General features: G+C 44.3%; 3 protein-coding genes across 4 annotated transcripts in view; 2 read left to right on the top strand and 1 right to left on the bottom strand.

Moving 5' to 3' along the window:
- The first annotated feature begins 518 nt into the window (after positions 1 to 518).
- igf2bp3 (insulin-like growth factor 2 mRNA binding protein 3) lies at positions 519 to 41,064 on the top strand. Of its 2 annotated transcripts, XM_038965949.1 has the most exons (17): positions 519 to 1,248; positions 2,205 to 2,265; positions 8,515 to 8,563; positions 13,884 to 13,935; positions 14,152 to 14,215; positions 14,702 to 14,983; positions 15,797 to 15,931; positions 30,219 to 30,341; positions 32,941 to 33,076; positions 33,404 to 33,538; positions 33,783 to 33,851; positions 35,389 to 35,514; positions 35,623 to 35,661; positions 35,889 to 35,963; positions 36,264 to 36,395; positions 36,620 to 36,733; positions 37,478 to 41,064. In XM_038965949.1, exons 1-17 carry the CDS (start codon positions 1,074 to 1,076, stop codon positions 37,586 to 37,588), a joined length of 1,878 nt encoding a protein of 625 aa, XP_038821877.1. In that variant the 5' UTR covers positions 519 to 1,073; the 3' UTR covers positions 37,589 to 41,064. The 2 variants fall into 2 exon arrangements, with proteins under 2 accessions (XP_038821877.1, XP_038821878.1); XM_038965950.1 differs by lacking the exon at positions 33,783 to 33,851.
- Positions 41,065 to 46,169: 5,105 nt separating this feature from the next.
- On the bottom strand, positions 46,170 to 63,358 carry gpnmb (glycoprotein (transmembrane) nmb). The gene is made up of 12 exons (XM_038965757.1): positions 63,249 to 63,358; positions 62,347 to 62,484; positions 62,103 to 62,246; positions 61,801 to 61,974; positions 60,831 to 60,992; positions 56,369 to 56,680; positions 56,078 to 56,143; positions 55,705 to 55,947; positions 54,385 to 54,484; positions 54,032 to 54,255; positions 46,494 to 46,575; positions 46,170 to 46,370 (listed from the first exon to the last, which is right to left on the bottom strand). Exons 1-12 carry the CDS (start codon positions 63,316 to 63,318, stop codon positions 46,217 to 46,219), a joined length of 1,869 nt encoding a protein of 622 aa, XP_038821685.1. The 5' UTR covers positions 63,319 to 63,358; the 3' UTR covers positions 46,170 to 46,216.
- Positions 63,359 to 69,377: 6,019 nt separating this feature from the next.
- LOC120022658 (polypeptide N-acetylgalactosaminyltransferase 15-like) overlaps positions 69,378 to 71,903 on the top strand; it is a 13,111-nt gene continuing 10,585 nt past the window's right edge. The window contains exons 1-2 of the mRNA XM_038966642.1: positions 69,378 to 70,234; positions 70,474 to 70,640. Coding sequence (XP_038822570.1) covers positions 69,705 to 70,234; positions 70,474 to 70,640 — 697 coding nt within the window. The 5' untranslated portion in view covers positions 69,378 to 69,704. The remainder of the gene's footprint in view (positions 70,235 to 70,473; positions 70,641 to 71,903) is intronic.

Raw genomic sequence — 71,903 nt, forward strand, 5'->3', positions numbered from 1 at the left:
AAGTGTTTTCGAAAACAAGCAATCTTGCCCCAGACACCTTATTCCCCTCTCTGCCATTTCGTGTGGACATGGACAGATCAGGCATGTCACTGTATTGTAGAGCAGTGAACCACTTCAATCTTCGTAGAGAAGATGGATGCCGTCATGTGGATGGTAGGAAACGTGTCATTCCCATGTTGACCGGGCCATGGGCCTAGTAGGGGTGGACGCATTCTAGACTTTCATTGATTCAATCCAATCTAATGTGTTTCACATGCATACATTGTAACAACATCGTACGATTTAAATTATGAATGGCACCTCACCCAAGATACTTGTTCCATACAGTAGGCCTACACCCACCGCAGGTTCGCATGCGTGCGCGCAAGCCCCCGCAACACTGCTGTCCCCCTGCTACGGGCGTGCGTGAGCCCACTGCCGTTTTACTATTTCGACCAGCGACCAATGGGAAGCGAGGGTTTGCAGAGAAAGGCACACAAATGTGATTCTAGTAAAAGATACACTGGGTTCTCACGGAATCCCTAAACGCACGTAGCTCTCCAGGTTTTCCCCCAACACCAATCCACTCTTACCCTCTCCATGGTCCCCGTGACATTTTTCCAATACAACACTTAATTGGGCAACTGAGATTCTTCACGTGCGTGGTTGATTTGTAGTTTGAACACGTGGCTCATTCAAATTAGCCGGAATATCCGTTTTTTTTTTGCTTACCTCTTCTCTTTCTTGGTTTCTATTCAGAGGCGGGTGCGAACCTTAACGTGTGACATTCTCTAGGCCAAGGGGGTTTGATGAAGACAAAAAAGTAGTTATTTCCTTTTCACCCAGCCCGCCATCGTTTTTGAGAGAAGGAATAAATAATATTTTTTTTGTGCGCAATAGAGGGGCGAGGAAGCGCAAACACCGACGAGGTAGCCCGTCAAATATATCTGTGGCTCGAACGACCGGGGGAAGCACGCCGCCACCACCACTCGGTTTAGTAGTAAGGCGATTTTGGCGACTCCAAACACTGCACACCCGAGATATTAAATAACGGTTAACCTTCTGAGTAAAGGTTGTCCATTTCAGCGCAGAACATGAATAAGCTGTACATTGGAAACGTGAGTGAAGAGGCGAGTGCGGAGGACTTGGAAACTATATTTGAGCAGTGGAAGATTCCGCACAGTGGTCCGTTTCTCGTCAAAACTGGTTATGCGTTCGTGGATTGCCCCGATGAAAAGATAGCAATGAAGGCCATCGACATTCTTTCAGGTGAGACATTTTAAAAAAGGCGTTCGAGTGGTGCGTAAAGGGTGCTTTAATTGTGGAAATTGCTACGGGTTTACTTTAACCTCTTTAGATGGATGCATGGAGCCCAATTGGACCGGGGTGTATCCAGGCTGGTCTTGCCTCACTTGGTACCTGACACCGTATAAGGAAAGTCCATGTCTTTGATTAATTCAGTGTTACCACTAATTTAATCTACTACAAAAACCGTGAAGAAACTTGTTTCAGAACGAACGAAGGAAGAGAACGCCTATCCATTGTAGCGCCATTCAGAGCAATGGGGCGCACAGGCAGTGGCCGCTCAATGTAGGCTTGTGTGTAACATGGATCACTCAGATTAAATTAACTAAATATAACTGTTGTATTGCTACTTTTGTTTGCCGCCTTTGAACTTGCACGGTCTCCGATGACCAACCAAGTAACAAAGTTGCAATGGAAGTATGGCCTAACTTGTTAAATTGTAGCACACAACAGTGCATTTGCTTATACTGACACACCAGGTGGCTTCATTGTGTATTGGTAAAATGTAGGCCAACGAAATGTAAGACCATTGCCAAATTACGTTATATGTAACATTTAGAAACTACAACTGAACGAAATGTGAGAGGAAAAAGTGGTGTTCTGCAGGCCACAATCTAGAAATATATCTAACATTTTACGAAATGTTATCGTATTTAGCTCAGGTGTCGTGGACTTGTCACAGTTACCATATGTAACCTTTTCAAATTGGCATTCTCATTGGCTGATATTAACTTCGTGAACATTTGTAATTTTTATGGTCATACAATTGTGCCACCGATTTCATTTTAAAGACATTTCGTGCAAGGACTTTTTGGACATAAACTAGGCTAGTTGAGGCCTACGTTTGGCTGCCTGTGAGAACAGTTGAAGAGCAATAAAATAATTGTGAACTAAAATTGCTTTTATTCTCCTCACTATAGGTAAAGTTGACCTACATGGAAAACTCCTAGAGGTGGAGCACTCTGTCCCTAAACGTCAAAGGTAAATTCTGATTATAATCTCCTAATGTCCAAATTGTTAATTTATTCTGCTGTTGTCCTCCAAATTGTACATATTTCCATGACCCTTTTATGGAAACATGTTAACGTTATTTGATATAAGTCGTCTGATTTGTGTCTTGTGATTGTGTAGTCAGTGGGTTTGGAGCGTCAGCAGGAAGTGAAGGGGCGGAATGTCTGTTATTTTGTGGAAAAAGCAGAAATTATTGGGCTGCGTGTGTAGGGGTTGAGTTTTAAGGGCATGAGGGATGTCACCTCGTCACGCCTATGGCAACCTAAAATGAGGCCACTTAAAAAATAATATTTTACACACCATACCCATCTGTGGAAGAGGTTAGGCTGTTTAGTGCACATCTCCAGTGTTGTAGGGCTATTTATGCAGCAATGGCCTACTGGGCCTCCTTAGGTGTGGATGTGTGTGTGCTGAAGGGTAGGCACTCTGAAGTCGTCCATTTGAGAAGGATCTGCCCGTCATTCTCTCTGCCTGCCCCACGCTTCCGCCCTCCTTCGCTCGTATATTGAGGTTGTGCACGAGATGGACTCCCAAACGCGATAGGAATGGGCGGTTTGGGTCCTAGTCACGGGGGAAAAAACGGTCTGATAAAAAAACATGTAGCTCCATGTACACAGTCAAACGGATTATACTGTGCTGATTTACGTGGAAGCGGGACAAGAAATGCAACAATTCGGGTGGCGTGTAGGATTTCCGCCACTTTACACATTTTGGCCATTTATTCAACTTCTTGCATTTTAATTGCAATCATTTGAAATTAGTAATTAAATTAGTGTAATTTGGAGGAAGAGGATTTGGCGCCAAATTGCACTTTAATGAGTTATAAATGAATATGCTTTTTAATTAGTTAGTGGGCTATATGCAGTGCATAATGGCTACTGCTAGGTTGGTATGGAATTAGAATAAAGCATGTGATAACCACGTTTCAAAATGAACAATGGAAGTGACGTTTGAGTGAATTGATTTTTATAATTGCCAATATGACCATTTAGGCCTGCTAAATCAAATAATCTGTTTTATTGACGTTCTGCACAAAATGGCTGAACATATTTGACATTCTATAATTTATTATAGTGGACATATTTATTAGCATGGTTTGAAATTACCATGCATTGAATTGTCGAGGTTAGGCCTATTGATGTTTGACAAGGGCCTTCACCTGAATGGATTGAATGCTTAAAAATTTCAAATCACTCTGGTCAATTTGCTGACCTTTCTCCTTCCAAAGTGGTGCTACTTATTTTTTGCTAAAAAATTAGTCTGTGTAGGTTTACACACGCTGGCAATTTTTAGTAGTATGTCTTACATTTCACTAAGCCTCCATCTACAAAAAACGGTGAGTGGGGGGGGGGGGGCATAAAGGTGATGTCCCCCTTTTGCCACAGGAAAGGTTATAGGCGCAACTGGGAACAGTATCCTGCCCATTACACACACTGGGGTGTCCACTGGGGCCCGTCTTTGCATTCCAGCCTGCTGATTATCAGCTGGAGGCTCAGCCATCACCACGACTTAACCTTTGAACTGGCGGGGGAAGTGTGAGCAGGGAGGCAGAGTCTCCCAGAGTCCTCCACAGGGTTCCAGGGTGGGAGGAGAGAGTGGGGGTGGGGTGCAGATGGTGGGAGAGGGCTTGGCTTTGGTGCAAGTGTGCCATTCGCGTTATAGTCCTACTTCTGCATTCATCTTTGGCCTACATATTGTAAAAACTGTAGCTTGGTCATGAGAAGTTGAAAAGGGAGTAATTATTGTCGGGCCTGCGACGTATAGGTATATTTTGGCTATTTATAATTGTCTCACTAATTGCTTATATTTACTGAATCTTAATGTTTAACTCTTAGCTGCACTAGTGAGTGTTTGTAGGACACCCATCGACTTCTGATTTTTAAAGCTATAGTTGTATTGAGTAAATTGGAAATTAACTCCCCCATCTGTATAAAATATGGTTTGAGAGCTGGTCCAAGTGTGCCAATCGGTGTAATTTTGTATGTAAGCACTCTAAAGGGGTGTGTGTATAGCGGTCAGTTTGTGCCTGAACTCTGGTGTGTAGGGGATGGGGCGGCAGGCAGGTCGAGGGCCGAGGAGTAAGCTGCTTGATGCATCAGGGTTATTACATTTGAACTCAATCTGGCTTTTGAAGATGGTTCAACTTGAACCTAGTTTACTATTAGTCTTGGGACCTTTTTTATATATTTTTTTACACCAGACCAGAAAATCTGAAGTTATTTGACACCATTTTTTTTACGCATTCTAAAATTGCAATATTCTCCTCACCAAACGGGGAAGGGTGTAGGTCAAGAAATCCTAAACATTGCCATTTAAACTAAAAATACACCCATTGCTCTCTTCCTTTAACAGCCCAAAAAAACTCGTAGTTGTTAAAGCAAAGCTTGCTTCCGTGGCCATTCTAACCCATAACTGTGGCTTTGTGAAGAGAAGTACCTCCCAGCTCTTATTAAAGAATTTGGGGTCAGGGGTCATTGTGGGGCCTAACCTGTAAAGAAGGGATTTTGGATGGAAGCACGGGGTTGCCTGAAATTCTCAATGTGGCCCCTTGTCCCACCTAGCTTGCGGTAATAGATGTCTCAACTCACTCATTCTTATCACGGAGTGAGTAACACTGATAGTGTGGACTTATTTTGCTAGATAACCATTGGATGGCATGCTGTAGGGAGATTAAGCTGTTAGCTTTTTTACCTGTAAGTCTTCACAGATTTAAATGTCTTGCGTGAACCAATTTTGTGTATTTTTAGCTATCAAACTATACATTTGAGCAATTTTTGCTGCAAAATGGACTCTGCTATGTGAGGCTCTATATAAGAGTGCAGCGCATAGTGAGGAGTTTTGAGTTCAGTCATTCAGAACCCCTGCATACTGAATAGTCAATGTGTGTGGATGGATGGGTGTTGAACACAGCCCTGGGAGTGTGTGTGCTGACATAAATGGGGTTTTAGTCTGGATGTCAGTGTTTCTGATGAGTATTGTATGATAAGATGGGTTCTGGGGGGGTGGGTAGTGACGTGAATGAGCATGGATGTGGTGGTCTCATGTTGCTCGACATGGGATTCCTCCTATGGGCTTTACACACACTCTACGGTGGTGCAGAGGCCCATAGATCTCAGCTGGGATGTGATCATTCGGAGGGGGACGGAGCCGTTGAATGTGTAGAATGTTAGTTGAATTTAAAAGTAAATAAGGAACCTTGGCCGCCTCTGTCACATGACAAGCCAACCCAGCCCTCATGGTCCCCCTCCCTTATCCCCTCCCCCTACATATTTCTGTCAGTGGACTTCGTGTCCATGGCAACGGGAGCCCCACCCCCACAGGGCAGAGAGAGCCCTTGTTACCCTTCCCTGTAACAGGGCTACTTCCCCTACAACCCACCCCCCTTTCCAAAATCTAAGGCGGGGACTGGGGAATGCACCCCACCCCCTCTCCTCCCTCTTCTCTTCCCCATACCCTGGCTGACTTCCTCCATGTTTCGAGCTATAGGTTAATCCGTTTGGAAGTGCTTGGTGCATTTGCACATTTTGCACGGTGTTCCCGCTGCATTGCAGAGCGAAACACACAGGGAGAAAGGGGGCCGGATCAGCCAGGAATGGCACAGTAGACCGGAAAGGGCTGGAATTCCTCTCGGAAGCTCTTTGGGATTGTTTTTATTTTATTCACCATTTTAGAATGTATTAATATCTTTATGGTCCAAATAAATTAATACAATTCATTTGAGGCCGGGATGTCGTGACCATGTTGAAAGGTGCTCCAGATTGAGTGTAGGTGTTAAAGAATGTGTAAATGTCATTGAACTTTCCCCTACTATGTGTTTTCACTGCAGCCTAGTGCTGCATGCATGGAAGCTCTCACACCTAACCTGCAGATGTGTGTTTGTTGAGGTATCAGACATAAAAATAAATGCTCCAATGTTAAGTGTGCTTTCTCTCTGGGTCATGTGTACAGAATGAGCGACGTGTGCATTGCTGGCCTTGGTGTGAGCTGGACCGTGTGGGTGGTGGGCTGAGAGAGAAATATTTACGGATGCTCTTTGGGACCTGAGACCAACCAGCCTGTTCAAAACGCAGACACTTGTCTCACTGATTAGCCTTTCCTAATTTGGGAAAAAGTATTTCGTCCTCCATGACACAGAAACAGACAAGTGGTCAAGGAGAGTGTCAATTCGTTATTAGGCAAACAAAAGACGGTCCTCCCCTCCATAGCCTCCTTTTGGCTAGAAAGCAGAAGTGTATCTTACCCGAGTCCTTCATGGAAGAGTTTTATCTGCTACACCCTCTTTTTAATCAGATGCTTACTCGGAGAAAAGCAATGAAACTTTAAAAACAATATGCTAATATGCTACTATTCTTTTATCTCTAAAATGTCTTGCACAACTAGCAAATTATTTTTTATCACTTTCTACATTTATTTTGGGATTCCACCCTGTAAAAGTCCTTTGCCTGGTGAGGTGTGATTTGGCGGAGTAATTTCGCACAAGTGCATTTTTGTCCACTTTCCCTCTCCCCAACAGGCCAGAGGACGCAGAAGTTGAGCAAATCTAATGGAGAGAAAAAACCATTGACTTGCACAGCTTAAATGGCTGCCAGTTAATTTTCAGCTCTTGAAGTTGAAGAGCGTGTGTTCAATTTGAATGTAAAATCATTGTATTTCAAATGTATAGTCTATTTAACAGGAAGTTTGATGGGCCGCAATGCTTTAGTCCTGACCCCAAAAACGCAATGTTTACACTTCAACAGAAGTCTTCGTCAAGTCAAAAGGTTTCTAACATCTCCTTTTAAATCATCCCACATCTTCATTTCCTGGTCAACATTGTGCTTTTACCCATTGACTGGTCCTAGTGGAAGGGATTAGTTGTGTTTTGTGGTGTAGATTATCTCTCGTGTAGATGTTTGTGGGAGAAGGTTCCGGAAAGGGTTAGGTTTATGTTCGGAATGCGTTCGGTATACGCTGTGTGTGTGTGTGTAGGGGTCATAGTTTGCACTGGAACTCCCAGCTGCATGTACATTGTGTGTGTGTGTGTGTGTGTAAATAGGCAGTGGCCTTTGGAGCAGCCTGGCCACTTCTCCCACATTGATATAATCTCCCAGTTCTAAACCAACACCTTAATGGAACATGTCACAAGTACACCAAATTAGTCTTGAAGTGTGTATGTCCACAGACTAGTTACAGTGTGTGTTACAATTCACAAGTCCAACCAAGCATCTGAATGAGCTCTTAAAATATTTGGGTCCTTGGTATTCACAATGTTTCATTGTGGAACTGAAAGTCTTCAAAATGTGAAAACAATTGGCTGTATGGAGTTTGAAATACAGGGCATTCTGGATGCCAAGGCTTTGGCCAGACTGATCCCTGGAGAAGGGACACCAAATTAGAACGGATTAATTTTGGTCCGTGCGTTTGCTCCTCTTTTCCATCGGCCCGTCAAAAGTTAAACTCGTTTGATATTTTTGTGCGTGGATGGAAATTGTATGGACATGGAGCGTCGGCGTACGACTCACATTGAGAAGGCATAGGAAATACAGATACATTCAACAAGCAACTTTGGCTGTGCCCTTAACCAGAGTTTTACAGTGCAGTAATTGGTAGCAGAGTCTGTGCTGCTGTTGCCTGCGATGTCAGCGCTCCTTCCACTCTGAATCCCCGTCATCTGTTCTCTCTGCTAAGATACCGCTAGTGGAGGTTCCCTCTTCCATGGGCATGGCATCCCTCCCTTTTCTGCACTCCCTCGCTCACTCTCTTCCTTTATGCTCTCCTCTGCCTTTCACCTTTTCTCTCTTCTTGCTCTCGGTCCTTCTATCTCCTTTCTGTTCCTTGCTCTTCCCCCCCTCCCTTTTCTCAACTTCTATTACCTTCCTCCTCTTCCTCTCTACCTCTCCTTGCCATGCGCTCCCTCTGTCCCAATCCGTCTCATATATTTTAATTTTTAAACAAGATCATACCATTTTCTCCACATCGAGCCACCCGTCCAACAATGCAACTGCTTCCCTCCCTTGAATTCTCCTTACATCCCTCCCTCTGGTGCACACCCGCTGGCTTTGGGAGTGGTATTAAACATTAGTCATGCCCACAGCTTGTACACCTCTCCGAGCACAGGGTGATGGAAGGAGGCACCTACTAGCCTGCTGGATTTTTTTCAATGGGACACCTTGTCCTTTAGCCCAACCAACTGATGCTAACTGTCTCGCTTTATCTCCCTCTTTCTCTCCCTTCATGTAGGAGCTGTAAGCTGCAGATCAGGAACATCCCGCCTCATATGCAGTGGGAGGTAAGTGTTAATTGGTCCGCTGGTAAAGCTTTGGCTCTCTCACTATACTGGGTCCTGTTCAATAGGAACACACGTTAAATGCTTTGAACACGAAGTGCAAGTAAGCCTTTTTACTGGGTGCAAACAAGTCCACTGAACAGGTTCTTTGCCATCTTTGGGTCCTTTTTTAGTTTTGTATCCGCTAGTTAGTTCTTAAGAACAGAGGCTGATATTGCAGGTCTCAGTTTTCTCCTGGCTGTCTCATTATGGTACTTTACAGTTGGAGTGCGCCCCAAATGGCCCTTTATAGTGCACTACTTTTGAACAGGTTCCATAGGGTGCCATTTAGGACACATATTATACTGAACAAAAATATAATCGTAACATGTAAAGTGTTGGTTTCATGAGTTGAAATAAAAGATCGTAGAAATGTTCCATATGCTCAAAGCTTTTTTCTCTCAAATTTTGTGAGGAATCCCTGTTAGGGAGCATTTCTCCTTTGCCAAGATAATCCAGCCACCTGACAGGTGTGGCATATCAAGAAGCTATTTTAACAGCATGATCATTACACCTTGTGCTGGGGACAATAGAAGGCCACTCTTAAAATGTGCAGTTTTGTCACAACACAATGCCACAGATGGCTGAAGTTTTGAGGGAGCGTGCAATTGACATGCTGACTGCAGGAATGTCAAACAGAGCTGTTAACGGAATTGAATGTTCATCGCTCTACCATAAGCTTCCGCCAACATCGTTTTAGAGAATTTGGCAGTACGTCCAGCTGGCCTCACAAGCGCAGACCACGTGTAACCACGCCAGCCCAGGACCTCCACATCCGGCTTCTTCACCTGCAGGATCGTCTGCTTGGCTGGGCCTGGCTCCCCAGTGGCTGGGCCTGGCTCCCCAGTGGCTGGGCCTGGCTCCCCAGTGGCCGGGCCTGGCTCCCCAGTGGCCGGGCCTGGCTCCCCAGTGGCCGGGCCTGGCTCCCCAGTGGCCGGGCCTGGCTCCCCAGTGGCCGGGCCTGGCTCCCCAGTGGCCGGGCCTGGCTCCCCAGTGGCCGGGCCTGGCTCCCCAGTGGCCGGGCCTGGCTCCCCAGTGGCCGGGCCTGTGCCCAGTCATGTGAAATACATAGATTAGGGCCTAATGAATTTATTTCAATTGACTGATTTCCTTACATGAACTAACTCAGTAAAATCTTTGAAGTAGTTGCATCTTGCGTTTTTATATTTTTGTTCAGTGTAGTCTACCGTTAGTCATTTAGCAGTCGATTTTTAAGGGGACTATTTCGGTCAGAACAACTCATTAAGGGAGTGAGCGAGTACCTTCATAAAGCAAGCATAGGACAGGCTTTTAAGCTCAAATCTGTTTCATTGCTAGAGACTTATTGGTTGTCATGCCATGTATGCATGTAATCAATGGAGCTGTGATAGTCGGTGTTACCCCAGAGGATTGCCTTGTAGGCCAGTGACCTACTAGTGAACTGCAGCCCATGACATACCTGATTATGACAGGAGAAACGTCCATACGGATGCTGTGCTGCCCTTTATGCCGTCTTCTTCTGAAAGGGACATGAATAGCCATGCTAGACATGTACAGTAACTAGCAAGCATGTACAGTATTCACAAATCAACCGATAAAATGTTCCTAAATGACTGAATATCCCAAAAGTATTGGAGGGAGACTATTATAAAAGCATTGTCAGTGAACATAAACTCATTGTTTTAACATATAGGATTGATTTTGATTTTCATGGACAATTTTACAGTACCTCTTTCACATGGGTACACTAGACAGGGTAGAGGTATGGGGGGCAGGGGATGTTTGAGGGGAATGCAAAGTAGATGGAAGTCTGCGACATTAAAGGGCACTTACAACAACAAAAGGAATGTACTCTGCCGGACATGGGAACTATACAGATTTGGCGTAATTGTATTACATGGACACCACTTACACACCATTCATTTTCAATGTGTCAATTGGATAATATAAGATGACCTACAATAGTTCCTTCAGAATGGGATTTATACTAGCCTTCAATTGTCTTGTTTGGAGAGCACAAAAAAAAAATCTGACAAGCCGGCACATTCATTGTGAGTCATATCAGTTATTGACCTCTTAATCCTTGATTATTTCTGCTTGCATTCTAAATAAGAGAAAGTGCAAGGGCATACCTAGTCAGTTGTACAACTGAATGCATTCAACTGAAATGTCTTCTGCATTTAACCCAACCCCTCTATGGAGTGGGTCTGTCACAGGCAAAATCTACTTTAGCAAAGGGCTGTTTCATGTCTCAATTTGACCAATTGGAATACAGTTGATGGACAAAGGCTATTCTAACTTTCAAAACTCTGTGTATAGGCTAAAGTATGACTGATTTCAAGCCTCTACCCTTTTGAGTGTTCTGTTCTAAATTGACTGAACCTTTTGTGGTTGGTAGCATGTATATAGCATGTTGGCTAGCTGATGGCTTTTGGACCAGAGGTGGTTATGGTGCAAGTTAGCTTTTTCCGTCATGAATCTTGTTCTGGAGGCAGCTCTGTATATAGTGGTCACTAGCTGAGACAGCCACAAAGTCAATCAGATTTTAACCTTAACCTCACTGCTAACCTAACCTTTAAATTAAGACCAAAAAGCTAATTGTAGGTCACACATTTTTACAATCTAGCCAATTTTGACTCTGCAGCTGGCCTTTCTAAGGGGAAATTTCTCTGTTCTGCCTCCAGGACAAGAATCATGACAATGAACGTCAACCTGCGGTTGTGGTAGGGTTGGAATGGAGGGGGGACACTGAACAAAGTCTTTGATGTAAAGGAGACCTTGTATCTTATTAGGGAGATAACGTGTGCCTCAGCACAAAGCCATGCAGGCAGAGAACAATGGTAGCATGTTCGCTAGGCTAGCTCTAGCTTGCTTTGGGTGGGTGGGCCTGCTCTGTTTCGCCTACATGTGCCACGGACAGACGCTCACAGAATGTGTAGCATTACTCCTGTTCCGCCCCTCCCCCCCCAATCCAACCACTGCTTCCTGCAGGAATGCACTCCACCCTTTCCTGAATGGCCTGGATTCTCATTGGCTGGACCCTGGAGACGGACAGACGTGGCTGCCAGTGAGCATGGAGCTGCTACTCCCCACTGGGAATGTTGTATCAGTGCTGGGAACAGCCAATGGAAAGACTTTGAGATGGCTCAGGGGCGGGTGGGAAGGGGATATGTGGGTTGGGAGAAAAAGAGGACCAGGAGGGAAGCTGATTGGTCAGAAAGGGGGGTTGAGCTCTTGTGGGTGTGGCTTCCAGTAAGCCTGGGCATGATTGGATGTCCTCAGCCTGTATGCTGCGTTTGGATGCCTCGCCCTCTCGTTCCCTCCCTCATGACTGCACTTGGAAGAGGAGAACATTTTATCTCGTTGTATAATTCAAATCCTGTGCTTGCCTGATTTGGGCAGGTTGCCAGATTGGTTTGGCTCTGACATTGATTTTGTCCCTCTAATAAAAAGCAAATCAATTCCCCCCCAACTTTCTCTATGGACTCACAAGTGAATAAAGATCAGTTCAGCTTGATAATGTGGGGAAATCAAACTTCATGAACACAATTTAGGACGTTCTTTCTCCTGTTTGAGAATGTAATTGAATGGTGTGATTCATCCAAAAGTAGGAAGACCTTGCATCTGAGGAAGTAGTGCTGATCTAGGATCATGTACCTCCTGTCCATGTAATACTATTCATTGTGATCTAAAGGTTACACTGATCCTAAATCAGCACTCCTATTGAGATGCTTGATGCATACAGCCCCAGGTCTCTGAGTGGTATTGATGGGCCAGTTAGTTGAATCACAGGATGACACCAGGCGTTGAACAGTTTAGTTGCAACGTTTGGTAACAGAGTGACACCATTCTGTTAACCAACTTTGCATCTGCATTCTTTTCTTTAAAAAAAAAAGAATTTTACCCCCCTTTCTCCCCAATTTCGTGGTATCCAATTGTTAGTAATTACTATCTTGTCTCATCGCCACAACTCCCGTACGGGCTCGGGAGAGACGAAGGTCGAAAGCCATGCGTCCTCCGAAACACAACCAAGCCGCACTGCTTAACACAGCGCGCCTCCAACCCGGAAGCCAGCCGCACCAATGTGTCGGAGGAAACACCGTCCACCTGGCCACCTTGGTTAGCGTGCACTGCGCCCGGCCCACCACAGGAGTCGCTGGTGCGCGATGAGACAAGGATATCCCTACCGGCCAAACCCTCCCTAACCCAGACGACGCTAGGCCAATTGTGCCAACTTTGCCAGCCGCACCAATGTGTCGGAGGGAACACGGTGCACCTGGCCACCTTGGTTAGCGCGCACTGCGCCCCACGGACCTCCCGGGCGCGGCCGTCTGCGACAGAGCCTGGTCGCAAACCCAGAGTCTCTGGTGGCACAGCTAGCGCTGCGATGCAGTGCCCTAGACCACTGCGTCACCCGGGAGGCCTTGCATCTGCATTCTAAGTAAATGTTTTTGTAAAATGTTCTGTGGAATTTGTTAAAGGTAGTCCTTGGTTGTATGGTTTGTTTACCTTTGCAATCGTTTTTGTTTGACACTTTATTCTCTGCATCAATCTGTTGCTGTGAAATTGCCCTTAACTGTAAGTTGCTTAGGTAAAACCCTCTGGTAAATGATCATGACAGACCTATGTGCTGTTCATTGGGATGTGGTGTGTTGGAGTGAAATTGTCCCTAGACACGGATATTGGGTCACTTTGTTATTTCCCCCCACTAATGGTTAAGATTAGGATTGGGGAAGGGGAATCTGATCCTAGATCTGTACCTATGGAAAAGTTCACCCCAGGGTGTGTGTTGGTCAACACCCAGCAGGTGATCACTCAACATGTAGAAGTTAACGGAAATTGACGGCCGACGTTCTGGTCATAGATGATAGGACGGCCGTCCATTGCTTTGCTGTTTCCTGGCCACTTGTACATCAAGTTGCCTCACGCTACAGAAACAGGAGAGCGGCTCCTGCCCTATTGGCCGTTCTGGCTCGGACAAGAGCGACAGGTAGCCTGGCGTTTACAGCGTTGTGTCAGTAAGTGAAAGGTCGCTGGATCAAATACCCCCAGCCAACAAGGTGAAAAATCTGTGCCCTTGAGCAAGGCACTTACCCTCATTTGCTTCTTGGGCGCCGTACTACTTTGGCTGACACTGTAAAACAACACATTTCACTGCACCTATCTGGGGGATGTGACCATCTTTTATTTACTTACTGAACTGTACTCACCAGAAAGCCAGTTTGGGCCTCCATGATGGTGTGATAAAGACACTAACAAAACTCTGCTCTGGTTCTAATCACTCTTTCCTGTGGTTCTGGGTTAGGTTCTGGATGGCATGTTGGCCCAATATGGCACAGTGGAGAACTGCGAGCAAGGTACGCGCACATGTAAACGCACACACAACACATACGTGCTTACGCACACACATACACACACTCCTTAGCATGTCTGTTTGTCTTGTCTCTGCAGTGTGTGTGTGTGTGTGTGTGAGCATGTGACTAGTAGGTATTTGTTCAAGTCGGATTGTTTTGTGTATAAAGTTGTATCGCCTTGTGTGTTTTTGGGTGTTGAGTCTATGCTCTCTCTTACAGTAAATACAGACACAGACACTGCAGTGGTCAACGTCAGATACGGTGCTAAGGACCAGGCTAGACAGTAAGCACACACACCTACTTACCTACCCTCCTTTTCTTTGTCATTCTGCAAGAGCAGTCTAACTAAATTTGTGTTTAGTGTTTTACACTATTATATATCACCCTCTAAAGCAGTCACGTCTAATTAGTTGCTGCTATAGGAGTAACGTGCTGGCTGAGAGATGCTAGCTCACTGCTGCCCTCTGGTGCGTGTGGAACGCCGGCTTTTCCTGATAAAGTGGGCGTGGCCGGTGTATGAAAATGAATTCGGAGCAGTTCACAGAAATCTCAGTCCTGGCCTTGTAGAGCAAGTTTTGTTCCAGCCATGCAATAATATACCTGATTCTTGTAATTCCTTAATCAAGATCTTGTTTCAGTAGTGGTATAGAGAGAAAATAAAATCTTAAACTTGCGTCAGTATCAAGCAAGTTTCTCCTTCTCTGTGACGGAAAGCTTTCTATTATCAATGCTGTGACAGTGACTGACTGTTTCTTTGTGTGATTGCCAGGGCGATGGAGAAGCTGAATGGCTTCCTGATGGAGAACTTTGCCCTGAAGGTGTCGTACATCCCCGACGAGATGGCCACCGCTGACGTCCCATCCGTGGGAGGGGGTAGGAGGGGCTTTGTCCCCCGTGGCCCTCCCCGCTCAGGTTCTCCGGGCCTGGGGGCGCGCCCCAAACTGCAGTCGGAAGTCCCCTTGCGGATACTCGTCCCAACGCAGTTCGTAGGAGCCATCATCGGCAAGGAGGGAGCCACCATTCGCAACATCACCAAACAGACACACTCAAAGTAGGACTACGTCCCTGATCATGTACACAGTATACACCCAACAGTTTGCTGGGGTGCGTTCTGCAGGACACAATGTTGTGCAATGTTCAGATAGAAATACAGCATGTAGGTCAAACACCCCTCTTTTACATGTAGAATTAGTAATTACTTTGGCACTATTCAATACGTTTCTATCTGCAACTTTCCACAATATTTGGCCACTGAACTTGGACCTGATTTATGACCATATGTAAATACATTTTATGATTCCCTTCTTGGCTTGGCAATATAAAGCTCACTCCCACAGAAATAATCATACTCTATTGATTTAGGCTCAGCCTACCAATTGATGTGACCCTCTTAAGGCATCTCAAGTTGAAAAAGATGGACTTTAACAGTTTCACCCATCTTCAGTGATTCTGTGGGATTAAGCCAGTAGGAAGGGTGGACACTGGGATTGAACCTCAATCTCCGGTAGGGAATAGTATGAGACCAGCCGGTATCGTAACCGGCAGACGGGCTGTGCACACTCTAGCTGTTTAGAAGGTGACAAAAACAATGCGTTTCTTCCCTTCTAAACTTGGGCTCCCGAGTGACGCAGCAATCTAAGGCACTGCATGTCAGTGCAACAGGCGTCACTACAGTCCCTGTTTCGAATCCAGGCTGTATCACATCCGGCCGTGATTGGGAGTCCCATAGGGCGGCGCACATTTGGCCCTGCGTCATCTGGGTTTGGCCGAGGTAGGCCATCATTGTAATTAAGAATCTGTTCTTAACTGACTTGCCTAGTTATTTTTTTAAATTTAACCTCATCTTTCTCTTGCACCTCACCAGGATCGACATCCACAGGAAGGAGAATGCGGGAGCGGCAGAGAAGCCCATCACGGTCCACTCCACCCCAGAGGGCTGCTCCAATGCCTGCAGAACCATCATGGAGATCATGCAAAAGGAGGCCCTCGACACCAAGTTGTGAGTTGACACATGCATAGACACGTGACAGCCTTTTAATTACTTTGGAGATATGAAACAATCATTATTCAGACCCCTTTACTTTATCCACATTTTGTTTCTTTACAGCCTTATTCTAAAACAGATTTTTTTTATATATATATAATACAAAAAATGACTTATTATTCTACACACACTACCCCATATTGACAAAGCGAAAACGGGTTTTCAGACCCTTTTCTATGTGACTTGACATTTTTGGTATTTTATTAGGATCCCCATTAGCTGTTGCAAAGGCAGCAGCTACTCCTGGGGTTACCCGAAACATGACATTATACAGAACATTAATAGACAAGAACAGCTTGAGGACAGAACTGCATACGTTTTTTTAAAGGCACATGTAGCCTACATATCAATACGTACACACAAACTATTTAGGTCAAATAGGGGAGAGACGTTGGGACGTGAGGTGGTGCTTTATCAGGGGTTTATGTTTATTTGAGCTATGAAATGGAACAGAGTTCCATGCAATAATGGCTCTATATAATACTGTACGCTTTTTTTAAAAATTGTTCTGGATTTGGGGACTGAAAAGACCCCTGGTGGCATATCTGGTGGGGTAAGTGTGTGTGTCAGAGCTGTGTGCAAGAGGACAATGCAAACAATTTGGGATTTCTAAAAAGAAGTGATGCAGTCAGGCTCTCCCCAACTCTTAGCCAAGAGAGACTGACATGCATGGTTTTTATCAGCCTTATTACAATGAAGAGCAAGACGTGTCGCTCTGTTCTGGGCCAGCTGCAGTGTAACTAGGTCTTTCCTTGCAGCACTCTACCACACGACTAGACAATTATCAAGATAATACAAAACCAGAGCCTTCTGAGCTTTTTGAAGTGTGGTGTCAAAAAAGCACAGCATGTCTTTATTATGGACAGACCTCTCCCCATCTTTACAATTGAATCTACGTGTTTTGACAGTGACCGTTTACAATCTAAGGTAACGCCAAGCAATTTAGTCTCAACTTGTTCAACAGCCACACCATTCATTACCAGATTCAGCTGACGTCTAGAACTTAAAGAATGATTTGTACCAAATCCAATGCTCTTAGTTTTAGAGATGTTCAGGACCAGTTTATTACTGGCCACCCATTCCAAAACTGACCAACTCTTGTGGTTGCTGATGCGTATATGGTTGAAGCACACATGGACACACATGCTTTGTTTAATGCCAGTGGCAGGTTAATGGTAAAAATAGAAAAGGGTAGAGGTCCTAGAGAGCTGCCCGGCGGTACTGTTGCGGAATATTCAAATAAATATTATCAAAGGCTGCACTAAAATCTAACAGTACAGCTCCCAAAATCTTCATATTATCAATTTCTTTCAACCAATCAGTCATTTGTCAGTGCAGTACATGTTGAGTTCCCTTCTTTATTAGCATGCTGAAAGTCTGTTCATTTGTTTAGAGAAATAGCATTGCGAACTCAGCAAAAAAAGAAACGTCCTCTCACTGTCAACTGCTTTTATTTTCAGCGAACTTAACATGTAAATATTTGTATGAACATAAGATTCAACAACTGAGACATGAACTGAACAAGTTCCATAGACGTATGACTAACAGAAATAATGTGTCCCTGAACAAAGGGAGGGTCAAAATCAAAAGTCAGTCAGTATCTGGTGTGGCCACCAGCTGCATTAAGTCCTGCAGTGCATCTCCTCCTCATGGACTGCACCAGATTTGCCTGTTCTTGCTGTGAGATGTTACCCCACTCTTCCACCAAGGAACCTGCAAGTTCCCGGACATTTCTGGGGGGAATGGCCCTAGCTCTCACCCTCCGATCCAACAGGTCCCAGATGTGCTCAATGGGATTGAGATCCGGGCTCTTCGCTGGCCATGGCAGAACACAGACATTCCTGTCTTGCAGGCAATCACGCACAGAATGAGCAGTATGGCTGGTGGCATTGTCATGCTGGAGGGTCATGTCAGGACGAGCCTGCAGGAAGGGTACCACATGAGGGAGGAGGATGTCGTCCCTGTAACGCACAGCGTTGAGATTGCCTGCAATGACAACAAGCTCAGTCCGATGATGCTGTGACACACCGCCCCAGACCATGATGACCCTCCACCGCCAAATCGATCCCGTTCCAGAGTACAGGCCTCGGTGTAACTCTCATTCCTTCGACGATAAATGCAAATCTGACCATCACCTCTGGTGAGACAAAACTCTGACTCGTCAGTGAAGAGCACTTTTTGCCAGTCCTGTCTGGTCCAGCGATGGTCGTTGTTGCCTTTGATGTCTGGTGAGGACCTGCCTTACAACAGGCCTACAAGCCCTCAGTCCAGCCTCTCTCAGCCTATTGAGGACAGTCTGAGCACTGATGGAGGGATTGTGCGTTCCTGGTGTAACTCGGGCAGTTGTTGTTGCCATCCTGTACCTGTCCCGCAGGTGTGATGTTCGGATGTACCGATCCTGTGCAGGTGTTGTTACATGTGGTCTGCCACTGCGAGGACGATCAGCTGTCCGTCCTGTCTCCCTGTAGCGCTGTCTTTGGCGTCTCACAGCACGGACATTGCAATTTATTGCCTGGCCACATCGCAGTCCTCATGCCTCCTTGCAGCATGCATAAGGCACATTCACGCAGATGAGCAGGGACCCTGGGCATCTTTCTTTTGGCATTTTTCAGAGTCAGTAGAAAGGCCGCTTTGGTGTCCTAAGTTCATAACTGTGACCATAATTGCCTACCGTCTGTAAGCTGTTAGTGTGTTAACGACTGTTCCATAGGTGCATGTTCATTAATTGTTTATGGTTCATTGAAGAAGCATGGGAAACAGTGTTTAAACCCTTTACAATGAAGATCTGTGAAGTTATTTGGATTTTTACAAATTATCTTTGAAAGACAGGGTCCTTGAAAAGGGACGTTAATTTTTTTGCAGAGTTTATTTGGTCCAAAACCATTCTTTTCTAACAGCTTGCGAAGAGCTGGCAGGAAGCTTTATCGGTCTGCTGTTAGAACAAGTAAAGGCCGCTTTACCACTCTAGGATAACTGGATTTACTTTGGTTTCCCTCCAGGCCTGAGGACAAAGACTCTTCTCTAGGCTCAGATTAAAGATATGACCGGAGTGGCTATAGTCAGCTACCATCCTCAGTAGCTTTCTATCTCAGTTGTCAATGCCAGGAGGTTTGTTATTATTGATCATTTTTCCAACTCTCCCACACTTACTTTACAAAATTCAAACTTGCAATAATTTTCTTTCATTCTTTTTTTTAATGCATGAATACGATGGCTCATTGTTCGTTGTTGGCATTTCCTGCCTACATTTGCCCACTTTGCCAATGAAGTAATCATTAAAATAATTGGCAACATCAAATGGTTTTGTAATGAATAAGCCATCTGATTCGATGAAAGATGGAGTTGAATTTGTCTTTATGCACATAACTTGCCTACTTTAAATGACATTTTCCCCCCCATTCTTTATATCATTGATCTTGGCTTCGTAAGATTTTATCATTTGTTTTGTTAGTTACATATATCAATTTGCATCAAGTCAGATGTGCAGCCAGACTTATTAGCCACTCCTTTTGCCCCTTCTCTTTCAACCATAGTTTTTCAATTCCTAGTCAATCCATGGAGCCTTATTGAGCTCTGGTGCGTCCTGTTTCCATTGATCATCCCTGATGTTTCTACAACTTGGAGTCCACCTGTGGTAAATTCAATTGATTGTACATGATTTGGATAGACACACACCTGTCTATAAAAGGTCCCATAGTTGCCCGTGCACATCAGAGCAAAAACCAAGCCATGATATCGAAGGAATTGTCCGTAGAGCTCCTATACATGATTGGGTCGAAGCACAGATCTGGGAAAGGGTATCAAAAAAATGTCTGCAGCATTGAAGGTCCATAAGAGCGTATTGGCCTTCATCATTCTTAAATAGATCACTCCACCAATCAGGCCTTTATGGTAGTGTGGCCAGACGGAAGCCACTCTTCAGTAAAAGGCACATGACAGCCTGGTAGGAGTTTGCCAAAAGGAACCTTAAGACTCTCGCTGGTCTGATGAAACCAAGATTGAAGTCTTTGGCCTGAATGCCAAGCGTCACATCTGGAGGAAACCTGGCACCATCCCTACGGTGAAGCATGATGGTGGCAGCATCATGTTGTGGGGATGTTTTTCCGGCGGCAGGGACTGTGAGGCTAGTCAAAGCCGAGGGAAAGATGAACGGTGCAAAATATAGAGAGTCTTGATAAATCTGCTCCAGAGCTCTCAGGACCTCAGACTGGGGGATAAGTTCACCTTCCAACAGGACAGAGCTCCTGAGCACCCTAAGCACACAGCCAAGACAACGCAGGAGTGGCTTCGGGACAAGTCTCAATGTCCTTGAGTGGCCCAGCCAGAGCCCGGACTTGAACCCAATTGAACATATCTGGAGAGACCTGAATATAGCTGTGCAGTAACGCTCACATCCAACCTTACAGAGCATGAGAGGCTCTGCAGAGAAGAATGGGAGAAACTCCCCAAATACAGGTGTGCCAAGAAGATTGTAATCGCTGCCAAAGGTGCTTCAATAAAGTACTGAGTAAAGAGTCTGAATACTTATGTAAATGCTATCAGAGGGAAAAGAACTCCCTTGGCCTCCATTTGGCAAATCTGACCATGATTCTATCCTCCTAATTCCTGCTTACAAGCAAAAATTAAAGCAGGAAGCACCAGTTACTAGATAAATAAAGTGATCAGATGAAGCAGATTCTAAACTACAGGACTGCTTTGCTAGCACAGACTGGAATATGTTCCGGGGTTCCTCCAATGGCATTGAGGAGTACACCACATCAGTCATTGGCTTCATCAATAAGTGCATCGATGACGTCATCCCCACAGTGACCGTACGTACATACCCCAACCAGAAACCATGGATTACAGGCACCATCCGTGCTGAGCTAAAGGCTAGAGCTGCTGCTTTCAAGGTGTGGGACTCTAACCCGGAAGCTTATTAAAAGTCCTGCTATGCCCTCCGAACCATCGAACAGGCAAAGCATCAATACAGGACTAAGATTGAGTCGTACTACACCGGCTCTGACGCTCGTCGGATGTGGCAGGGCCTGCAGACCATTAGACAACAAAGGGAAGCACAGCTGAGCTGCTCAGTGACACGAGCCTACCGGATGAGCTAAACTACTTCTATAATCGCTTCGAGGCAAATAACACAAACATGCATGCAAGTGCAAGACTGGGATCACGCTCTCCGCAGCCGATGTAAGACCTTTAAACAAGTCAACATTCACAGGGCCGCATGGCCAGAGGTATTACCAGGGCGTGTACTGCGAGCATGCGCTGACCAACTAGCAAGTGTTTACTGACATTTTCAACCTCTCCCTGTCCGAGTCTGTAACACCAACATATTTTAAGCAGACCACCGTAGTGCCCAAGAACACCAAGGTAACCTGCCTGAATTACTACCGACCCGTAGCACTCACATCTGTAGCCATGAAGTGCTTTGAAACGCTGGTCATGGCTCACATCAACACCATCATCCCAAAAGCCCTAGACCCACTTCAATTTGCATACCGCCCCAACAGATCCACAGATGATGCGGTCTCTAATGCGCTCCACACTGCCCTTTCCCACCTGGACAGAAGGAACACCTATGTGAGAATGATATTCATTGACTACAGCTCAGCATTCAACACCATAGTACCCTCAAAGCTCATCAATAAGCTAAGGACCCTGGGACTACACACCTCCCTTTGCAACTGGATCCTGGACTTCCTGACGGGCCGCCCCCAGGTGGTAAGGGTAGGTAACACACCCGCCACGCTGATTCTCAACATGGGCCCCCTCAGGGATGCATGCTCAGCCCCCTCCTGTACTCCCTGTTCACTCATGACTGCACGGCCAGGCACGACTCCAACACCATTACATTTGCAGATGAGACAGCAGTGGTAGGCCTGCTCACCGACAACAACCTCTCCCTCAACGTGATCAAGACTAAGGAAATGATTGGGGACTACAGGAAAAAGAGGGCCGAGCATTCCACCATTCTCATCGACGGGGCTGCAGTGGAGCAGGTTGAGAGCTTCAAGTTCCTTGGTGTCCACATCATCAACAAACTAACATGGTCCAAGCACACCAAGACAGTCGTGAAGCGGGCATGACAAAGCCTATTCCTCCTCAGGAGACTGAAAAGATTTGGCATGGGTCCTGAGATCCTCAAACGGTTCTACAGCTGCAACATCAAGAGCATCCTGACTGGTTGCATCACTGCCTGGTACGGCAATTGCTCGGCCTCTGACCGCAAGGCACTACAGAGGGTAGTGCGAACGGCCCAGTACATCACTGGGGCCAAGCTTCCTGCCATCCAGGACCTCTATACCAGGCGGTGTCAGAGGACGGCCCTGAAAATTCTCCAGCCACCCTAGTTATAGACTGTTTTCTCTGCTACCATATGGCAAACGGTACCGACACGCCAAGTCTAGGTCCCAAGAGGCTTCTACCCCCAAGCCATAAGACTCTAGAACATCTAGTCAAATGGCTACCCAAACTATTTACACTGCCCCCCCCCCTCTCCACAACACTGCCACTCTGTCATCTGTGCATAGTCACTTTAATTAACTCTACGTACATGTACATACTACCTCGACTAACCGGTATCCCCGCACATTGACTCTGTACCGGCAACCCCCTGTATGTTATTTTTTACTGCTTCTCCTTAATTACTTTATACTTATCTTATTCTTATCTGTATTTTTTGAAACCGCACTGTCGGTTAGGGGCTCGTAAGTAAGCATTTCACTGTTGTATTCGGTGCATGTGACTAATAAAATAAAATTTGATTTGAATGTGATATTTCTGTATTTTTTTTTTTATAAACACCTGTTTTTAGCTTTTTCATTGTAGGGTATTGTGTGTAGATTGAGGGGATTAAAAAAAAATTTTTTTAGATTAAAGCTATAATCTAACAAAATGTGGAGTAAGTCAAAGGTTATTTTATACTTTCTGTACTATATGTCAAAAATACCAAATTCCAGTTGATGCTTCAAAACCTATTTCATAAGAGTTAAAAAGAATAATCAGGCATTTTTGGTAGAATAGATGGATGCAGTTCAATGCATGATTTAATATACAATACCAGTGAAACGTTTGGACACCTTCTCATTCAAGGCTTTTTCTTTATTTTTACTGATTTCTACATTGTAGAATAATAGTGAGGTTATCAAAACAAGAAATAACACATTGATTCACGTAGTACCCAAAAGTGTTAAATGAAAATATATTTCAGATTCTTCAAAGTAGCCATCCTTTGCCCCAATGACAGCTGTGCAAACTCTTGACATTCCCTTAACCAGCTTCACCTGGAATGCTTTTCCAACAGTCTTGAAGGAGTTCCCACATATGCTGAGCACTTGTTGGCTGAATTTCCTTCACTGCGGTCCATCTCATCCCAAACCATCTCAATTGGGTTGAGGTCGGGTGAACTGATGCAGCACTCAATCTCTCTCCTCCTTGGTCAAATAGCCCTTACACAACCTGGAGGTCTGCTGGGTCATTGTCCTGTTTGTTTTTAAATGATAGTCCCACTAAGCGCAAACCAAATGGGATGGCATATCGCTGCAGAATGCTGTTGTAGCAATGCTGGTTAAGTGTGCCTGGAATATTTTTTTAGATCAGACTGTCACAAGCAAAGCACCATCACACTACCACCTCCATGCTTCACTGTGGCAACCACACATGCAGAGATTATCCGTTCACCTACTCTGCGTCTCACAAAGAGACAGCGGTTGGAAAATCTCATTTGGACTCGGACCAAAGGACAGATTTCCACCGGTCTAATGTCCATTGCGTGTTACTTGGCCCAAGCAAGTCTCTTCTTATTGGTGTCCTTTAGTAGTGGTTTCATTGCAGCAATTTGACCATGAAGACCTGATTCATGCAGTTGATGTTGTCTGTTACTTGAACTCTGAAGCATTTATTTGGGCTTGTAACTCTAATGAACTTATCCTCTGCAGCAGAGTTAACTCGGTCTTCCTTTCCTGTGGCAGTCCTCCGGAGAACCAGTTTCATCATAGTGCTTGATGGTTTTTGCAACTGCACTTGAATAAACTTTAAAAGTTCTTGAAGTTTTCCGCATTGACTGACCGTCAAAGTCAAATCAAAGTTTGTCACGTGCGCCGAATACAACAGTGAAATGCTTACTTACAGGCTCTAACCAATAGTGCAAAAAAGTTATTTGGTGAACAATGGGTAAGTAAAGAATTTTAAACAGTGAAAAACAGTAGCGAGGCTACATAGGCACCGGTTAGTCAGGCTGGCTGAGGTAGTATGTAGATATGGTTAAAGTGACTATGCATATATTATGAACAGAGGGGATGGTGGGTGGCGGAACACAATGCGGTTTGCCAATGTGCGGGAACACTGGTTGGTCGGGCCAATTCAGGTGCAAATAGTCCGGGTAGCCATTTGATTACCTGTTCAGGAGTCTTATGGCTTGGGGGTAAAAACTGTTGAGAAGCCTTTTTGTCCTAGACTTGGTACTCCGGTACAGCTTGCCATGCGGTAGTAGTGAGAACCGTCTATGACTGGGGCGGCTGGGGTCTTTGACAATTTTTAGGGCCTTCCTCTGACACCGCCTAGTGTAGAGGTCCTGGATGGCAGGCAGCTTAGCCCCAGTGATGTACTGGGCCGTATGCACTACCCTCTGTAGTGCCTTGCGGTCAGAGGCTGAGCAGTTGCCGTACCAGGCAGTGATGCAACCAGTCGGGATGCTCTCTGTTGCAGCTGTAGAACCTTTTGAGAATCTCTGGACCCATGCCAAATCTTTTTCTTTTCCTTAGGGGGAATAGTCTTTGTCGTGCCCTCTTCACGACTGTCTTGGTGTGTTTGGACCATTCTAGTTCGTTGATGTGGACACCAAGGAACTTGAAGCTCTCTCAACCTGCTCCACTACAGCCCCGTCGATGAGAATGGGGGCGTGGTCGGTCCTCCTTTTCCTGTAGTCCACAATCATCTCCTTAGTCTTGGTTATGTTGAGGGATAGGTTGTTATTCTGGCACAACCCGGTCAGGGTTCTGACCGCCTCCCTATAGGATGTCTCGTCGTTGTCGGGTGATCAGGCCTACCACTGTTGTGTCTGCACACTTAATGATGGTGTTGGAGTCGTGCCTGGCCATGCAGTCGTGGGTGAACGGGGAGTACAGGAGGGGACTGAGCATGCACCCCTGCGGGGCTCCAGTGTTGAGGATCAGCGTGGCAGATGTGTTGCTACCTACCCTCACCACCTGGGGGCGGCCCATCAGGAAGTCCAGGATCCAGTTGCAGAGGGAGGTGTTTAATCCCAGGATCCTTAGCTGAGTGATTAGCTTTGAGGGTACTATGGTGTTGAATGCTGAGCTGTAGTCAATGAATAGCATTCTCACATAGGTGTTCCTTTTGTCCAGGTGGGAAAGGGCAGTGTGGAGTGCAATAGCTATTGCATGATCTGTTTGGGTGCTATGCAAATTGGAGTGGGTCTAGGGTTTCTGTGATAATGGTGTTGATGTTGACCATTACCAGCCTTTCAAAACACTTTATGGCTATTGAGGTGAGTGCTACGGGTCTGTAGTCATTTAGGCAGGTTGCCTTTGTCTTCTTGGGCACAGGGACTATGGTGGTCTGCTTGAAACATGTTGGTTTTAGACTCAATCAGGGACATGTTGAAAATGTCAGTGAAGACACCTGCCAGTTTGTCAGCACATGCCTGGAGCACACGTCCTGGTAATCCGTCTGGCCCCGCAGCCTTGTGTGTGTTGAAATGTTTAAAGGTCTTACGTCGGCTACGGATAGCGTGATCACACAGTCGTTCGGAACAGCTGATGCTCTCATGCATGCCTCAGTGTTACTTACCTCAAAGCGAGCATAGAAGTGATTTAGCTCGTCCGGTAGGCTCGTGTCACTGGTCAGCTCGCGGCTGTGCTTCCCTTTGTAGTCTAATAGTTTGCAAGCCCTGCCACATAAGACGAGCGTCGGAGCTGGTGTAGTATGATTCAATCTTAGTCCTGTTTTGACGCTTTGCCTGTTTGATGGTTCGTCGCAGGGCATAGCAGGATTTCTTGTAAGCTTCCGGGTTAAAGTCCCGCACCTTGAAAGCAGCAGCTGTACCCTTTAGCTCAGTGCGAATGTTGCCTGTAATTCATGGCTTCTGGTTGGGGTATGTACGTACGGTCACTGTGGGGATGACGTCCTCGATGCACTTATTGATAAAGCCAGTGACTGATGTGGTGTACTCCTCAATGCCATCGGAAGAATCCCGTAAAATGTTTGTCTGTGATAGCAAAACAGTCCTGTAGTTTAGCATCTGCTTCATCTGACCACTTTTTTTTTATAGACCAAGTCACTCGGTGGAATGTTGTTTCTCTTTGCTTATTTGAGCTGTTCTTGCCATAATATGGATTCAGCCCTATTTGGTAAAAGACCACTTTCGGTATACCACCCCTACCTTGTCACAACACAGCTGATTGGCTCAAACACATTAAAATGGAAAGAAATTCCATAAATTAACATTTAACAAGGCACACCTGTTAATTGAAATGCAATCCAGGTGACTACGTCATGAAGCTGGCTGAGAGAATGCCAAGAGTGATGAAACTTGTCATCAAGGCAAAGAGTGGCTACTTTGAAATATATTTTGGTTTACACGTTTTAGTAACTACATGATTCCATATGTTATTTCATAGTTTTGATGTCTTCACTATTATAATACAATGAAAAAATCAACTGTGGAATAAGTGTCAACTTTTGACTTGTACTGTCATTCACCAATAAAGGTTTTGTAGTACAAAATGTTTAGCTATCAGGTTGTAAATCAAAGCTTGCCTGGTACATTGTTTGCTTCCTCCATTCGGGATGCACTGTTTCAATGACTCAATATTTTGTACAAAATCTGACGTCTGTAACTAACACCGAACCGGCTGCGCGCGTGCGCTATCGTGCATAAATGTATTTTGTCCCCCCACACCAAACGCGATCACGACACGCAGGTTAAAATATCAAAAAACTCTGAACCAATGACATTAATTTGGGGACAGGTCGAAAAGCATTAAATATGTATGGCAATTTAGCTAGTTAGCCTGCACTTCCTAGCTAGTTTGTCGTATTTATTTAGCTTGCTGTTGCTAGCTAATTTGTCCTGGGATATAAACATTGAGTTATTTTACCTGAAATGCACAAGGTCCTCTACGCCGACAATTAATCCACACACAAAACGGCCAACCGAATCATTTCTAGTCATCTCTCCTCCTTCCAAGCTTTTTCATCTTTGAACTTATATGGTGATCGGCATCTACATTTTCATAGTATTACCACAACCGGCAAAACAGTGTCTTTCAATCACCAACGTGGGTATAAACAATGAGGAGATGGCACGTGGGTACTTGCTTCTATAAACCAATGGGGAGAGGCAGGACTTGCAGTGCGATCTGCGTCAGAAATAGAAAGGAGTTCTATTTTAGCCCTTGGCGTCGCAGATGCTCGTTGGAGCGCGCTCAATAATTGATTAACATGGATTTCTAAATTCATTTTGCGACGTGTCCGGTCAGTTCAGCATGTAAGGCTGGGAATGTCAATACAATCAAACTAGCAAGGGCAACAATCACAAGTCAGTCATTACATGGGTAATAGGCTAGCGCACGTCAACCAAGGCGTGACACATTTCTATCCAGCCTGGTGTTGTCCAGAAAATCTCCCCCGTGACAGATTTGTCCCCCCTCTTTCACGTGAATTGGCACGCACTCAATTCTTCATTGCTGCGACTTGCTTGCTGGTTGAGATTTCAGATCACGTTAGGCTGCGTTTAATTAGATATTCTTATGTCGGTTTGGTGTAAGGTCTGCAGTTTTCGGTTTGGCTATTTGTTTCAAGTGTCAGTCTAGAAATAAATCTCTTTGCCAAAATTCATCTCATGTTTTATTCGACTTGTTCTGAAATGTTTGATTGCCTACATTTTACTCCCTATGTTTAATGGTACACACACATTAATTTCGGTTGACTGTCCTGACGTGAAGTTTGTTATATAGAAAGTATTTCACTCTTTGTGCTACAAAGTATTTGACTCTAGCCAGGAAATTAGAGAGGTATTTCGACAAGGCCATTTTATTGCCTGACGAAATCCCCCCCTTCTATGTTGGGACTGCAGGGCCTGGCACACTTCAGAATAATTTTGGTAGCTCATGTTGACCAGTACTGTGTGTTCCACAGAAAGTATTTGACTCTAGCCACAAAATGAAGGATATTAGAAGGGGGTGGAGGATTTCGGCAGGGGGGAGGGGGGGGGGTCTTCGGCACAACACCGGCAATGATTTTGGTTAATTCATTTTGGCCCGCTACCATACCGCCAGCGTTGCGCTGCACTACAAGTCACAGCAAGCACTGCCAACCTGCTGCACACCAATGGGCATTGTGTTGCCACACACACACACACACACACACACACACCCCTCTTCCCAGACACACATGAGCCAGCCAGAGCACTAACCGATTCTTCTATCAGACCAAATGTTTAAACGTGTTGTAGGCTAAATGTCCATGACGAGGTGCCAGAACAATTTCATATTGGTTGTCGAAACTTGGAAAGATAAAGGATTCACATGGGAGTTTAAATTACTACTAAAGGACAATAGGACACAAGCGAGTATAAATTAAACAGTTGAGTCATATACTTTATGAAATTACAGCCTGATTCGCTCGCATCGGTGAATTCAACTTCAATTGCCCTGCTTTCGTGTGTCCCTGTTTATAGCACGTAGCGGAGGTAAGGTGTATAGACACATGCCACAGTCCTAGCTAGGCTATTAAAATGTTGCCGTCTGGCTTCAGTTTTTTTATAGCTTGAAGATGAATAAGCAAAGATCTAAACCTGCAACAAAACACCATGTTACATATTACAGCCACATTTGTGCAGTAGCCTCGGCTGGCTACTCAACTACAAGATATTGAGTGCACCATACAGCAATTTTGCATTCATTTATTTAGCAAGCTAAAAATACGTAGTGGGTGTGTGACCAACTTTTCCCCCCTCGTATTGTTTTTCGGTGACTACAGGAAGGGATGCAGGTGTCAATTGGGTTACTAGTAAGACATATGAATCACTTTGCTAGCTACAGTAGCTATGCTGACCCTGAACGACTTATCCAGTTAGCAGTGATCAATCAAATGTATTAGCGTCGATCAAATGGGAGAGCTGGCAAGTTCCCATTCAGTTGTCAAACCGTGGGACAATTTGCATGCATTGCCAGGGAAGCTGCAGAAGGACGGGGAAGGTTAATGCCAGGACTATGTTTTTGGATACAAGGTCCAAGCTGCTTGATGAGGACTCCATGAGAGTGCTAGCTACTGCGTTCATTCTATGCCATTTTGACTACGCTAGTACTTCCTGGTTTGGGGGTTTATCTTAGCTGAAGCTCCAGATACAGGAGCTGCTTTCAGGAAATCAACTGGCTGCTTGTTGAGGCTTGTGTGTCCCAGATTAGACTGGGTTTGGTTTACAGAATTATTTATGGTTCTGCGCCCAGATATCTGATTACTTCCCCATGTTAGGGATGCACACAATCACAGCACCAGATCAGGTGTTGCTAATGTGCGCTTATTCAGGTTCAGGAGTAATGCTGGGAAAGGTACTGTCTTGTATACTGGAGCCTCAGAGTGCAGTGAGTTGCCTCTGCCCATAAATGTCCTCTCTGGGCAGCTTTAAAAATAAAGTAAAAAAATTGTTCTGAGGGAGAGAGCCTACCTTTTCATTGTTTGACCAATAGGACTGTGAAGTTCCCAAATGTAAGAGGACTCGTGATATTTGAAGAAATCCATTCAGTGGCTTTTGGCGAATGTGTTCTAATCTAAAGTCATGCTGTTGCTACTGCCTGTAAACACACAGTCCAGTTTAAAGTGAATGATGGCAGGACCGTGTGGCAAAAGCTTATTTGCATATAGGCCTACTGTGGCTCGGATTGGCTATGGCCTACTAGTCTGCATAGACTCCGGTCCTGGACAAGACGGATGTTTTTATTTACTGCAGTGTCTATTAATTGTCCAACCGCAGGGCTGCTTTCCCTCTATATTGCTATGGAATTTTCACAAATGCCTTGCTCTGTCATTCCCAAACATTCTATGAATTTATGAAAATGTGAAAATGACGACTTGCTCACGTGTCAGAATGTTAACCAAGTATATGATCAGATTTGAATAAGATTTCATGTTGCTAAAACGTCAGTTCCACTTTAAATTATTCTTCAACTTGAACAATTGACTCCTGTTGTCTTTCTCTCGCTCTGCCTCTCCTCTCTATCAACAGTACCGAGGAGATTCCACTGAAGATTCTGGCTCACAACAACTTTGTGGGCCGACTGATCGGGAAGGAAGGACGGAACCTAAAAAAGATTGAAGTGGACACAGAGACCAAGATCACCATCTCCCCGTAAGATGACCACACACGTCCCAGAATTTCTAGTTTCTGACTACTGAAATAATGGCCAATTTTAGCATGTAAATCTTGGTGCGGCAAACTCGACCAACTTTGGTTGTTGATGCATGCAAGGGAATCCACAACACTAAACAATCCATTCATTGCACTATAACATGACAAACGGTGCCCACAGACTGTTAGGGCCTACATAAAGCTGTCCCAACAGCAGAGCTTTCCTTTCAGCATTATGGAGTGAATCCTTAACATCACTACACTTGGGTATCAGTGGAGCCTTGTCTGGCAGCAAAGCAGTTCATTCAGCCTCATTTACTGCCTTTTTTAAATAACCATAGTTGATATGGCAGACTTGCTTAAATAATTATGGTTTCTGCTGACTCCTTGTGGAGTTATGTAACTCCATAAAACTGTGCTCCTTTAATAACGAATGCTGACATGAGTTGACTTTTGAACCATACACAATCATTACATTTGTGTTCAGTAAATTCATGATGAATATTCTTATCATTAACACTAAGTAGGCTATAAGCAAGTGCAAGCAAGCTGCGAAGAGGGAGATCTTCCTTCAGCACTTTCAAAATGGACACAGAAATTCAAGTGTTCGTTCAGATAAGGCCTCCGTCTTGCTGAATTGAACTTTAATTCACTAGAGGTGGTTAGCTTACTGTTTTAAGTATTTTATTAGGCCTATGTGGTCAAAAGGACAATACAATCACAAGGATCCACTTTTATAGACAGCGGATTGTACAAACCAAATAACCCTCGCAATATCAACTGGAATTACATGGGTCTATTACTGAACTCACTGGCAAACATGGTTACAGGCCCAACAACATTATAGTATTCCCCCCTCATTTAGTAAAGCACATGAGCTTTTTATAATACACAAAGAAATGTATAATTCCAACATTGACAAAAATAAATGAGATACTAATGAGACCTATTTAACAATTGTGATGGACAAAGTATGGCATTAGAGAACGATGAGTGGATAAGAGGAAAGTTGTAATTTTGATGACACTATGAGCAAGCTAAGGACAACAATAGGCCTATGCCTATTTGTTCAGCACCTTTTGAAATGGACAGCGACATAATTGAGAACATGGGGTGTTCTTACAATATTCTCCCTGTACACAGTCAGAAAATAATAAATAATGGGGGTATGTTAGTAGACAAAGCTTTTACAATTGTAAACTAAGGCATTTCTGTAAAACTGGCCAAGGCTATATGTGCACCACCAAGTCAAAACCGTGTAGGCAAGTTCTGAGGGAGAGGGACCAAATTCTTAGGGTGAGACACGGGCAACTAACAGCTTACTACAGACCATTCTTAGTATTACTTTCTTAGCTACAGTATACGTATCTCCCTGGCATTGTCATTTATGCGACAACTTTTTGGACTCACCGTTGTGCTGTGCGCAGCAGTCCGTGTGTGTGTGTGGGGGGGGGGGGGGGGGGGGGGGGTTGAATCATGATTTCAGTGTTTTTCAGGTTGGAAAGTCGGACCTCTAGAAAGAGACCCGAGTTCAGACTTGGAATTCTGTGTTCGATGACCGTTCAAAATGTATCCCCCCCACCACAAGAGTTCCCAGTTGTCTTGAACACACCGAAGTCTGAGATTTCTGAGTTCCCAGTTTTGAACACGGCAGAAGTCAATCTGGATTGACAGCATGGCTAATATATTCAACCTTTTCTGGCCCATGGTGTTGCATGTGAATGTTTTGAACATTTCTTTAAATCCTTAGACATAGCAGGCAAGGGAAGCAAAATAGTGATTGGTTTGTGACGCTGGCAGTTAGCCACTGATTCCTTCCAAACCATTCATTGTTGAATTTGTGATTTCTGACTTGCTGTGTAATGTTTATGGCCAATGAGCACCGATTTTATAACTTCTCTTCATATGACAAGGATTCATGATGATGACTGCTTGGCTAGCTAAGATTTGAAAGTATGATATGATCAGTCCAATCAAAGCCATGGTAGATATAACATGATTTGATGTTATTTTATCTGTGACCACTGGCCTTGAGCCTTCTTGGATAGCCACTTCTAATATAGTCTAGGGCTGCACCCAAGGGGGCTTGAATTGCCTAGATTCTGCGGCGACGTAGTATCCCCATGAGTCACACAACACTGAGCCAATCACAGAGCAACGAGAGAACATTACCAACTCCTACGCACTGTATTTTCGGCGGCTGCCGCTCCACCACAGAAAGCATTGAGCTAGGCATTTTGGAGCTGCCTTAAGAGACCATGTTTGTATGCAGATTTATTAACTCAAGGATCATTTTTTTATTTTATTTTTTACATTGTTTGCAAACTATGACACTGTGACCCACCTGCCCTGAATGACAGGTCGCCATTGTACACCCTTAACTGATGCACACAAGCCATTGTCATCACGTTATCACAATGATTGGATGCCACACACGTACATTTTAGTCTTGTCAAATTCACCTCTAAAATAATCCCACTAACACACCAATTACAAAATCCTCATGTCTCTAAGGTATAACGAACACAAGGTCAGTCTCCCATCACAATACACACACCCACTAGAGATCAAGGTGGTAATGGATGTCCTTCTCCTTCAGTCTCCAGGACCTGACCCTGTACAACCCTGAGAGGACCATCACAGTGAAGGGTTCTATCGAGGCGTGCTCCCGCGCTGAGGAGGAAGTCATGAAGAAGGTCAGGGAGTCGTATGAGAACGACGTGGCCGCTATGAATGTAGGTCCTTGTTCTCACACGCTGGGCACGGCACGCTGTGTTGGTGGAACCAAAGAATTCAGAGTAGTATCCCTACAGTGTTCTACTTTTGTGCACTATATAGGGTGCCATTTGGAATGCAACCTGGGAGATTTTTTTCTTATCACTGAAATGACAGTGAAGGTATAGAAACGTGATGTTTAACTACCTGCGTGTGCCGTCCCTCAGCCTTTAATTGTATTCGAGTGGTTTCCCTGAGATCGGTTTTTGTTCTAGTTCCTTTTGTCTGGTAGTAAATCTCTCTTCCTCTGTCCATCTCTCTCTCTCTCTCTCTTTGTCTGTCCCCAGCTCCAGTCTAACCTGATTCCAGGACTCAACCTGAATGCTTTGGGTTTGTTCCCTGGTGGTGCTCCAGGTATGTGCCCCTCCATGGGACACAACGTCCCACCTCCCGGTGCCCAGGGTGGCTACTCCTCATTCGGGGTGAGTGTCTGGACCTTTCCCCACCCCGCCTACCTCCCTGGGTCTACTCCACAGGGCCTCTTGGTGACGCTTAAAGATGGCCCCCTCCTTACTGAAAATTTCTGCAAGAAGAAACCTAAAACACACCAACCTCTGACTGAAGCCATTTTGGATCTTTCAGTGAACCTGTCTGTGTTCCTCTCTCCTTAGTGCAGCCATTTGGGGGCACGACAGTGACTTGGTTTTGTGTTATTCTCTCCTATAGAGCAGTTTCTTCGGGGGTGAAGGGCCATTTTGGGCGTCTGTGCTGTCGGCGAGCAGCCAGCCCGTCTCTGTAAGTCTCCCTTCCCACAGTGCTTTGCACGGCTTCTGGCTGCTCGCTGCCGGATAGGGTAACGAGGTAGGGCTCGCAGTAAAATTTGACCTCTAGGGAGGGCACAACACGTTCATTACTCTGAAACCTGCTGGGAAGGGGCCCCTAGTCCGAGGGCCCCAGTGTCTGCTGGGTTTAGTTGGGCCCTCTGACAAAAGAGCAGCTATTGAACACCTTTGCGTGTTTAGAAGGTTACAAATGGGCGCAAATGTTTTCAAGCGGACAGCGGTCTATTGAACAGTTTAATCTGGAACCGCCTCCTTGAAAACGTTTGTTCCCATCTGGAGGCTTCTGAATGTGTCCCAGGATTTGGATGACTGAAGTGTAAGGATTTGATGACATCCTCTTAAAAGAAGGATGACATTCTCTTGTGATTCTAGATTAAAACCAGCCGTTCCAGCAGCTCTGTCCCACATGTCACCTTATTCCCTATATAGTGCACTACTTTCAACCAGAGCCACTAAATGTATAATATTAATACCTCCTGCCCCCTCATCTAAAAGATCTCACCCACTTTTCTCTAACACCAGCCATGTGCAGTGAGCGGACACAGTTTGTTACATGTTTTCTTCAATACAATCTGTTCTACAGTGTCTGTGGAAGCGCTGAGGAGTGACAGAGCAGAGCCAACCATTCTCTGACTTCCATCTGAAAAGGATTATCAGAGTGGTGCATCCATATACTGTGTGGATTAGTTAATGTGCTCAGTTGCTGCAGAGAAACGGAGAACCGTCTGGGAATGCTGTGTTCACCTGAACTAGGCACTGGATGCTACAGATTTGCGCATCTTTCTAGAGGCGGGGTGGTTCTCTTATGCCCTGGGTGCGTCCCAATAATCTGTCATTCCTCCTGAACTCGATCAGTACTTCCCACACATTTAAAAGCATTGGATTGGTATTGTCATGGGCAGGAGGGAATTTCCATATCAGTCTTATTTCTAATCCATAACAGGAAGTGAACAAGTTCTCATTTGGTGAGAAAGGAGAGATAATTGGGACACACTCAACATTGGAAGTTGTGATTTGTTTAGTTGTGTTCAACCTCTTCATTACTGTATGTTCAGTTCTTTCATGGTTATGCAGTGCTATTGTGATTATATATGCTACTGAGGGGATTTGAATTGGCCTAGATTTGACTGGTAAATATGAGGTACAACTTTGTTAATAAAGCACTTAGGAAACTTCCCATCAGCTCTGCTTCCAGTCTCCCTGGTTGTGTCTCAAATGGCACCCTATTCCCTGTATAGTGCACTACTTTTGACCAGGACTTATAGGGCTATAGTAAAAGTAGTGCACTAAATAAGGAATAGGGTTCCATTTGGGATGCGAACCACTGTGGATCCTTCTTCCTGTGTCGCTGCATCTGTTGCTTGGTCACTATCATTTGGGCTGCTATCGCGGTTTGCCAGGCCTGATTGTGGTCTCCTTGCGGTCAGAATTGCTCTGTTGTGGTCTCACTGGGATCTCATTACTGTCTTGTGTCCTCTACTGTTCCACAGAGCCAGGGGCAGCCGGAGTCGGAGACAGTCCATCTGTTCATCCCGGCGCTGGCGGTCGGAGCAATCATCGGAAAACAGGGTCAACACATCAAGCAGCTGTCGCGCTATGCCGGAGCCTCCATCAAGGTGAGGGACTTAACTCACAGGAGGGTTTGAGCTGCGACTCAATAATTTAAAGTAGCTTCTCGTCTTATTTGTTCTCCTTCACCCATCCCCCCCACCTCTCCATTTCAGATCAGTGCAGATGAAGTCAGTGTCGTAGATGCAAACCAGGTATTTTATTTTTGCTTCAAACATTCAGATGAATTTGGTTGTCTTGTTGCTTATACCCATCAATCATCTCAGAAGTGCAAGTTGGGTTAGGGTTCAGATTGGGATTGGGTGGCGCCTCCTTCAGGCTGTTGTGATGCGTCCCTGATGGGGTAAAGCAGTGGGCAGTAATTAGAGCAAGTAAAATGTGTGTGCAAATGTGTTAACACGTGTCCTTTTCCTCCCATCAGGTAGCCCCTCCAGAAGGTATGGACACCAAGCAGAGGATGGTGATCATTGCTGGACCACCAGAGGCCCAGTTCAAGGTAGGAGCCCTCAGGACCGTGCTCTCCAGCCATGCTATTTCTGTCCAATGCCCACCACCGCACCAGAGAATTTTTTTGGTCCTTTTTCCCAAAAACACGGTAGTCTATACAATTGAAAATTAGCTAGCTGGCTAATTCTGGTACAGTTACAGAAATGTTGATTGATGTCCATCGTCCCTGTCAAGTAAATGACCTCAAATAAAGCAGATATTTAGAGTTCGATAAAGATGCTTCTGCAGCTTCAATCAAGGGTTGTGTCATTTCCTCTGACTCCAGTGTGGGATGTTTGCTCTGTTCCAGGCTCAGGGTCGTATCTTTGGGAAGCTAAAGGAGGAGAACTTCTTTGGCCCGAAGGAGGAGGTAAAGCTAGAGGCTCACATCAAGGTGCCCTCTTTTGCCGCTGGACGCGTCATCGGCAAGGGAGGCAAAACGGTACGCAGAGGCCGGTCTGTGTGTGTGATCACTGCCATTTTACTGTTGCAAAATGTAGAAGTTCTGCTGCAGAATAATTGAAAACACCACTTATTACTTTGGCCATAAAAGAAAATACTTATTCATTTGTTCATTTCTCTCTCGCTCCCTGTCTCTCGCTTGCTCTCTCGTTCTCTCGCTTGCTCTGTTTCTTGCTTTCCTTCTGTCTCTCCCTCCCCCCTCAGGTGAATGAGTTGCAGAACTTGACAAGTGCTGAGGTGGTGGTCCCCAGAGACCAGACACCTGACGAGAACGACCAGGTCATTGTCAAAATCACTGGACACTTCTATGCAAGCCAGGTATGTTACACTAATCAAACTTTAAAGTGCAATTAAATTGCAACTCACTTTACAGTAAAACAATAACAAATTAAGTAGATCAAAAACAAGCATGAGGAAATAAAATAAAGGAGCGTAAAACTAATTAAGATGTATGTCTGAAATAATTTCACTACAGTACTAATACTGTTGCCCAATTCCAAATCTACCCCTCTGCACTTCATGTGGTTCTGAAGGGATCAGATGGGAGGAGCAATGATTACAGGATGTTCCTCCACCTCTGTCACTGGGCAAGGTGGTGTCTTCTATCTGGCGGGGAGAGAGAATGAGTCCATATTCATCCCAGTCAGCTCTGATTAGTGAGCTAAAAGGCTGGTTCATACTATGTGCACATTATGAATGAAGCTGAGTGTAAGGTTGTGGACTGTTGGGTGAATGGGGGTGTAAAATGTGTACAATGTCTGCTTGTTATGTAAGAATTGTCCACCATACTGCTTCACTTCTTTGTAGCATTAATCAATGGCTGCATCTGAAGGGGCACCCTATTCCTTATATAGGGCACTACTTTTGACCAGGACCCTGTGTATATAAGGAATAGGGTGCCATTCTGTAATAAAGGAAATGGGGTGCTATTTCAGTTGCAGCTGTCATTAACCTTGCTGCTTGATGAATTCTTAATTCTACTCATCACCTTAGACGCAATGGATGTGTGCATGTCATTGTCAGATGACATGTCCTGACCTCTGCCCTCTTACCCCTCCCCAGCTGGCCCAGAGGAAGATCCAGGAGATATTGTCCCAGGTGAGACGGCAACAGCAGCCCAAACCCTCACCCCGTGGGGAGGGACCCCCCCTCCCCCGCCCCTCCCGGAAGTAGAAGGTGGCCCAGGGGGGGGCCAGTGACAGAACCGCCCCCGAAGACAGACTAGAGCAGAGACCGGAGGGGAAACACAGGCAGGGACAATGCGCTCATCTCAGGGGTTAAGGGTCACGGGTACCCAACTGTACACCCCCACTCTCGACGACCTCCTCGACCTTACACACCCACCCCCACTTTCGACGACCACCTTGACCTTACACCCCCCCCTCGACGAGCTCCTTGACCGACACTACCCCCTTTCTCAACGATATCCTTGACCGACACTACCCCCACCCCCTTTCTCAACGATATCCTTGACCGACACTACCCCCACCCCCCTTCTCAACGATATCCTTGACCGACACTACCCCCACCCCCCTTCTCAACGATATCCTTGACCGACACTACCCCCACCCCCCTTCTCAACGATATCCTTGACCGACACTACCCCCACCCCCCTTCTCAACGATATCCTTGACCGACACTACCCCCACCCCCCTTCTCAACGATATCCTTGACCGACACTACCCCCACCCCCCTTCTCAACGATATCCTTGACCAACACTACCCCCACCCCCCTTCTCGATGAGCTCCTTGACCGACACTACCCCCTTTCTCAACGATATCCTTGACCGACACTACCCCCACCCCCCTTCTCGACGAGCTCCTTGACCGACACTACCCCCTTTCTCAACGATATCCTTGACCGACACTACCCCCCCCCTCCCCCAGGCCGACACCACAGCGTGGATAAGAGACCATACACCCCCCCAACCCATCGCCACACCTGTCTGCATCTCTGTGAGAATGTACTTGAGGGTTCCAACGTTGTCACACACCCTCACCCCCTGCTCACCCTCGCCTCGGTCCTGATTGGTTCCTTATTTGTTTTAATGTTTTATTTTTTTTGGTACACTAGAAAACACAAAGAAGAAATAATAATGAACTCCCTCCTGTCACCTCCCTGGTGTGGTAACACACTCAACCACCTCACATGTTGATGACGGCTGTTAATTTTGACTTTTGTTTTTACCTTTTTATTTTACCTTTTTGTTTTTGCCCTGGATGAAGTGTTTGTTTAGTTGGTTGAAACTTTCTCTCCCGAGTTTTCTTTGGAAAGAAAAAGGCATTGCTCTGAGTCCTTGTAGGATGGAGAAAGGTTAGGGGGAGGGGCTCGGGGTAATACTCTGGTGTTTGATTGGACAGGGGCCCCGGTGGTGGTCTAACAGGGCACCCCTGTCCTGCTATTGATAGTGGCATTTTATAAATTCGGATGCATTTTATAGATATATAAAATATATTTAGAGGCGAGGATAACACTGTCATTAACACTTAAGGGACGTGTTGAATGGTGTTGGCCAGGAAAACCAATTTAATATGCATTGTACTGAACTACCTCAGGATCTCTAGTACCTCAAGAAGATGAAGAGAAAAAGAAAATAATTATATATATGAAAAAAATGTTCCTTTCTTTTTTATTTTGCTTTGTGGTATTTTGTATACTTTATAAAGCTAATAGTTATTGAACATTTTTATTTTTTTAAGAAAATTTAAAATTTGGTCAGCTGCCAACTGACCTTGCCTTCAACTCTAGCGCTCTCCGGCGGCGGCAACGTGTACAATGTGTCTGTCGACGGTGGCCCTGTTCATAAAGTCTCTGTACATAGAGCCCAGGGCAGAGTTGGCACCAAACTGTTGGCTGCTGACGGGAGTATCGAGAGAAGAAATTGCCTCAGTTTTCCTGAGGTGTATCCACCATCTAATGAAAACTACAAACAACGAATATATTCGAGTAATGCTGAATAATGCCAACCGTACATACTGCAGCAATGCCGTTTAGTTTTGGGATTCTGACATTGACGGTACGTTACATTTTTCACACAATGATTTTTCCTTTTGCCTTCCTGGAAGTGCAATGGGTAGCACACAAATGGAGGGGCCTGAACACTGAGTTCTCTCTCTGTAGCCGCCATAGAAATGGACATGTTAGAGCAGCACTGTCTGTTCTCGGTTGTATTTCTGTTACCTGCTTTATTACATCATCCTAGTCTCAAATGGCACCCCATTTCCCTTATAGTGCTCCAAGTTGTACACTACATGGGAAATAGGGTGCCATTTGGAAGTCATCCCAGGTTTGTGACAGGCTGAAGTGCAGTCCACAGCCTGACTAGGGTTTTTTCATAGAGGGAGCTTGGCCATGTGCGGTGGCCCCAGTAGCCGCAGTCGGTCTACATTAGTGTCATTCACTGCATGGTGAAAGTAAGGGGAGTCACACTGATGGATGCTTATTTTGCTATAGAAACTACGTTAACTAAAGGTTGCGTTTGTTTAACCAGCAGCTGTAATCTTGATTGAAGTGAGAAGTTTCAATTGTTATTCATCACAAAAATCCAAGATGCACACAAGAAAATGTACTAAATTTACCTTGATTGGGATGGGAAAGATTAGTTAAAAAAACAAACGATAATGAAATACTATACCAAGTTTATCCCTTTTTTTTTTTTCATGCAGAATGTAAATATGTTTTGATTGTGGTAAGTGCTCGTGTGTATCCATGCTTCCACAGTAGAACGCTGTCTACCTCAGCTGAGGGGGGTTTGTGGTGGCACGCGCCCTCACCCCGCCTAGCGCCCACGCGCTCGCTGCGATACCTCAGTCCCCCCAGGAACACTTCTCTGCATGGGCTTGTGCGTGCTCACGCGGTTCAACCTCGCGCTGATGTCCACGAGGGGCACAAGTGACGATTATTATTCCCCCTCCCTTTCTCCACCCGTTTTTTTTTTATCTACCTCTTTAGATACATTTGAATTAGAGGCAAACTTCTATTTGTTAGATTTAGGGTTATTCTCCCACTGTCTCCCTTCTGATTTCCCAGATATTAATGAAAATAAATAAATCATGTACTCTTTAGAATTTGAACGAATAATGGAAAAGTTATCAGATATTTCCTTTGCCAGTGTTTATATATATATTTATATATATAATACTCTTCTAGCTTAATTGATTGTAAATCCTCAAGATTTTGCTTTTCTTTCTGCTTTTCTTTTTGATGGTGTGGCTTCCATGTAATTGAACTTTCTTGCCTGGGTTTTTCGTGAAAAAAAGGTCAAATTCACCGGTTTGAAGTTTTTGGATTCAATGACTGGACGATAAGTAACAAACAAATGTTTAAAAAAAGGACCTGCCTTTGTTTCTGGTTTGAGACTAAAAATAAATACTAAGCCAGTCTTCTTTCTTACCTTTTTATGTCTTTACGGATGCTACATTGGCCTGCTGATTTGATAACGATTTGTTCGGTTAGCATTTCCTGGATGTGTAATGTGGAAAATCATGTTTGTGTGGGAAAGAGGGACTGGGTTTGGGTGTCAGTTTTTGGAAAAGTGTTCTGGTTTAAGCATGATACCCCCCCCTTCCTGCGACCATGCTTCTGCCCCTTCACCCCCTCACAGCTCAACTTGTCAAATGCCTCTGAATAAATCAAAAAAATGAAATTGGCTCCCACGTCTTTCACTCGTCTATTTTTTCTCATGTTTTTTCAATCTACTGTAAGATGCCATAAAATATAACTTAACATTTGTTAAAGGGGAAGTTCAGGATTCTACAACTTCGTGCTATTTGGTTCCTCAGCCTGAAAGAACACTATATATACAAAAGTTAAATTAGTGGATTCGGCTATTTCGGCCACACCAAACTTGGCAGAATATCCCATACTGAAGAGCTCAGTGACTTTTAACATGGCACCGTCATAGAATGCCACCTTTCCAACAAGTCAGTTATTCACACTTCTGCCCTGCTAGAGCTGACCCGGTCAGCTGTAAGTGCCGTTATTGTAAAGTGGAAACCTCTAGGAGCAACAACGGCTCAGGTAGTCCACACAAGCTCCCAAAATTCTGTCTTCTGCTGCAACATTCACTACAGCGTTCCAAACTGCCTTTGTGAAGCAGTAGAAAAGCCTTCTCTGGAGTGATGAATCACATTTCACCATCTCAGTCTGACGGACGAATCTGGGTTTGGTGGATGCCAGGAGTAAGCAGCATGACAACGCCCCTGTGAACAAAGCGAGGTCCATACAAAAAAATTGTTTGAGTTCGGAGTGGAAGAACTTGACTAGTCTGCACAGAGCCCTGACCTCAATCCCATCGAACACCTTTGGGATGAATTGGAATGCTGACTGAGCCAGGCCTAATCGCCCAACATCAGTCATGGACCTCACTAATGCGCTTGTTGCTGGATTTGTAGCTCCTTTTTCCCCCCTGAAAGTGTACGTAGCGAAAAGGGTGCCATTTGGGAAGCAACCATAGTGTCTCTTAAACATCAGCCGGTCCTTCCTCAGAGGGACACGAGAGAATGTATAGCTTAACGGAATGCATCATGTCTGAATGTTTCTCATTAACCCTTACCAGTGGCTCTGCCCCACCTGTTTAACAAATAAATAAAAGTTAGCCTGTTTTGCATGTTATTTTCCCATTAATACATGTCACATCAGTTTGCAAACAATGTAAAAAACAATTATCGAGTTAATGAAGCGGCATACAAACATCTTTTTTGCTTTCTTAAGGCAGCTCCAAAATGTAGGTGTTTCAGCCTAGCTCAGTGCTTTCTGTGGTGGTGGGGCAGCCAGTGGAAAATACGGAGGGTAGGGGTTAATGTGCTCTAGTTGCGCCCGTGATTGGCGCAGTGTTCTGTCACTCATGGGGACAATGCATTGCTGCAAAATCTATGGGGAGAGCTTGAAAATGCAAGCCCCTTGGGGGCTGCAATAGATTTGCATTAAAAGGCCCATCCAAGAAGGCTCAAGGTCATAGGTCACAGATAAAATGATGTCAAATCACGTTATCTACCGTAGCTTTGATTGAACTGATGTCAACATCATACTTTCAAAATCTTAGGGTTAGCTAGCAGTCATCACGAATCAAGTCGACAATCTACTGGCAAATCCTTGTCATATGAAGAGAAATTATAGATAAAACGTATCGGTGGTCATTGGACATAAACATTACACAAGTGGAAAATCGCAAATTCAACCATGAGTGGGTTGGAAGGAATTGGTGTTGAAGTGCAAGCATTGCAAAGCAATCACTAGACTGCTATTCAGTGGAGTGGGTGTGTGAAGTCTGGGTTTAAGGGTCTCTTTTCCAAGATTAAAAGGATAAACATTGAATCCAGCATTACTTCTGCCACGTTCAAAACAACTGGAAACTCAGAACGGAGAAATATTTTTAAAAACGAGCTCCAACTGGGAAAATACGTTTCAAATTATCATCCAATTCGGAATTCCAATTCGGGAACTCTGACCTCTTTTTAGAGCTCCGACCTGAAGATTACTGACCTTTTCTGAGTTCCCAGTTGTCTTGAAAGCACCATAAATCCAGAGAATGCCAGACTTTGATGATGAAGTTTGATGACAAAATTTGCCCATGAAGGATGGCCGCACCACCTTCCTGTTCAAGTGAGCACAACAAGGTGAGTCCAAAAATGTATTGTATTCTGCTGCATAAATTACGTAATATAACAGGAAGATATGTTTACTGTAGCTAAGAAAGTAATACTAAGTGTATGTTTTGTAGTAAGTTGTTAGTAGCCCATGTGCCTCACCCTAATAATTTGGTACCATAACTTAGCCAATTGTTCTGACTTGGTGGTGCACATTTAGCCTATAAAGCCTGTTTTAGAGAAATGTCATTGAATACTGTAAGAGCTTTCATAGTCTGCTTATATGCCCCCTTCATTTATCCTATGGTTCTGACTTGGTGTACAGGGAGAATACTGTAAGAACGGCCCATGTTCTGAATTCTCTCACTGTACATTTCAAAAGTGCTGGAGAAATAGTTATATTGACTACGTCCGTCCGAGCTCGTTCATTAATGTCTTAATCGAAATTACGGATTGCCTCTTACCCACTTGTCGTCCCCTTATGCCATAGTTTCCACATCTCAATTGTCAGTAGAAACCATATTTGTTTAAGCTAGTCAGCCATATAAGCTATGTTTTTTTTAAAGGCAGTAAATCAGGCTGAATGAACTGTTTCCCTGCCAAACAAGGCTCCGCAGATAGCCAGGTGTAGCAGCGGTAAGGTGTTGGAACTGCAATTGGGACAGCTTTATGTAGGCCCTAACAGTTTGTGGGCACCATTTGTCACCATTATGGTGCAATAAATGTATTGTTTAGTGTAGTGGCTTTGCTGGCATGCATAAAAAAAAGTTTTGGGAGTATGCCCCACCAAGAGTTACATGCTAAAATCACCACTGACCCTTACCCCTTCACAGACAAGATCCCTGTGGCAGTGAATATTTCCCAGAAGGCAGCAGCCAACCTGTCGGAAAGTGTGTTTGTGTGTAACGGATGTGAAATGGCTAGCTAGTTAGCGGGTACGCGCTACTAGCGTTTCAATCAGTTACGTCACTTGCTCTGAAACCTATAAGTAATGTTGCCCCTTGCTCTGCAAGGGCCGTGGCCTTTGTGGAGCGATGGGTAACGATGCTTCGTGGGTGTCAGTTGTTGATGTGTGCAGAGGGTCCCTGGTTCGCGCCCGTGTTGGGGCGAGGGGACGCCGTAAAGTTATACTGTTACATTGATGCTGTTGACCCGGATCACTGGTTGCTGCGGAAAAGGAGGAGGTTGAAAGGGGGGTGAGTGTAACGGATGTGAAATGGCTAGCTAGTTAGCGGGTACGCGCTACTAGCGTTTCAATCAGTTACGTCACTTGCTCTGAAACCTATAAGTAATGTTGCCCCTTGCTCTGCAAGGGCCGTGGCCTTTGTGGAGCGATGGGTAACGATGCTTCGTGGGTGTCAGTTGTTGATGTGTGCAGAGGGTCCCTGGTTCGCGCCCGGGGCGGGGCGAGGGGACGGTTTAAAGTTATACTGTTACATGTGCATGGCGAGGACATGGTGTTCACGACCCCAGTAACTAACTGAAGACTGCCAATGCTGTCGACTACATCTGGGACTTCAAGGAAGGCAACCAGCTGGTCACCCATAGCAACGTGGCCACGCATGCCTACAGCGCGGGCGGCGAAGTTAACGTGAAGCTGACGGTGGAGGTGGCGATCAAGATCCCGTGCCCCCCGCCAACACTGATGAGTGTTACTTCGCCACAAACTACAGGTACACACTCGAGTCACACACTTCACTTCAGAGGATACTACAGGTACACAAATCTAGAAGAAGGTATGTACATAGTACACACAATAATGAGCTTCATCTGCACCGTACTACTGCCACACATGCCTGGAATAAGGTATGCAGTTGAGGGAATGGAGCATGTTTTTTGGACGCAACCTCGTGTCCATCTTTGGAGCGTTGTATCATATCTGGTGTCCACATACCTTTGGTCATGGAGCATGATGAACTGGAATCTATAGTTCGGTTCTCTAAAGCCAATACAAACTTCAGCTAACTTTAGCCCCAGTGCAACTGTGTTCGGTGGTCAGTTACTGCAACAGTGTAGTAGTGTCATAAGTCCAACTTTAAATTATATTTAAATCTGGTTACTTGTTTCATCACTTGTAACCCCCCCTTCTCCCAAGACCCATGCAGATCGGTAGGCTACATACATTACCAGTATATTCACAAACTGAGTGGTTAGTTCACAGTCTTTATTTAAATCTTTCCAGAACAAAATTACATTTTTAGATTGGTTTGAAACGATGGCTTTTATAGTAACTAAATAACTTAAATTCAGTACATTCGTGCAATAAATGTAAATGACATGCAAATTAGAGAATGGGCAGTGGGATGTACAGTTAAACACTGATAAATCTAATATTTGAAAATGTTCTAAAAGTAACACATTGTTAGGCTTGTGAAAGACTGCAAATATATTTATTACATTTTATTTACAAAATCATTAGCTCCGATTATCCGTCAAAGCAGTTTCATTTGGCCCAGTTCCATTTTAGTTCCTAGCCCCATTTCCCTTTGGAGTTCACAGATCTGAAAAGACTAGGGGAAGAAGCTATGGATTGAAATGGGAAAGGGCCTTACTATCACGCTCACTCCAGGGGTGTATTCATTACAGAAACTGTTTACAATTTAAGAACCAAATGGAAGCAAACAGAGCAAAACGAGTGTCTATTGGACAAATTCAGGTAGGTCCCGCCCCGTTTCGTTCTGTTTAAGAAACGTTTTGCAACAATCGGTGGAATGAATACACCCCAGCACTGCCTTAAACACTGCCTTAAACACTGCCTTAAACACTGCCCGCTCCAACTTCAAAACACAGCTTTATTGCAAACTTCTCTTAATTCTTGCCATTTGCCACATACTTGTGCTTTTCTACTACAAAGTGAACTAAACAGAAAAGATATTCATATTTTCATATTTTTCAGCACAGGTGAAATGTACCTCTTGCCATCTTACCTATTAACAGTGTTACTTTGACACACTAAAAGGTGAAGAAGTTCTCTTGTTTATTGGTATATATATCATTTTTGTGATGCATTTATAAATGTGCTAAATGTATAATTTGTTACTAAAGAACCTCTAAGAAAAAACGCTAGTGCCTGTTCAGGATTATATAACGTTACAGAACATTCAGATAGAAATGTATGGTAGAACAGATACTCAATATCCTAACTGACAGACGAGTGTAAGTTCTATTCATTTTATTTCGCTCTGCTTCCCTTCTGTAGTACCGACGGTGGGTCTACACGGGGCGTCTGTCCATCAGCAGGCGACTCCTCTCCTCGTTGGTGGGGAATATGATCTCCCTCAGCCGGCCCCTACGACCCCCGATCTCAACATGGACACTGGCATCCTCCACCAGGGACCTCGTCACAGGTCTGTAGACCTTATAGCGCCTAGGGGAGAAAGGGAGGGAAAGAGGAGGACAGAGAAATGGCATAGAGAGGGAGGAGAGAGATCATGAGTAAGGGAAGCTTGGTGATAGACGTGAGTGTGTGGAACACTGTGGCTTGACTTACTTGTAGGCGATGAAGGCAAAGATGGCTACCAGGATAGCACTGGAGGAGAGTACAACCTCTGCAGCATGAGGAGCTTTAGACACTACAAAAGAGAGGGTGGTAAGAAAAAAATAGGGAAATGGACAGAGTGATAGAGTTGGATCGAGGAGAGGAAGGGAAAGAAGTAGAATGGAGTGAAAAGAAGAGATGTAGGTATGAGACCAGGAGAGAAGGAAAGTACTTCAGTATCAGGTGCAAACTTAGCACAAGCACTATTAAACAAAACCTAGACAGTCTCCTTGTGCCCCAAAGGAGACTGTTTTACCTATTTTTATCATGGAGAGAGAAATCCTGACAAAGGAGGATATAGCCAACCCCATAAGGAGGAGCTCTACCACGCTCTCATACAAGATATTCATCCAAACCACTTGAGGTCAGTACAGGGAGTATGTGCACTCTGGCGTATATATATTCTCAGTAAGGAAGCAAGAGCAACGTTTTTGTTCAGAGGAATAACAGTCAGAGGAAAACATGTTGTGTTCAAAGAGAATAATCTGTTCAGTTTGAAGTCGCACATGGCTGACCAGAACTCCATTCAGGTTAACATTAAAGAACTACCTGAATCAGCAGACGATAGTGTTGTGACTGAGTTTCTGGCTAAAGCTGGATGTAAGGTGATGTGGAGAGTGATGAGGCGCATGATAAGATACAACGGTCAATTTACAAACTGCTCCACTGGAGATCGTTTTGTATATGTTGAAGCAACACTCATCATTCCTATAACACAGTCTGTAAGGATGGGCCCTCACTAAATATTTTATGATGAACAAGGTCCTGTGCGTAGACAATCCCACACTAGAGTGGGTCAGGAGATGGTAGAGTACAGTCCTACTACACTGGACAACATCAGGTGCATAGAGGAAACTTTCTCACACTATGTGCAGGACAACAATCCTGTCCCCATGAGTAGGGCAGACGTATCACATATCTCAGCTGAAATGACTGAACGTGAGACTGAGGTTGAAGAAGATAATTCTTCGGCTCCCAAGAACAAAGACGGAGTGAATGAAACATTGGAGTTGGTACCTGGTGAGCCAGAGTCTGCAACAGTGACCTCTCATTCCAAGAAAAAGAATAAGAGGAAAAATGCTCAAAATGAAGCTGGGAAAGTGGCTACTGAGACCAGTGACAATCATAACCCAATAGAAAACCTGGAGGTTAATAAGGGACCCCGAAGGCGGTGCAACTCTCTGGGGAATACAAAAGTAGGCGGCCAAACATCAATGCTGGCCTTCATTCAAACAAACCGGAATCAACATACACCAAAGCGGCCCAGGGTACCAAGCTCCCCATCAGAGTCTGGAGTTAGGTCACCTGCAGAAAAAAAGGCTGATATGGAGGATGTAATTCTGGGAGAAGTGGAGAAAAGTCCCCCTAATTAGCCGTCCAGAACAAAATCATTGATGAAGGATTGAAATTATCTATATTTGAGTAACCTATATTATCTGGTTCAGAGAAGGTTATTCTGTGTATGTGAGCATAACCTCTGTCGCTAACATGGCTTTTCAAGAGAATGAGAAATCTGCTGATAATTTAATTTTAATGCCAACTCTTGATACATGTCCCAAACAAAACCGCCTTCGAGTCAGATGCTCAGTTCCCTTAAGCAGGTATTAGAAAACATTGTACCGTGAAACTTTGTCAAAGCGTTAATCAGGCTAAAATGCTCTGGGACCCTCGTTCCAAGCCTAGAGGAATATTGGGAGGTCGTCTGAATATTCGTAGCATTATTTCTAAGAGTGAACAGGTAGAACATTTATTGAACGACTCTAATCTAGATTTTTCCTGTTTCTCTGAGACATGGCTGAAAAAATCTTCTATTTCTGCCTTTAATGTCCTTGGATATTCCATATTCAGGAGGGACAGGGGAGAGGGCATAGGGGGTGGATTGCTTATGTACATGAAAGATAACTTTAAGCCTCCCGGGTGGCGCAGTGGTCTAAGGCACTGCATCGCAGTGCTAGCTGTGCCACCAGAGATTCAGGGTTCGAGCCCAGGCTCTGTCGCAGCCGGCCGCGACCGGGAGGTCCATGGGGCGACGCACAATTGGCCCAGCGTCGTCCAGCGATGTCTCATCGCGCACTAGCGACTCCCGTGGCGGCCTGGGCGCAGTGCGCGCTGACCAGGTCGCCAGGTGTACGGTGTTTCCTCCGACACTCCCTATAATTCTCGGACCGACTCTTTTCTCTGTATATATCAATGATGTCGCTCTTGCTGCGGGTGATTCCCTGATCCACCTCTACGCCGACGACACCCTTCTGTATACATCTGGCCCTTCTTTGGACACTGTGTTAACAACCTCCAAACGAATATCAATGCCATACAAGACTCCAACGCTCATCTATCACTCCAGTGTTAATTTGCTAACTGTAATTACTTCGCTACTATGGCCTATTTATTGCCTTCTCACGCCATTTGCACTCACTGTATATAGACTTTCTTTTTTCCCCCTATTGTGTTATTGACTGTACGCTTGTTTATTCCATGTGTAACTCTGTGTTGTTGTTTGTGTCGCACTGCTTTTCTTTATCTTGGCCAGGTCGCAGTTGTAAATGAGAACTTGTTCTCAACTAGCTTACCTGTTTAAATAAAAGGTGAAATAAGAAATACATGTAAAAAATATTAATGTGCAACAGTACGATAAAAAAATCCAGAAACGTGAGCAGAGTAACTACGATGCAGCTATAAGTCAAATTGACTGGTCTGATCTGTTAAGCAATGAATGCCCAGAGTTTGGATACAGAACATTTCTGTCAGCTATTGACAAACTGGATACCTCTTTTACTAGGAAGTTTCAACGTAAGCCAAGACGGAAAACCGCTCTACCATGGCTCAACGAGGACCTCTGAAGGCAGATGAGAGAATGGGATTTTTCCTTGAAAAAAGCATTGAAGTCTGGTAAGAATGATGACACGTATATTTGCATGACTGAGAAATAAGGTGGTTAGGAATATAAAAAAAGCAAAAGCAGAGTTCTTTCTTAGAGTGATCAATGAAGCAAAAGGTAATGGCAAAGTGATTTGGGAAAATTTCAACAAACTAACAGGGAGAGGAGCTGAAAAGTCCAAAAAACATCCTGAATTAAAGGTTAATGGGATTCTAATTCAAGACTCCAATTTCATATCCACCATCTTCAACATTTTTTTTGTTAACTGTCAGGGAGCTGGCTTAAAGATTCTCAACCAAGACCACAGTCCTCACTTCCATAGAAAATAATAAACCAATATTCAGAATTCCTGAAATCTCAGCGTCAGCACTGGACAGTATTATTAGCTTCTTCATGAGCTCTAGAACAAAATATGTATTTGGTCTAGACACTGTATTCCTGAAGAGAAACAAATATTCTCTGATTGCCCCTATTGTACATCTAGTTAATCTGTCCATCGAATGTGGGTTCTTCCCCCAATGCTTGGAAGTCTGCTGCAGTGATACCTGTGTCATGACGTTGCCATGTTGGTGAGGTTTATGACCTCCATAAATACCTTTCCCCCTTTTCTCTCTCTACAGTTTGGACTCTTAGAAAGCTCTTTGTTAACATAGAGAGAGTCTGGTAACATCAAAAGGTTGGGGAACGGAACCATATTTCGGTAATCCAACCAGTTGACAATATATGTTGGTACTTAAAGAATATGATGTCAGATCAGTTGTAGTCTGAGACATTATTACTGATGATAGGATGACAAACTGTATCTTGGAAAGTCTACACATCCTAGTTATCAGATTCACCTGGAATTGTTGTGCAATTTAAATGTTTAAATATGAAACTATTTGTGAAAAGATTAAATGTAACTTTAGCTTATAAATGAGAGAATTGTTTTAAGTGAACTATGCTCACTCAGTGGCCCCGCCCAAGTGAACAGACATTGGTTGTGAACTATGAAACACGCCCTTCTCTCCACCACTACAAAAACCCATTGACGAAAGTCAACCTTGTGTTCCTGATAACGTCAGGACTGCTGTCCATACATTTAAAAGGTCTGATATCAACAACAGAACTAAGCCAACCTCAGCGTGAGCTCTGGTTGCGAATGGTTGACCAACTACAACCTAACGAAATTAACATTGTGTTCCCGGTGACGTGAGGACTGATGTCCATACGTTTAGAAAGGTGAATTTCAACGTGGAGGTGAAGATCGACACGCTGGAAGGATGAATTTCGACTATACCAGCCAGAATATAGCATGAGCTCATAGTATGGTAAGTTGGTATGAACTTTGAACTCTTATTCACTAAAGAAGTGATACATCCTAGATGTCGAGTAAACAGCAGCAGCTGTAAACGTGGGCTAGGAAAGGACGGACAATCTCTTCAGAAAGACAGGGTACTACAACGTATACGTTCTACCACACGACGATGGTACTACGACGTATCCGTTCTACCACAAGACATTCTTCAAAGGACAAGAGAGATCTCTGCTGGGCAACCCAGCCTTCCATCTACAACCAATCTATCGAAGCGCAGCTCAGAGTAAATATTTCTTGAATTTTCCTTTTCCAAATGGGCGATTATTTAGAATGCATAAGATTCTGTATTTATGATAGCATAGCTTCATAAGGTCCGATAGAGACCCAATCATTTTGTTCCTCAGTCTTCCCGCGCTTTCATTCAAACCCAACCCCCTTTCTTTGTGTAACCAGCCGTCATATCGGTTCCGTCCGCTGGGGACGTTTTCTTGTATGACATAATTAGTAATCAATGTATGATCCATCCTGTGTATATGTAATTCTGTGATTATTTAGTAAATAAATAAACCACATTTTGTATTGCTGATTCAACTTGTTAGCCAGGGTTTGTGAAGATAACCAAGAATTTTACGACGTTCAAATGAGACTGAATAAGGTGACGATTAATAATTGACTGCTATTGCTATAAAAGATTACCAGGTCTCTAAGAGTTTATTCGGAAGACAACAGCTCTATAAACATTCTTCCATGGTGCCCCGACTTCCTACATTTACATGATTAGTTTAATCAGGTAATATTAATTACAGAGAAATTATTTTATAAAATAGCATGTCATATCACTTAATCCGGCATAGCAAAGACACGACACCTGTTTTAAAATCTGGTGACCCAACACTGGATGAAAACTACCGACCTATAAGCACGCTTCCAGTGCTATCAAAAGTAGCTGAAAGATGGATGGCTGATCATCTGACTGAACACCTCATTCAGGGCAACTCCATACATCAAATGCAATTTGGATTCAGAACTAACCATTCTACCGAAACAGCCAATTGCTATTTTCTGGAGTGAATTAAATCTAAACTGGACATAGGTGGTGATGTCAGTCTTTTTGGAACTTAAAAAGGCCTTTGATACTGTGAATCATGAGGTCCTTCTATCCAAGCTATCCTCCCTTAATGTGTCCACTGAAGTCATTAGTTGGATGTATTCCTATCTGACAAACAGAAGTCAAAGGGTTCGTCTGGGGGACACTCAGTCGGACTCTCTTTACTATAACACTGGGGCCCCAGAAGGGTCAATATTATCCCTCCTTCTGTTTACCATCTATAGAAATGATCTCCCACCAGTTATCTATTTTTTGGAGTGTACAAACAGAACTGTATCGTCTGCATACATCTGGATGTTAACTAGGCAAGTTACAGAACAAACAGAACTATATCGTCTACATACATCTGGATGTTAACTAGGCAAGTTACAGAACAAACAGAACTGTATCGTCTACATACATCTGGATGTTAACTAGGCAAGTTACAGAACAAACAGAACTGTATCGTCTACATACATCTGGATGTTAACTAGGCAAGTTACAGAACAAACAGAACTGTATCGTCTACATACATCTGGATGTTAACTAGGCAAGTTACAGAACAAACAGAACTGTATCGTCTACATACATCTGGATGTTAACTAGGCAAGTTACAGAACAAACAGAACTGTATCGTCTACATACATCTGGATGTTAACTAGGCAAGTTACAGAACAAACAGAACTGTATCGTCTACATACATCTGGATGTTAACTAGGCAAGTTACAGAACAAACAGAACTGTATCGTCTACATACATCTGGATGTTAACTAGGCAAGTTACAGAACAAACAGAACTGTATCGTCTACATACATCTGGATGTTAACTAGGCAAGTTACAGAACAAACAGAACTGTATCGTCTACATACATCTGGATGTTAACTAGGCAAGTTACAGAACAAACAGAACTGTATCGTCTACATACATCTGGATGTTAACTAGGCAAGTTACAGAACAAACAGAACTGTATCGTCTACATACATCTGGATGTTAACTAGGCAAGTTACAGAACAAACAGAACTGTATCGTCTACATACATCTGGATGTTAACTAGGCAAGTTACAGAACAAACAGAACTGTATCGTCTACATACATCTGGATGTTAACTAGGCAAGTTACAGAACAAACAGAACTGTATCGTCTACATACATCTGGATGTTAACTAGGCAAGTTACAGAACAAACAGAACTGTATCGTCTACATACATCTGGATGTATGTGAAGGTGGTTAACACGGTCAAGTTGGATTATCCAACTTTAGGTTTATAAGACCTTTCCTTCCTCTGGAGAACGCCAAACTATATATGCATGCTATGATCTTCTCACATCTGAGATATTGCCTCACATGCTGGTCACAAGCAGGAGCAACTATTCTGAAACCAATTGAATCATTCTACAAACAAACACTTAAGATTTTTGATAACAAACCAAACAGTTACCACCATTGTCATTTACTTAGTCTGGATAGCTTTAAGCAGTATGTAGATGCAAGCCTTGTCTTTAAGATCCTGCATGGTCTTGACCCTCCACCCCTATGCCGGCATATCATGCTCAAGGAAAGCCCCTCCAGGATAACAAGGGCAGTAACTAGAGGGGATTCTGTTGTCCCTTTTCAACACAGTAAAATCAGTTTAATTGGTCTTCTCTGTTAGAGCTACAATATACTGGAATGCAATGCCCATGGACTTGAGAAGCTGCACTGATTATTGTACTTTTACATTTGAATTGAAAACATGGCTCAAATCTATCCAAACCTGTACACATGAGTTATCTGTGCTACCTCATATGTGAGATGACAGTTGATAATAATGTTGTTGTTGTTAGAATGATACATTATTGGATGTAATATATTTGTATTTTGTATTGTTTTAGTGAGTATTTGTATTGTGGCTGTATAATTGTCCTTAGCTGCCCTGAGACTACGGGTGCAAATGATCTTTTGGCTAACCCCAGCACATTTACATGGATGTTGCATTATTGTAATATTGATGTTGATTATTGTGCATTGTCCCATTGTAAACCTCCAACTACAACTTATCCACATGTTCACAACATTGCAGCAGACATTGCACAGTCAGGCATCAGATTGCTGTATCAGATGTGGTTAGCTAATTTAGCTAAACACCTATCCAGACATTCTGAGATCTGGCAGACGTGTGTAAAGTAGTCAGCCTGCAACGCTGCCAATAGTACCACAATAGTACCTCAGGGTTTTTCCCTGTGACCTACCGGGTGTGTCAGGGTCAGTGTTGCTGATGGTGATGGTGGTGGTGGCGAGGGCCATACTGCTGGCATCCTCCAAGGTGATGTTGACACAGTAGATCCCCGGCTCCAGGAAGGTCCTCCGCAGGCGCACCTCGCACCCCAAAGACGGGGGCACGTCGTCACACACGATGTTCCTGACCTGGCGGCAGGAGGGGTCCAACACGATGGTGCAGGCTGAGGTGGGAGTGCTACGGGGGGAGAGGAGAAGTAGAGAGGTGGTTATGGATGGGGAAACTATGGAGTGGTTTGTGTGCTAATATTCACAAATTACATTTTTCACTAGTCCCCAAAACATTTGAGGGTTGCCTTCCACTCACCTGCCCAGGCACTTGACCAGGAAGCTGATGTCAGTGTTGGTCACCTTGGCAGCAGACACGTCCACGATTCGATTGGCTGGCTGGTTGTTGATTAGGTGCTCTGTGATAGGGTAAAGCCCAAGTGATGTCATTTTCGAAGTGTGCATGAACTCATCAGCCAAATCTGTAATGTACAAGCTTTATATATTTGTATAGACTGATAAGTGATTAATTTCTCTAGGGTAGGGGGCAGCATTCGGAATTTTGGATGAAATGCATGCCCAAATTAAACTGCCTGTTTCTCGGGCCCAGAAGATATGATATGCATATAACTAGATTTGGATAGATTTGGATATAAAACACTCTAAAGTTTCCAAAACTGTTAAAATAATGTCTGTGAGTATAACAGAACTGATTTGGCAGGCAAGAATCTGAGAAAAATCCATTCAGGAAGTATTTTTTGGGGGGATTTTGTAGTTTTCTATTCAATGCCATTACAGTATCCATTGACTTAGGACTCAAATTGCAGTTTCTATGCCTTCCACTAGATGTCAACAGTCTTTAGAAAGTGTTTCAGTCTTGTATTCTGAAAAATGAGGAAGTAAGAGCAGTCTGACTGACTGGACCCTAAAGTTTTACGGAGCTTTTTCATGCGCACAACCGAGAGTGCGTTTCTTGTTTACATTTTATATTGACGACGTTATTGTCCGGTTGAAATATTATCGATTATTTAGGCTAAAAACAACCTGAGGTTTGAATATAAACATCATTTGACATGTTTCTATGAACTTTACGGATACAATTTGGATTTTTTTGTCTTCCTGTTTTGACTGCGTTTGAGCCTGTGGATTACTGAAGAAAACGTGAACAAAACAGAGGTTTTGGGGTATAAAGAGACTTTATTGAACAAAAGCAAATTTATTGAGTAAATGAATATCTGCTGAGTGCAACCATATGAAGATCATCAAAGGTAAGGGATTCATTTTATCTCTATTTCTAAATTGTGTAACTGTTCTATCTGGCTGGCTACTGTTTGTAATGATTTGTCTAGTGGGCTATGTTCTCATAATCGTAAAGTATGCTTTCGCCGTAAAGCATTTTTTAAATCTGACACCGTGGTTGGATTCACAAGAAGTTCATCTTTAAACCTATGTAAAATATGTTTTGTTTTCTGAATTTTTATGAGTATTTCTGTATTTGAATTTGGTGCCCAGCAGTTTCACTGGCTGTTGAAGAGGTGGGACGCTACCATCTCACGTGCCCAAGAGAGGTTAACTGAGGGGCTAACTGACTGACTTCACTGATTGTCATCAGTTTGACATACTATTGTCATGCACCCACCGATGATGGTGATGTTGGTCTGGAAAGTTCCGTAGAGGTAGCGGAAGCAGTCGGTGGCCGCCAGGTGTCTGTGATGGAGCTGGGCCAAAGGGGTGGGGACAGCTGGCAGCAGCGAGGTCGGGTTGAACCCCTGGGCCACATCAGCCACCGTCGGGGGGAGGGGCTCTGTCGTCGGGAAGCCCGTTGTCCCAGGAACAGGTGTGTTGGGGCCCTTGGAGGTGGGTCTGGCAGTGGTGACTGGCACTGGAAACGAGACAGTCGAATTTGGACAGTTTATGTCAACTGAATAGAACTAAACTCACAAGAGAAAACATTTCCTCAAACACTCTGGCAGACACTTCTATTCAATACACATTGTAGAGTTAACTCTTACCATAACCATGGGTTGTTTCCATTTTGCTAGTGATGGAGTGAGTGCCAGTGGGAGGTGTGGGGGCCGCTGAAGGAGAGAAAAAGAGATATGATACAACGCTCCAAAGATGGACACGAGGTTGCGTCCAAAAAACATGCTCCATTCCCTCAACTGCATACCTTATTCCAGGCATGTGTGGCAGTAGTACGGTGCAGGTGAAGCTCATTATTGTGTGTACTATGTACATACCTTCTTCTAGATTTGTGTACCTGTAGTATCCTCTGAAGTGAAGTGTGTGACTCGAGTGTGTACCTGTAGTTTGTGGCGAAGTAACACTCATCGGTGTTGGCGGGGGGCACGGGATCTTGATCGCCACCTCCACCGTCAGCTTCACGTTAACTTCGCCGACCGCGCTGTAGGCATGCGTGGCCACGTTGCTATGGGTGACCAGCTGGTTGCCGTCCTTGAAGTCCCAGATGCAGTCGACGGCATCGGCAGTCTTCAGGTAGTTACTGGGATCGTGAATAGACACACTGAACACCACGTCCTCACCACGCACAAACACGCTCGCCGACAGGTTGGCTGCTGCCTTCTGGGAAATATTCACCGCCACTGGGATCTTGTCTGTGAAGGGGTAAGGGTTAATGAGAAACGCTCAGACATGACACATCCGTTCAGCTATACATTCTCTTCTGTACTGCGTCCCTCTGAGGAAGGACCAGCTGATGTGTAAGAGACAGGCTATGGTTGCTTCCAAAAGGGCACCCTTTTCGCTACGTACACTTTTAGGGGGGAAAAAAGGAGCTACACTATATGTCTGTGGACACCTGCTCATCGAACATCTCATTCCAAAATCATGGGCCTTAATAGAGTTGGTCCCTCCTTTGCTGCTATAACAGCGTCCACTCTTCTGGGAAGGCTTTCGACTAGATGTTGGAACATTGCTGCAGGGACTTGCTTCCATCCAGCCACAAGAGCATTAGTGAGGTTGGGTACTGATGTTGTACGATTAGGCCTGGCTCGCAGTCGGCGGTCCAATTCATCCCAAAGGTGTTCGATGGGGTTGAGATCAGGGCTCTGTGCAGGCCAGTCAAGTTCTTCCACACTAATCTCAACAAACCATTTCTGTATGGACCTCGCTTTGTGCATTGTCATGCTGAAACAGGAAAGGGCTTTCCCCAAACTGTTGCCACAAATTTGGAAGAACAGAATTGCCTAGAATGTAATTGTATGCTGTAGTAGCGTTAAGATTTCCCTTCATTGGAAGTAAGGGGCCTAGCCCGAACCATGAAAAACAGCCCCAGACCATTATTCCTCCTCCACCAAACTTTACAGTTGGCACTTTGCATTGGAGCAGGTAGTGTTCTCCTGGCATCCGCCAAACCCAGATTTGTTTGTTGGACTGCCATATGGTGAAGCGTGATTCATCACTCAAGAGAACGTGTTTCCACTGCTAGGGCTGTGGTGGTCACAAAATTTTGTCACCCGGCAATTGTCAAGCCAATAACTGTCGGTATCACTGTAATTGACCGTTAATTAACATAAACACATTTAGCATCTCCACTCTTAGCTTGCAAGTCACTGATGCAGAACTTTGGAACATCTACATTAAAAAGTCTAATAAATCCATGTAATATAGCCTACAACTTTACAATAAATCCATTATTTACTTTTGACAGGTCTAAAGAAGCATGATATGAAGAAAATGTAGTCTATTTCAGAAGAACAGAATAGCATACTCTAAGTTGTCCTTATGTTAGGCCCTGATCTGGCTATGCCAAATGACTGTGGGATACACTAGTTCATTTAGCAGACAAGATTTTCTTAGAATTCTGTAGCATTATTTTATAGTATGAATACAATTGAACAAAGCTGAATAAAATAGAAAGGACATTTTCTCCAAACGATTTGAGGGAGTGTGCATATACTGCTATTCTGTGTTGAGCGGTTCATTTAGAGTTATTAATGTAACTTTAGGTTGTTCTACAAACGTTGGGCTATATGTTTAGATTTCTAATACATTCTAAGGCTGCACGATGATTTGAAAAAAGTTGCTTTAAAGGCATCAGCTCTGCTTTGTTTTTTTGTACACACTACATCAGTCACTCATTCACAACTTGACAAGGACTTGATAATGCCTCGAATTTCACGGCGTTAGCACCTTTGTGTGGCCGTGGACGGCCAGTGTTTTGCGGCCAGTGGACATTGTGCCCTTCTCCCTGAGTGCTGAGCGCTCCGAATCACCTCTCACTCATATGGCTCTACATCACATGATCGGGTCTTTCTCACAGGCTACAAGTGAAGACAGACACATCGGGATACAACTGTGCGCGTCCTTATCCAATTCCGTGGTGCAAATTGAAGATATTGGAAGAACTGTCAGCATTTACTTTTCGTCAGCCAACAAAATGAGTAGGCCTAATGAACAGCAAAAGCACTAGCCTATGTCAATCTACTATTCCCCCATAGTACAAAAGTCAACCTATTCTATTCTGTGTGAGAAATAAATATTCCAAACATAGTCTGGGACAGTTGCGGGATGCGATAGATCCCAAATTAATACAACTACTAGCTTCAAAACCTTTTTTATGCAGTGTGGCTGATGCAACAGATCAGAACGTTTAGCTTAAAATGTTGATTAACTATTAAGCTAATCTTCACATTATAAGCGCAGCAATGCACACATGGTAGTAGACTATAAGGGCAGATGTTCCATTAGCAGAAAACACCATTATCAAAGGTGACCACGAATGCAATTATGCATGTAATGCTTTCATTATGAAGGTGCATTTTTATGGTGAAAATGATCTTCCCCAAACTTGAAACTCACGTGATGCTTATTCATGCCAGTTAGGCTCTACACCCCTTGTAAAGCGGATTAATGTGCTTAATTTTAAGAAGTTATTTGGCTACTTTAGTTGTGATACAAACCTTATCAAAACATGTAGGCTTATGGGCTAGGCTACATGAGGTGTGCGACTATGATTCGAAAAAGTAGCCCAAAAAAAGGCATTGTTTCTTAAGCTGGGCATTGTTCACAAGTGATAATATTTAATTCCCAAGTGATAGGCTAATATTGTCATCCATCAGACTATTCTTGATTTTATCTAGTCTTTACATATATTAAATGATATATGTGTGAAATGTATTTTGATTTACAATGGACCATTATCATGCACCTGTCTCGAAGCAGGGGCAGCAGGAAGAAATACATGTAATCTATACACTTAAATAGCGAATGGAGGACGCTTTTCATATGGTTCATTTTCATGCCAGCCAGGTAGGCTATACTCCAGTTGTAAATATAAGCAATGTGCTTAATATTAGGAAAGTTGAGAAATAAATATAGTAGGCCTAGCCTATAGAAAGCTGATGGGATCCTCCTATTTTTAGTCGAGGCCATCACTCATGCTCAACATGAGCTCATGGGCTCTCATTAAGTGTTTGATTAGATTTTCGATTACATTTGCTTTGATATCAGAGTGATTAGAGGGACAATAGAGTGCTGAGTACCAGGCAGTTATTAAGTTTGTTACTAACGACCAGCAGCAGCATCAGAGCTTGTAGAAGCCTAATTCCATTTCACAATAACATCACTTACAGTTGACCGGGGCAGCTCTTCAGTATGAGCTCTTCACTATGGGCCATTCTACTGCCAATTTTTGTCTATGGAGATTGCATGGTTGTGTGCTCAATGTTATACACCTTTCAGCAACGGGTGTGGCTGAAATAGCCGAAACCACTCATTGAAAGGGGTGTCCACATACTTTTGAGAATGTAGTGGCCTCCCGAGTGTCTCAGTGGTCTAAGGCACTGCATCGCAGTGCTAGCTGTGCCACTAGAGAACCTGGTTCGAGTCCAGGCTCAAAAAAAAAAGGTGGAAGACCCATGGGACGGCGCACAATTGGCTCAGCGTCGTCCGGGTTAGGGGAGGGTTTGGCTGGCAGGGATGTTCCTGTCCAATCGCGTACTAGCGACTCCTGTGGTGGCCCGGGTGCAATGCTGACACGGTCGCCAGGTGTACGGTGCTTCCTCCGACACATTGGTGCAGCTGGCTTCCGGGTTAAGCGGGCGTTGTGTCAAGAAGCAGTGCGGCTTGGCTGAGTTGTGTTTCGGAGGACACACGGCTCTCGACCTTCGCCTCTCCCGAGTCTGTACGAGAGTTGCAGCGATGGGACAGGACAGTAACTACCAATTGGATATCATGAAATTGGGAAGAAAAAGGGGTAAAATAATACATTTTTTTAAAGAATGTAGCGTATCCAGAACTTAAAAAGGTTATTTGGCTGTCCCCATAAAACCCTTTGAAGAACCCCCAGGTAGAAAGAACCCTTTTGGGTTCCGTGTAGAACCCTTCTCACAGAAGGATTCTACCTAGAACCGAAAAGGGTTCTAATTAGAAACAAAAAGGGTTCTCCTATGGGGACAACCGAAAAATCTCTTTGAAAACCTTTTTCGTAAGAGTGTAGTGCACTACATAGTGCATTACAGCCATAGGGGTCTGGTCAAAAGTAGTGCACTATATAGGGAATATGGTGCCTTTTGGGACATACCATCGGCCTTTGTTCCAATCAACAAAATTCTTGACTGTCAAAAAATATTTGAATAAGTGAAAGCAACAAAGCACTAAAGCTCCACCTGACTAAGGGCTTGGTGTCCTATAAGATGTACAAGGGGAAGGAACGATAGTAGATGGGAGGAAGAAAGGTTGTGGATTGAGACACGTCTCATTGATGCTTTGGGAGTAGACATGAAATGTATACAGGGGACTCACCTGTGACGAAGAAGACGGTCTTGTCTGTGGCCAGGGGGCTGTACTTCCTGCGCTCACGTTTCCTGTACACCATGACTTCTATCAGCTCCGGACCCAGAGTGATGTCACTGGTGTTCACTGTCAGGGTGGAAGAGGAGCCATCGCACGTCTCAGAGTACTGACCTGAGAGAGGGAGTGAGGGAGTGAGGGAGAGAAATGGAGGGAGGGAGGTGGAGAGGGAGGGCAGAGAGAGTTACAGCAATAGCAGATCTCCATCTCTCAGCACCTGCCTCACCTTTCCCCACCTTTAAAGCTGCAATATAAAACTTTTTAGACATGTGAGTTATAGATCTGTCATTCTTATTGAAAGCAAGTCTAAGAAGCAGATTTGTTCAATGTGCACTATTTATACACTATTTATAAGTTTTGTTTTTGTGTCTTTTACTTTCGGTTTTGTATACCAGCTTCAAACAGCTGAAAATACAATATTTTTGGTTATGGAAAATATATTTCACAGCGGTTTAGATGGTACAATGATTCTCTACACTGTTGTTTTGTCACATGAACTGAAATAAGGGAAAGGGGGATACCTAGTCAGTTGTACAACTGAATGCCTTCAACTGAAATGTGTCTTCCGCATTTAACCCAACCCCTCTGAATCAGAGAGGTGCAGGGGGCTGCCTTAATCGACATCCACGTTTTCGGCGCCCGGGGAACAGTGGGTTAACTGCCTTGCATGAGGGGCAGAACGACAGATTTTTACCTTGTCAGCTCGGGGATTCGATCCAGCAACCTTTCGGTTACTGGCTCAATGCTCTAACCTAGGCAAACAATTAGAATTTTAGCAACCAGGAAATGGCAGAGCGATTTCTGCATAGTGCATCTTTGATAGACCACATATAATTGAAGACATTGTGCGTGCATGTGTGTGTTACTTTATGACTGTGTGCATGAGTATGTCCGTGACTGATTGTGTTTGAGTGAGACTTACCCATGGAGTGCCATACGTAGACGTAGCCCTTGTGTCTCCAGTCGTTGCTCTGAGGGAAGGGTTTCCCGTCTGGGAAGACATTACATCTCTTCAGGTCAGTACACTTTCCAAAGCCGTAGTCATCTAGCCAGGAGGTCCAGTTAAACACATAGCCATGCTTCAGCTGACCGTTAGCTGACCAGGGGAGGGGAGAGTTAGTCAATACTGAAGTTATCAGATATTGTCATTTTTGTGGCACGCGAATGTGTATGCGTGCACGTAGAGTGGTTTGTGGGAAGCACCTGAGGCCTCCAGCTCCACACCATCCGGACAATGCTCATCCCACACCAGCTCCCCATTGGCATCCTCCTTCTGACACGGTGGGTACTCTAGCTTGGCCGTAAATGACACCATAGAGCCAATGATCGCAGGACTGTCACTGGTCAGGCGAACTTTGACGGGCTGACCTAGATAGGTGTGTGAAAATAGTGGATAGCTAAATGTTTTAAAGGAGGAACGTTATAAACTTTCTCTGCATAATTTGACAAGGTCAGTGGTGGTGCTCACCTTTCCTCCGCGTTAGTTCCTTGGGACTGAAGGGTGGGTAAAGATAGTCATCCCACGGGTTACTGTCTGGGTTCCAACCGGGGATCGGTGGAAACTTCATCGATACTGAATGCTTATGAGGGAACATGTCTCGGTACGCTGAGAGAGAGAGAGAGTAGATGTTTGTTTTGAAATTTATAGACTAAAATGGTACTTTTAAAAACGTATATTGGAAAATGCTGCCTAATGTGAGAGCTCTAATGTAAGCGTATTGTATTAATTCGTTGAAACCAGCCTATTTCCCTAACCATAATAAACGGTCATATTCTAGACACAGACTACAATAGATTTAGTTCAAAAATGTTTTGTATACTGTTGGAAAACCTATCCAGGAAACCATATTCACAAGACGCATCTACTAGTGGACGCGCGTAAATGGCATAATTGGGCTCATGGGACTAAGACTGACAAGACAAGCGCGCGGATATTGGCAACGCAATAACAGCTCGCGCACCTCTCTGACTTTCTTAGAAGATGACCAAGGTCAGATGAAAACAATTAAAGTCCGAAGCGTTCATTTTTACTTGTAAAACGTAATTTGTAAACCACAGGTGTAAACGGAGAAAAATTACAATACATTTCAATTCCATGCATAGCCTATGTGAAATTATTTCGACCTATAGCCTAATCATTTGAAAGAGTTGACTGATTGCATTATTAAACCTTTATAGGCTAAAGGGAAAAAATATACAACGATCCGCATAACAAGTATCAACAAGAATGTAGGCTTACAATCATCCCTATATTATTTAAATTCTTCATTTGCCAACAAATTATGCTTAATCTGCATCCAAGCATCCTATACCACAAACCTGATTGATAGGTACAGCTGAGACCCAAAAAGCAACTAAAACTTTACTTACTTTTGAGTCCATTTGCTTGAGAAACGAAAAAAGTGCAAGCCAGAACACAGACATAATGCAAACCTCCCATTTCGACCTGGAGAAAAAGCTGCAACTATATCCACACAACCCCAAAGATATTGCTGCTCACGCGGACCCCACCAAACACATAACTGCTCCCACGCGCACCTATTCTCACTTTCTTCCCCCGCGTGCCCGGAGTTACATAATTTAATAGAGGGATGCATGCACGCGCAAACATGTGACGTTGATAACAAGATGCATCTCATCCTTCATTAGGTCGCGCGCTTCATGTGAACCGTCTCAGTACCCACCCCTCTGCTCTGTCCTGTCCCGTTCAGTAGCGATTTTAGCATGTAAATCTTGGTAGTGCGAAAAAATAAACAACGTTGTAGATGCATGCCAAATATTTTTATTTTTTTGCACCACCAAGATTTACATGCTAAAATTAAGACATTAATTGCACCATGACGGTGACAAACAGTGCACATAAACTCTTAGGGCCTATATAAAGCTGTCCCAACAGAAGAGCTTTCTTTTCAGGACCATGGAATGAATCCTTACCGCTACACCTGGCTATCAGCAGAGCCTTGTTTGGCAGGGAAACAGTTCATTCAGCCTCATTTACTGCCTTTTAAAAAACATAGCTGATATGGATGACTTGCTTAAACAAATGTGTTTTCTACTGACAATTGAGATGTACAAACTATGGCATAAGGGGACGACAAGCGGGTAAGAGATCATTTTGATTAAGACATTAATGAACGAGCTAGGACCGATGTAATCAATATAACTATTTGTTCAGCACTTTTGAAATATACAGTGACAGAATTCAGAATATGGGCCGTTCTTACAGTATTCTCCCTGTACACCAAGTCAGAACAGTATGATAAATAAAGGGGGCATATAAGCAGACAATGAAAGCTCTTACAATATTCAATCATTACATTTCTCTAAAACAGGCTATAGGCTACATGTGCACCACCAAGTCAGAACAGTAGGCTAAGTTATGAGGGGGAAAGGGACCAAATTATTAGGGTGAGGCACATAGGGTACTAACAACTTACTACACAACATACTTAGTATTACTTTCTTAGCTACAGTATACATACAGTTGAAGTCGGAAGTTTACATACTTCTCAGCCAAATACATTTAAACTCAGTTTTTCACAATCCCTGACTGAAAGATTAGTGGAATCTGTGTGGGTAGCTGGACAGGTAGGATGACTGACAGTGAAGGTGAACAGGTGGTCACGTGTCAGGTGACAGAAGAATGGATGAGACTGAGGCAGGAATTCCTTTAACCATAAAGTGGTATATTTACTGAGTAGTGTGGATTCATGGACGCACAGAACTTCTCAAGCAGACGGAGTTAAGGAAGAGAAAGCAGCGAGATCAGGCGATGCCGTTTTCCTCCTTTTATGTGGATGAGATCTGTCGGTCATTGCCACCTGACCTAATTAAAGCGCCCCTGGCCCAGCTGAGTAAGTGGCCATGAATTAAAGGATTATTCCACCAACTCCATGGGCCTTTTCTACACTAACATTTAATCCGAGTAAAGATTCCCTGTCTCAGGTCAGTTAGGATCACCACTTTATTTTAAGAATGTGAAATGTCAGAACAATAGTAGAGAGAATGATTTATTTCAGCTTTTATTTCTTTCATCACATTCCCAGTGGGTCAGAAGTTTACATACACTCAATTAGTATTTGGTAGCATTGCCTTTAAATTGTTTAACTTGGGTCAAATGTTTCGGGTAGCCTTCCACAAGATTCCCACAATAAGTTGGGTGAATTTTGGCCCATTCCTCCTGACAGAACTGGTGTAACTGAGTCAGGTTTGTAGGCCTCCTTGCTCGCACATGTTTTTTCAGTTCTGCCCACACATTTTCTATAGGATTGAGGTCAGGGCTTTGTGATGGCTACTCCAATACCTTGACTTTGTTGTCCTAAAGCCATTTTGCCACAGCTTTGGAAGTATGCTTGGGGTCATTGTCCATTTGGAAGACCCATTTGCGACCAAGCTTTAACTTCCTGACTGATGTCTGAGATGTTGCTTCAAAATATCCACATCATTTTCCATCCTCATGATACCATCTATTTTGTGAAGTGCACCAGTCCCTCCTGCAACAAAGCACCCCCACAACATGATGCTGCCACCTCTGTGCTTCACGGTTGGGATTGTGTTCTTCGGCTTGCAAGCCTCCCCCTTTTTCCTCCAAACATAATGATGGTCATTATGGCCAAACAGTTCTATTTTAGCTTCATCAGACCAGAGGACATTTCTCCAAAAGTACGATCTTTGTCCCCATGTGCAGTTGCAAACCGTAGGCTGGCTTTTTTATGGCGGTTTTGGAGCAGTGGCTTCTTCCTTGCTGAGCGGCCTTTCAGGTTATGTCGATATAGGACTCGTTTTACTGTGGATGTGGATACTTTTGTACCTGTTTCCTCCAGCATTTTCACAAGGTCCTTTGCTGTTGTTCTGGGATTGATTTGCACTTTTTGCACAAGTACGTTCATCTCTAGGAGACAGAACGCGTGTCCTTCCTGAGCGGTATGACGGCTGCGTGGTCCCATGATGTTTATACTTGCGTTCTATTGTTTGTACAGATGAACGTGGTACCTTCAGGCGTTTGGAAATTTGCTATTTGCTCATCATTACAACACTGTATATAGACATAATGACATTTGAAATGTCTTTATTCTTTTGGACATTTGTGAGTGTAATGTTTACCGTTCACTTTTGTTTATTATCTATTTCACTTGCCTTGGCAACGTAAACATATGTTTCCCATGCCAATAAAGCCCCTTAAATTGAAATTGAAAGCAGAGAGCAAGACTGAAGTGCAGTACTTCTAAACCTCCAGCAGAGTGCAGCACTATTCCGTCTCAGTGAGCCCCAGTCTATCCAGACATAACAAGAGTCCAGACTCTACACGTCACTGACTGCAAAAACAAAAATAGGAATGTTTTCAGACCAGCAATCCAGGCATGGTACCCTGAATATCACCCAAAACCAACACCATTAACCACATCTGTACAAACAGAGGATACTAACATTGATTACTGTGAAGAGTACACAGAGTACCCAGAGTTGAGAAGAACAGGTCACACCCTTGTTGGGTGTAGTGGGGAAGGGAGTGTGTCTAGCCATGTCATGACCCTGGACCGTGAGTGTGTTTTCGGTGTGTGTGTGTGTGTGTGTACGTGTTTAAGTGTGTATGGTGTAAAAACTTCTACAGCTGCACCATTGAGATCATCCTGACCGGTTGCATCACCGCCTGGTATGGCAACTTCTCGGCATCTGACCGTAAGCCACTACAGAGGGTAGTGCGTACGGCCCAGTACATCACTTGGGCCAAGCTTCCTGCAATCCAGGACCTATATAATAGGCAGTGTCAGAGAAAAGCCCATAAAATTGTCAGAGACTCCAGTCACCCAAGTCATACACTGTTTTTTCTGCTACAGCACGGCAAGTGGTACCGGAGCAACAAGTCTAGGAACAAAAGGCTCCTTAACAGCTTCTATCCCCAAGCCATAAGACTGCTGAACAATTAATCAAACGGCCACGGGACTGTTATATTGACCCCCACCCCCCCACCCATTTGTGTTGTACAATGCAGCTACTCGCTGTTTATTATCTATGCATAGTCACCTACATGTACAAATGACCTCAACTAACCTGTACCCCCGCACACTGACTCAGTACCGGTACCCCCTGTACACAGCTTCCTTATTGTTATGTTATTGTGTTACTTTTTATTTTTTACTTTAGTTTATTTGGTAAAAATTTCCTTAACTCTTCTTGAACTGCACTGTTGGTTAAGGGCTTGTAAGTAAGCATTTCACGGTTAGGTCTACACTTGTTGTATTGTGTTACTTTTTATTTTTTACTTTAGTTTATTTGGTAAAAATTTCCTTAACTCTTCTTGAACTGCACTGTTGGTTAAGGGCTTGTAAGTAAGCATTTCACGGTTGTGAAATAGTCCCGTGTGACAAATAAAATTAGATTTTGATTTGATTTTGATGTGTGCACATACTGTATGTGTGTTAGGGGCTGTTGGTTACAAGCAAGCACTTGCCCTCTTCCTACTTCCAGCACTGCATGGCTTCTAGAGGGGGAAGGAATGCAGGAACATTCCTAAGGAGGATGCGTGGGTCGAGCTCTCTGTGTGTGTGCGCGTTTGAGTGTGCAGAGTCTACATACTTGTATGTCTGTTTGTGTGGTGGTCTGGGAATTTAGATGTTTCTCTTTTGGCAGGAGGGTGGATCATACGGAAATGTTCTTCTGTGTGCAGATGGAAATGTACTGTTCTTTAATTGGGTGAATGACTTGTGAGTTCCATTTAGATCCTATTAGATCAACTAAAGGTCAAGGGGTCAACAACCTGTTCTGTGCCATGTCAATTGGCAGTAGGGGGAGGGACTAAATACATGAAACATTCTGTACAACTTCTGTCCTGATTTTTAACAGTTTGACTGAAAGGTCTCTCTGTCCTTTTTCTCACATTCCCCTCTTTCATTTTCTTGGTAGATCCTCTTACCTCTCGCCCCCTCTTTGTCACTTAGTCTGTCTTTCTCTCTCCCTTACTCTACGCTCTCTTCACCTCTCTCCCCTTCTCTCTCTTTCCTTTTCATCCTCTCCTTCACTCTATCTCTTTCTCTGCTTCTCTCTCTCCAGGTATGTCCTCCTGTGTAATCAGGTGTAGGGTGACGTTTCCCTTAGACGCTGATCTTGGGTCAGTTTTTCATTATCCCCACTAATGGTTAATGTTAGGATTTGGGGAGGGAAAGCTGATCCTAGGGAAGACTTCACCCTTGAGCCACCAGAGCCCTGTGGACTCCATCATTACCCAGGGGCCTCGGGGAGACTGATGACTCTGCCCTGTCATCCTGACCAGGGGGGGAGCCTTTAGAGGTGGACACAGTGCTTTCATCCTGAGGGGGACACACAGATCCTACCACCCACTCACTCAATGTAATTACAGAGAAAACTAATGCTAAAGACTGAACTAACTGTCAACAGTACCCAACACCTACAGACACATGTAAAGACCGAACTAATTCTGTCAACACTGCCCAACACTAACAAACAGGCATGCCAAGACAGAACTAACTCTGTCAATACTACCCAACACTAACAGACAGGCATTCCAAGACAGAGAGATGACATAAGTAGAGACACATACAGAGAGTCAAGATAGAGACAGACATGACTATGTAGACCGTTTTCCATTGTTGTCCTGTTATCAGCACACTGTGGCCCATTTCAACACTTCTCCAAATGCACCTTCACACTAGGCTGCATGGTTCTTATATAAAATATGATGAAACTAAAAGTCTACAAAGGGAGGGAAGAGGAGACTTTGGGCGGTGTGGAGCCAGGCACCCTGCTTCCAACAGCGGGGAAGAAAACAGCCACAGTGGCTGCCAAGAATCAATGTGAAAACCGGAGAGATCGAGTCTGCAGCCGCCGGCTTCACAGTCAAACAGCCAGTCATGGGACCGCGAGGCCGTTGGCCAGCTGGCCCGGGGAATAACTCTGATGTCTGACCGGGGAGTGATGCTGCCTCGAGCTCGCCGCGAGGAGGGGCGCAGTACTCGCATACACAAATAAACTATGGGCTCGATTCAATCCGTAGCGCTGGAAATCAGCTCGGTAGCGCGATTGAGCCGACATATGCAGCGTTAAACTATGAATGTAGTCTCCGAACGCGGGAATACTTGACATTTCTATCACGCTGTAGCTCAGGTCATCAGCGCTAAGGATTGAATCGAGGCCTATGTTGATGACAGTCTGTTCTCCGTTTATGTTGCCCCTTCTTTTAGAAGTTGACATCAGATATAATGATGGCAAAATATTTTCTTATGACAGATATATAGAATTTTAGCAATATTTGGATGATTTAATGTGTTTTTGTTCTTTGCCTCTATTTTATATTCACTTATAGGGCTATAGGCCTGGGTATTGATTTCCTAAACTGTTATTGCCATTTAGTCATTACGGTGATAGGTGTTTGAACAGGTGTGGCTTTCAAATCCGCTATTCTTGCAAGGGTTAAATCTCGCGTTAGGACCACAGGGGCTCGGTGGAAGGACATATTCTACGCACCTCACTCCAACAGCAATGAGTTTCACGGAACAAGGGACATAACTGGAAACCACATTTGTCGGAGGTGAAACGAAGCGCTAACCTGTTCAGAGCTGCAGTTCTTTGGAAGGACACCGTGGAAGAATTATGGACAAAAACTAAAGAACAACATCTATGCGTAATTCCATTTGGTCATGATTACGGACTATCCATTGCAAGCCTGAAACGTCATGGTTAGAAAGTTGTAGCCAAAAGGTGCAGCATCTGACCATGTTGTCCCCAGTCAAATTTGATGAGGGAAATAAGATTCAGCGCTGAATTCTCTATGTGAACCCGTCCCTCTCCTCTCTCTCTCTCCCGCTCACCATGCGGCTTTGGAGCAGACCCAGACCATGCCGGCGGGTGATGCTCTGTCTCTGGTTACTTATCCTCGCTCTATCCGTGGCCACGCTGGCCCTCATGGACCTGGTCTTTCGGGATCAGACCCAGACACCGCCCAACTCGCCCCGCCGTCCCTTCCAGCGGCTCTCTGGTCCACCGGACCTGGAGGTGATCGTGGATTCCTGGGACCGTCTCAAACAGGAGCATAATCTCGGTCTCGCGCCGCTGAGCTCGCTGCAGGAGGACCAGCTTCTCTTCGTGCCCTCAACCCAGGTGAGGAACCCAGCTCCGCCGCCGAGGAAGGGGAGTTACCGGATGGTTATATCGAGCGCCAAGAAGGAACCAGCGGTCCCGGTGCTACCGACGCACGGGGATATGGGGAGACCGGTGCGGCTGAAGCTGGAGGGGCTAGAGAGGGACATGGAGAAGTCTGTTCTGCAGAAATACGGCTTCAACGAGCTGGTGAGCGGACGGATCTCACTGCATCGCAGATTGCCCGAGGCTCGCCATCCTTCGTAAGTGCCCTGCATGTTCCCAAGGAGCGCACTACGCCAAAAAAGGGCTCTTCAACAACGTATCCAAAATAACTAGATAGAGTCGACAAGAGCTATCAATGACAAATATGTAGTCTAATTTCAAGATATCACTCATTACGAAATATGGTATATGGTATGTTGTTTAGTAAAGCTAATGGGTTCGTGCGTAATTACTCGTGCGTCTATACCCCTGTCAATCAATGGGAATGCTTTGACAGGTGTCTCGTTGAGCGTTACAGTGAGTCGCTGCCGTCCGCGAGCGTGGTGATATGTTTCCATGACGAGGCTTGGTCCACGCTCCTCCGCACCGTGCACAGCGTGCTCGACACAGCGCCCAAGGAGTACCTGCGCGAGGTCCTGCTCGTGGACGACCTCAGTCAGCATGGTGCGTGTAGAAGACAGTACTCAAACAATAGGCACGAGTTGTATCTAATTAGTCTAAAGTACCACTACAACATCACTGCATATCAGACGAAACTTGTTCACTCTATTCCCACCATATTCAACTATTTTATCGTGCCAGATTCTGAATAGACCCCTAGCTCGCAAGTGTCCCAAACCATTTTGCACTTGTCTGAAGGATAGGTCTTAGTAATATGACCAAACTTCCACCTATAATCCGAGTTGTGCTATGCCCATGTTATTACTGTACACATCCATCCCTGGGGTTCATTTGGAATTGGGCATACAGTACCAGTCAAAAGTTTGGACACCACTACTCATTCCATTTAAAAATATATATATTTTCTACATTGTAGAATAATAGTGAAGACATCAAAACTATGAAACAACACATATGGAATCATGTAGTAACCAAAAAAGTGTTAAACAAATCCAAATATATTTTATATTTGATATTCTTCAAAGTAGCCACCCTTTGCCTTGATGACAGGTTTGCACACTCTTGGCATTCTCTCAACCAGCTTCATGAGGTAGTCACCTGGAATGCATTTCAATTAACAGGTGTGCCTTGTTAAATGTTAATTTGTGGAATTTCTTTCCTTAATGCATTTGAGCCAATCAGTTGTGTTGTGACAAGGTAGGGGTGGTATACAGAAGATAGTCCTATTTGGTAAAAGACCAAGTCCATATTATGGCAAGAACAGCTCAAATAAGCAAAGAGAAACAACAGTCTATCATTACTTTAAGACATGAAGGTCATTCAATCTGGAAAATGTCAAGAAAAAAAATGTCAAAAAGTGCAGTCACAAAAAACATCAAGTGCTATGATGAAATTGCCTCTCACGAGGACCGTCACAGGAAAGGAAGACCCAGAGTTACCTCTGCTGCAGAGGATAAGTTCATTAGAGTTACCAGCCTCAGAAATTGCAGCCTAAATAAATGCTTCACAGAGTTCAAGTCACAGACACATCTCAACATCAACTGTTCAGAAGAGACTGTGTGAATCAGGTCTTCATGGTCAAATTGCTGCAAAGAAACCACTACTAAATTTTTGGTTCCAACCGCCATGTCTTTGTGAGACACAGAGTAGGTGAGCGGATGATTTCTGCATGTGTGGTTCCCACCATAAAGCATGGAGGATGAGGTGTGATAGTGTGGGGGTGCTTTGCTGGTGACACTGTCAGTGATTTATTTAGAATTCAAGGCACACTTAATTAACCTGCATGGCTACAACAGCATTCTGCAG

The sequence above is a fragment of the Salvelinus namaycush genome, chromosome 27 (assembly GCF_016432855.1).
Source record: "Salvelinus namaycush isolate Seneca chromosome 27, SaNama_1.0, whole genome shotgun sequence".
NCBI classification, from domain to species: Eukaryota; Metazoa; Chordata; class Actinopteri; order Salmoniformes; family Salmonidae; genus Salvelinus; species Salvelinus namaycush.

Bases quoted from the DNA above. Each gene is read 5' to 3' on its own strand.
- gpnmb (XM_038965757.1), bottom strand. From the start codon at position 63,318: ATGGGAGGTTTGCATTATGTCTGTGTTCTGGCTTGCACTTTTTTCGTT. The intron at 56,144-56,368 runs GTACACACTCGA...TCTCTCCTTCAG, and splicing joins TACTTCGCCACAAACTACAG to CGGCCCCCACACCTCCCACT. The intron at 55,948-56,077 runs GTAAGAGTTAAC...TCTCGTTTCCAG, and splicing joins GGAAACAACCCATGGTTATG to TGCCAGTCACCACTGCCAGA.
- igf2bp3 (XM_038965949.1), top strand. From the start codon at position 1,074: ATGAATAAGCTGTACATTGGAAACGTGAGTGAAGAGGCGAGTGCGGAG. The intron at 2,266-8,514 runs GTAAATTCTGAT...CCCTTCATGTAG, and splicing joins TCTGTCCCTAAACGTCAAAG to GAGCTGTAAGCTGCAGATCA. The intron at 33,077-33,403 runs GTAGGTCCTTGT...GTCTGTCCCCAG, and splicing joins ACGACGTGGCCGCTATGAAT to CTCCAGTCTAACCTGATTCC.